This window comes from Coloeus monedula, assembly GCF_965178545.1.
Source record: "Coloeus monedula genome assembly, chromosome: 5".
Lineage (NCBI taxonomy): Eukaryota > Metazoa > Chordata > Aves > Passeriformes > Corvidae > Coloeus > Coloeus monedula.
The window spans coordinates 73,567,711-73,622,153 of record NC_138785.1 but is presented as its reverse complement, the minus strand read 5'-3'; the positions used below and the strand labels follow the sequence as shown (position 1 = coordinate 73,622,153).

At 61.1% G+C, this 54,443-nt stretch overlaps 2 protein-coding genes across 2 annotated transcripts; both read left to right on the top strand.

The window, feature by feature from the left end:
• Positions 1-3,793: 3,793 nt before the first annotated feature.
• VAX2 (ventral anterior homeobox 2) lies at positions 3,794-23,078 on the top strand (the record flags this gene model as incomplete). The annotated part of the gene is made up of 3 exons (XM_082281346.1): positions 3,794-4,103; positions 8,504-8,691; positions 22,578-23,078. The coding sequence occupies 3 exons, from the start codon at positions 3,794-3,796 to the stop codon at positions 23,076-23,078; spliced, it is 999 nt and encodes a 332-aa protein (XP_082137472.1).
• Positions 23,079-27,107: 4,029 nt separating this feature from the next.
• On the top strand, positions 27,108-46,755 carry ATP6V1B1 (ATPase H+ transporting V1 subunit B1; the record flags this gene model as incomplete). The annotated part of the gene is made up of 14 exons (XM_082281494.1): positions 27,108-27,207; positions 35,032-35,087; positions 37,114-37,212; positions 38,958-39,051; positions 41,117-41,194; positions 42,066-42,205; positions 42,673-42,774; positions 42,863-42,960; positions 43,453-43,576; positions 44,426-44,576; positions 45,130-45,212; positions 45,374-45,478; positions 46,381-46,510; positions 46,598-46,755. 14 exons carry the CDS (start codon positions 27,108-27,110, stop codon positions 46,753-46,755), a joined length of 1,518 nt encoding a protein of 505 aa, XP_082137620.1.
• Positions 46,756-54,443: the final 7,688 nt, after the last annotated feature.

The following is a 54,443-nucleotide window of genomic DNA, read 5'->3' as shown; positions in this document are numbered from 1 at the left end:
CACGGTCCCCCCGTGTCCCCTCACGGTCCCCCCCGTGTCCCTTCACAGTCCCCCCGTGTTTTCACAGTCCCCCCGTGTCTCCTCACCGTCCCGTGTCCCCGCACAGTCCCTCCCGTGTCCCCTCACTGTCCCCCGTGTCCCCTCACGATCCCCCGTGTCCCCTCACGGTCCCCCCGTGTCCCCTCACGGTCCCCCCGTGTCCCCGCCGCTGTCCCCGCGCCTGCCGAGGCCCCGCACCGCTCCCGGGCTCCGCCGCTCTCTCCCGGCCCGGGCCCGGCCTCGGCCTCGCCGCCCCGGCCCCGTGGGACCCTCGGCGGGGTCCCCACCCGGGGCTATTCCCGGGGCAGCCGTTCCTTGGCGGGGACAAGGAGAAGGGATCCCCCCCCTTCCCCCGGTGTCCTCGAGCTCCGGGACCCACCGGGGGCGGCCGGTTCGGGGTCGGGGGCAGCCCCAGCTCCGCTGCCGGCGGATCCCGCACCCTCCCCGCAGCCAGGCCCGGGGACGAGCCGAGCCCACCGAGCCCATCCCCGAGCCTGGCCTTACCTCCATCTCCGGAGCACCGGGAGAACCGGGGGTCCCGGGGCGCTCCGGGCGGCGGATCCGGCTCTAAACCGGGAAAATCAAGGAATTCGGTGCTTTTTTTTCGCCCCCGGAGCGGCGAGAAGGAAAGGGGGGGGGGGGGGGGGGGGTGGAACGGGGCGGCGGCTTGGGAGGGCCCCGGGGGCTCGGAGAGGCCGGCGGCGTGGTGAGAGCGCCGGGAACGGGGATGCTCCGGGAGAGCGCGGCCGCTCCCACCCCGGGCCAGGCTTGCCTGGGCTGGGTGTGCTCGGCAGGGCGCCGGGAGCGAGGAAAAAGCGGGGTATCGATAATAAAAATACCGATAAATAGCGCTGATAGTACTAACAGGACTAATAACAGGAATAGTAACGCCACTAATAATAGCAACGCTAATAGTGACACTAATACGGCTAATATTAACGCTAATTAAAACAACAACAACAACGCCGAACCCAACCCAAAAACAACAACGACGACACCATAAAAACCGGCAATTTTTATTCCTGCTGCTATTTGGAATATCATTATTTTTGAGGACCTGGGAGTCCACGGAGGAGCGCAGATCCCCTCGCCTCCGCTTCCCGGCGGCGGCGCGGGCGGCTCGCACCCGGCATTTCCCCTTTCCCCTTCTCCCGGAGCAAATCCCTTCCCGTTATTATTCACGTTAATCGTGGGGAGAACGGGAAAAAAAACAAACCCAGCAGGAAAGGAGCGGGAGCCGTGAGGAGGCGGCGGGGGCTCAGCGGGCACTGGGGCCGCTTCTCCGCCGCTCGTCGTGCGGCCTCAGCCGCCGCTCGGGGCCGGGGCTCGGCGAAAGGAGGATTTTTCGTTCCAGCCGCCCTCCGTCCTGCCGGTGGCACCGGGCCGCAGCCTTTCCCCGTGCGTGACCGCCGCGCATCGCCGCTGCACGGTGCTGGAGGGCTGAGGCCGCAGGGCGGGCTGGGTTTGGGGTCATTTTCCTGGTTTTCGTTAAAAATCGTTGGCTGCTGTCACAACCACCACCGGGCCCGGTGGCGGGGCACGGCGGAGCCCGGCTGTCCGGCTGTCCGGCTGTCCGGCTGTCCGGCTGCTCGGCCCGGCCTTGCGGCAGCCCCGGGAGTAGGAAACCGGAACCGGGGAGCGGGGAACGGGGAGCGGGGCACCGGCTGCTGCCGCCAGCGCCTTCCCCGAAGCGGCGGCTCCATCCCCGCTCGCCCCTCGGCGCCCCGCAGAACCGGGGGTGCGGCCCGGGACCACCGGCCTTGAGCGGGGCCCGTCCTGGGCGCTCTCCCCGCTCGGCCTTTTTCGTTCGCTTTATTTCCTTCCCTTTTTTCTCCTTTGGATTTTATTTCCTTCCCTTTACTTTCATTTCTTTCCTCTTACTTTCTTTATTCCTACAGTTTGATTTTGCCTTTTGATTTTATTTTTTTTCCTTTTTATTTCCTGTTCTCCCCGCTCTGTTTTCCCCTCGCTCCGCACTGTTCCAGTTATTTCACGGACGGGCCCAGGCCGCGGCAGGCTCGGACATTCAGCGGCCACTCCAGCCCAGGGCCTTGAACTCCCGGTGTCCGGCAGACCCCGAACCGGACACCTCCCGCCTCTGCCTGGCTCTGCCCGGTGCCCGGGCCGTACCCAGACCCCTGCGGGCTCCCCCAGCCCGGGGCGGTGCCCGGTACGGGGCCGTGGGTGCTGCGGGGCGCAGAAGCTGCGAAGTCTCGGGGCTGCTTGGGTTAAAAGTTCATTTATTTGTTTTCTATTTATTTATTTATTTGTTTGTTTATTTTTAATCCACCGCCGTTACAACCGTTTCGATTTGCGGCAGGACCGGGGAGACAGGGGCGGCCGCCCCCGGGGAAGCATCGCTGCCGCCGCCGCTGTTTCGGCCCGGTTTTGCCCCGTTGAGGGGACAGCGGCGGATCGCAGCCCCCCGAGGCAGGGGAGGTTCCCGGGACACCCCCTCACACACGCGGGGTCCGGCATTCCCAGCTGAAAACCGGGAGCCGCCCCGCTCGGTGCCGGTGCCGCTGTGCCGGATCAGGGAATTTCGGGGCTCCATCCCGCTGCCCCATCCCGGGGTGGCATTGGGGTAACCCCGGCAGCAGCGGGGACCCTCGGGCTCCCGGGCTGCGGGGCACAGCGGGGAAGCGGGACCGGAGCCCCCCGACCCCCGCCCGGCCCGGGGAGGGCCCTCGCCGGCCGGGGCTGGGGGATTCCTTTATTCGTTGCCATCTCTGCCGGCCCTGCCCCGCCCCGCCGGGGGTCCCCAAGGGTGAGACCCCCGAGAAAGCGGCACTCCCGCCACGGGAACCGGAGCAGCCGCAGCGGCCGCCGAGGGGCTCTTTGTTTACCAATCGGTGTCACGGAACGAGAGGGCAGGAAATTGCGTCTGTACCGGGCCGTTAATTTAAAATCGGCTCTTTCTTCCCTCCCCGGTCGCCCGCAGCCGCTCCCCGACGCGGCGGGGGCTCGGCCACCCGCTCCCCGCTGCCGGCTCCGGCGGCGGCCGCCGGGAGATGCGCAGCGGAGCGAGGCGGCGGGGGAGGGCCCGGCCGGAGGAATAAGGACCCGGCTTCTTCGCCGGTCCCACCCCCGGCCGCTTCCTCCGCAGCTCCCTCCCCTCGGCCTCCCTTTCCCCTCCCGCCCTTTACCCCCCTAAAATCATCCCCCCCAATCTCCCGGTATTGATTTCCCCGCACGCCAATCCCCAAGCGCAGCGCGGCCAGCCCGGGCACCGGCGGCGCCTCCCGTCGCCTGCTTCCCGCCGGCACTGGCACCGGCACCGGCACCGGCGCTCCATGGAAGGGCAGCGGCTGCGGCCGGAGCGCCTGAAGTTTGCCCGGAGCGAGGTGCCGCGGGAGGTGGAGCTGGGGAGGGGGCGCGGGGGGCGGCGGGGGGGGGTGCTCAGCCGCCTGTCAAAGTTTGAAACTCCTTTTCCCCCCACCCTCGCACCCTCTCGGGACGCCCTCACGGGTCCCCCCCCCCCCACCCCACACACCCCCGGTACCACCCCCGGCGGGGCGGGGAGGGGGGTGCTCTTTAAATACCGGCCCCCCGGGTGGGAGAGGGCGACAGGCGGGAGGCGACGGCCCCCGGCGGTCCCCGGCCATGGGGGTGAGCTGGGGCGCCGAGCCCCGGGGGGGCCGGAGAGGGGCGGAGAGGGGAAGGGGTCTAGGGAGGGTGGGGGGGGCTCCCTCCCATCCCCCCCGCCCAGCCTTGCCTCCTCTCTCCCTCTCCCCGTGTCTCTCTCTGCCTCCTGATGTTTGATCCCGCCGCGGCGCCCGCAGGGATGAGCGATGGAGGGGCCGAGCCCGGCGGGAGCCCCGTGCTGCTGGCCGAGCCCGCGGCCACCGGGCGGGCCCGGGAGAAGGCGCCGACCCGGCCGGAGCTGGAGGGCGCCCTGCGCGCTGGCGGCGGCGGCGGCGGCGGCGGCGGAGCCGGCGGCGGCTTCAAGGACATCCCGGGAACGTCGGCGGTCAGCCCCGGCTCCTCCAAGCAGTGCGCCCCGGACACCGAGAGCCCGTCGGGGACCGGCGAGGCGGATTACTGCCGCCGCATCCTGGTGCGAGGTACGGGCACGCTCCCCGCTCCCCGCTCCCCGCTTCCCCGGCCGGCAGTTCCCGCTCCGGGGATGGGGCATCCCCGACACCGCTTCCAGCGCATCCCGGACGCTCCCGGGCGCTTCCCGCCTGCGACCTCCGGCCTCCCGGCCCCGCCGCTTGTGCCCCGGCTCTGCTGCGTTCGGCACGGACCGGGCCCGCTGCCCCAGCCCGGCTCCGCCGGCAGCGGGCTGGGAGCGGGGCCGTGCCCAGCGGGCGGCCGGGAGGGCTCCAGGGGAACAGCCCCGGGGTCACGGAAGCCCCGGGCCGGCGGAGCCCCGCGGGGGACGCGCGGGCGGCGGCAGAGGGGGGACAGCATCGGCTCGGCGTTGGAAGCGATGTCGCAGGAGAAAAGCGTCACGGAGCGGCGGCGGGCGAGGGGGGGTTTATTATTATTTTTTTTTCCCCTTTATAATATCACTGGCTCGGCCCCGGCTGGGGCTCGGCGTTCCTCGGAGCCGCCGCGTCCCGCATCCCGTATCCCCGCATCCCGCCCCGCCGCCCGCGCTCAGTCCCCGCCGGCCCGGGGCTCGCCGGGACCACTTCTGGCTTGTGGCGAACCCCGAGAAGTTTGGGGAGCCCTGGTGTCGGTGTCGCAGGCGGGCGGGTCCCGAGCGCTCCGCGGCTCCGGGATCCCGGGGATGCTCCGAGTCGCCGCCGCTCCTCCGGAGCCCGGGGCAGCTCGGCGGCCGCTCGGCGCTCAGGGCCGAGGCCTCCCGGTGCCCAGCACAGCGCTCGGGTAGCGCGGCAGGGACCGGAGCGGCGGCCGTGACCTCCCTCCTCACCACCGCGGGGGCGGCGAGGACCGGAGCCGGGTCCGTGTTCCATCGTTATCCCGGGCTCGGGCATCCCGGGAAAGTGCTCCGCCGCTCACCGAAGCCTCTTTCGGGGTTGTCGCGATAGGCGCCCTTCGCCGACAGCCCGGTTGTCCCCCCAGTCCGAGCCGGGGACAGCGGCCGAGCAGCGGGCAGCGCTCGGGGACGAGCCCCGGGGTCCCACCCGTGGTGTCCCCGAGTCGCCGGGGGTCGCCGAGCGGGGCCGCCGCCGGTCCCACCCGGGTCAGGCTGGGGTCAGGCCTCTCCTGCACCGGTTTCAGCCCTACCGAGGCCGCCCCGACGGTGCTGGCACCGGGAGAGGGGCGGGGGTCGGTGCCCAAGGCCGGGGCAGGTTCTGCGCTCCCGCCGGCCCCGGGGACCCTCACGGGGAGCGCCCGGTTTCACCATCTTGCTGCAGCCGCCACGGTGCGGACAAAATGGTGGCGAGGAGAAAACGCCGCAAATCACAGGGATTGAGCCCAAATGAAGCGGGGGGCGACGTGGCGGGGCCACCCGGGCTGCGGGGCCACGGGGCCGCCGGTCCCCACCCGCCCCGGCCGCGGTGCCGCAGCCGGGCAGGGCCGGGGCCGAGCAGCGGCTGGGCCCAGGCGGAGCCTCCCGGTGGGTTTTGTGTAAAGCGGGAAGCTCAAAGGTTTATTTTTATGTTTTCAAATATTTTTTTTTTTTTAATATTTTGAGTTCCGCCCTCGCTGCCTGCCCGGGGAAAGGGCCCCCGCCAGCCCCGGCCCCGGTGAGAAGCGGCTGCCACGGAGCTGCCGCCAGCCCCGGTGCCGCCCCGGTGCTCGCCCGCGGTGCTTTCGGTGAAGTCGGGGGTCCTGGTGACCCCCTCACATCGGCGGGGTCCTCTCGGGGTCTCGGTCCGCTCGCCGGTCCCACGATACCGGGGATGGTCCGTGCGGGACGGAGCCTCCCGGTCACCTCCCGCTCACCTCCCGGCCATCCCGGTCTCGTCGCGGGTGGTTCCCGGGGATAAACGGGACGAGAACTCGGCAGCCGAGGGATCTGGGCAGTCCTGGGGCCGGTCCCGCTGTCACCACGGCCACTGCAGCCCCACGGGGCTGAGGACACATCCCGGGGTGCTCGCCTCGTTCCTCCCGGCGCTGGCCCAGCGCTGGGCCCGGTGGCCACAGAGCACACGGAGGAACCCCGGTGGCGTTCGGGGGCGCTGGGAAGGGCTGCGCGTTTCTCTGTCCCCGAGGTGCCACCATGGGCACCCCATGGCACGGAGGGGACATGCTGGGAGCTGGCAGGGGGGGTGTGCACCCCAAAAGGTCCTGGCAGCTGTGTTGGTGCAGAACCCAGGTGGGCACGGGGTGTCCCTGTGCCAGGGTGGGGTGTCCCTGTGGATGTGGGGGTGCGCGGGGTGTCCCTGTGCCACGAAAAGGTGTCCCTGGGGATTTGGGTGTCCTCTGCTCTTTTGGGGGATTTCAACCCCCCCCCCCTGTCCTGGCTCCAGTGCCACCAGGTGTACCCCGGTCCCCAAGAGCAGGATGTGTCACCGCGGCCTCGCCAGCGAATCCCAGGCCTGTGGAACCCCTCGGGCAGTCCTGGCAGGACTGGGAAGTGTTGGGGCTCCAGGATGGGAAAAAGATCTCAGGACGGGGTTCCCAAAGCTGGAATGGGGGGCACGGCCCGAGCACCCCAAAACCTACACTAGGGAAGGTCAGCAGGGCTGCGACCACGGGTTTGGTGTCTCCTGTGCCGCGCTGGCACCGTGGCCGTGCCCTTTTCCCTGCCCTCCCTCCGGAGCCGCTCCAGCTGCAGGGGGATAACAATAAATAATGCCCGAGCTGACGCCGAGGGCGCAGCTGCGGCCTTGGATCCGGCGGCCCCGGCATTCCCGGCTGTTGTTGTGCTGGGGCCGTGGCGTGGGCACGGACGTGGGCACGGATGCGGGCACGGGAGTGCGGACGTGGCCCGAGCGTCGTCGCCGCCTCGGCTCTTCCCACACAAAATGGTTCCCGGCGCCTTGATCCCGCCGGAAAAGCCGCTGATCCGCCTACAAGCCCTTTCCTTCCCGGCAGCTCCGTGCCAACCTGTGGGGTTTGGGGTTTGGGGTTTGGGGTGTGGGTCTGGTGCCACCACACCCTGTGCCACCCCGCTTGTCCCCAGGACTCCTTCGGTGCCGCGTTCCGGGAAAGCGCCTCGGCCGTGTCCCGCTGCTCCGCAGTGGGGAAGCGGATCTGGGATTGGGGTCCCTTTCCCAAATCGGTGTTTGGTCCCCATTGCCACCATCCCGGTGCCGGATCCACCACCCTCATCCCAGCTCCTTCATCCTCATCCCGGCTCTGCCGAGCCTATGGCAGCGCCACCATTCCCATCCCAGCGCCACCGCCCCCATCCCATCCCGATCACCCCATTCCCAGCTCCATTGCCCCATTCCCGGCTTCTCCTCGCTGTTTTCCTCCTTCCTACCCCAGGAATTTTATAATCCCTTCATTCCCGACTCAGCCGGAGGGAAGGAGAGCTGTTGACTACCAACCGGGATCCCTCCGGAATTGGGATCGAGCATCCCAAAATCAGGGCCTGGCTTGGGGCTGCTCTCTTGGAGTGACTTCCTGGCTGGATTTTAACCCTCTGGAAAAGCCCCTGGAAGCTTTGCAGGGAGGGCTCAGCCAAACCAGTTCAGCACTGGTGCTACTGGAGCTCGAGGAGAGTCAGGATTTTGGGATCTAGTAAGACCCCGGAGGACGATTCCCAAGGCTCATTCTAATTCCTGGGAGCTGGGACAGAATTCCTGTTGATTGTTTTGGTCGAGTTCGTTCTTTTCCAGTGGAAAGCGAAGCCACGGAGGCTCCTCCGGAGTGGCCACGAGCTGCTTCCCACGGCCTGGGATGAAGCCGAACCCTCCAGCTTTTCTTTCCCTAAATATTCCCAACCTCGTAGAATCCATGGCCGGGAGCAGCTCGGTGCCAACAGCACTTCCCAAACTTGTCCTTTAATAGAAAACCACCCCAAAATGGAAGCTGAGCTTTCCAAGGGAATATTCCCTCCATGAGGATAATTCCGGAGGGACAGGAATTGTAATAGAGGGGAAGTTTTTCAGTATTGCCAAGGAAGGAGATAAATTTTAAATTATATAAAAATTATATTAAAATTATATTAAAATTATATTAAAATTATATTTAAAAATCTTTAATTCCAGTTCTTCCTTGGCATAAATTTTCTTTTTGCTCCTGGCTTTCCGAACTATTATTTCCGGCATGAAATGCTCCGTTTTCCCAAAACACTTTCTGGCTTCTATTTATGTCTTTAAAAAATCCTAATTCATGGAGATGTGACATCTTTCCCTAAATATTTATAAACTCAACACATTCGGGGCCAGAGGGAAGAACCAAACCATGACTTCACTCCAGCTTGTGGGATTTCCACAGATACCCCGCATCCAGCCGCTCTTTAATTCCATTTATTCACCCTTTTTCCCCCCAATAACCGGATTTTTTTAGATTTTTGGACCCATTCCTCCATTATTTTCCCCTCGCAACCGTGGGAATTTTTTTTTCCCCCTCACGGTTCTCCCCGTTTCCCCCACAGATGCCAAAGGGACGATCCGGGAGATCGTGCTGCCCAAAGGGTTGGACCTGGACCGGCCCAAGCGGACGCGGACGTCCTTCACGGCGGAGCAGCTCTACCGCCTGGAGCTGGAATTCCAGCGCTGCCAGTACGTGGTGGGCCGGGAAAGGACGGAGTTAGCCCGGCAGCTCAACCTCTCCGAGACGCAGGTGAGACCCGTGGTGGCACCTCCGGGCTGGGGACACCGCGGTGGCCGTGTCCCCAAGCCGTCGGATGCGCGGAGCGAGGGGACGACGGGATGCGCGCGGTGTTTTCCCGCTGGTGGTTTTCCACCATCCCGTCCTTGGAATGGTTGGAATAGAGTTGGGGACAACCCTGAGGGGTCTGTGGGGGAAGCCCTCGCTGGTGGTGTCCCCTCAAATGTCCGGCAAAGGGTCAAGGGGAGGTTGGAGATAGCTTGGAGTAATCTGGGCTAGGGAAAAGTGTCCCTGGATGAGTTTTGAGGTCTTTTCCAACCCATTCCATGATCCCGTGAAAAGTGGGAAGAGGAAGGAGAGGGGGTGACAGCAGTGGGACTTTGTGGGATTGGGATGGGTGGGAGCTGCTCCCCCTTTTCCTGCGCCCCAATCCTGGCAGGATGGGGGTGTCACTGGAATTGGGCCTGGATCTCTTCTCCATCGCCTTCCTTGGATGATGGGGAGGGATTTTCCTGGTTTTCCTGCGCTGGGGAGATCTGGGAGAATGGATCGGGTGAGCTCCAAGGTCGGTGCCTCTGATGGGGTCGTAATGGTTTTGGGCTTAGAAATTTGTAATTAAAGAGTAATAATTAGCAATTGAATAATATTAATAATAATATTTCTAGAAAATATTTGTATTATCGATATTATTATAATAATGATGAATATTCTGCCCCGTCCACCCCTTCCCTGCCGGGTCTGGCAACAGCGTCGCTTCCCTCCATTCACCTAGGAAAGAATTCCAATTTTTCCGACCCTTTTTATGGAATAAACCCATCCCAGGCTCTGAGGGGTGGGATTTGGGGAGATCCTGCTGCTGGGCGAGGGGAAAATCGGCATTCTGGGATTTTTTTGGTGGCGGAGTAGGGTGAGAAGGAGGATTTCGGGTGGGATTCGGCTGTGACAGAAGTGGCCTTGGATGCCTCTTCCCGGGGTCCCAGTGTCACCTCCATGGAGCTGGGAGTGACGCAGGTGGGCTTGGCCGTGTCACCCCGCGGGAACGGCTTTGTCCCCGGCACAGGCAGCTGGTGAAGGGTCCCTCTTCGTGGAGTTCCTCTTCCTGGGGTCTCTCTTCCCGAGATTTCTCTTCCCAGGGTCCCAGTGTCACCTCCATGGAGCTGGGACAGTCACGGGTGGGCTTGGCCGTGTCACACTGCGGGAAGAGCTTTGTCCCCCTGGTGAGGGGCCCCTCTTCCCGGTGTCCCTCTTCCTGAGACCCTTCTCCTTGGGATTCCTCTTCCCGGGATCTCTCTTCCCGAGGTCTCTCCATGGAGCTGGGACAGTCAGGGGTGGGCTCAGCCGTGTGGGAGCAGCTTTGTCCCCCGGCACCGGCAGCCAGTGCAGGGTCCCTTTCCCAGTGTCCCTCTTCCCACTGTGTCACCTCCACAGATCCACGAGGGACCGTGGAAAGCAGGAGCACAGGATTCCAGGGAGCTGGGAACCACACTGGGGTCCCTTTTCCCAGGATTCCTCTCCTGGAGTCCCCTGGGTCACCTCCACAGAGCTGGGAGTGACGGGGGTGGCCTTGACCATGCCATGCCAAGGGACAAGCTGTGTGTCCCTGGTGGGATCCCTCTTCCCAAATCCCTTTTCCCAAATCGTTCTTCCCAAATCCCTTTTCCCAAATCATTCTTCTCAAATCCCTTTTCTCAAATCGTTCTTCCCAAATCCCTCTTCCCAAATCCCTTTTCCCAAATCCCTTTTCCCAAATCGTTCTTCCCAAATCCCTTTTCCCAAATCATTCTTCCCAAATCCCTCCTCCCAAATCGTTCTTCCCAAATCCCTCTTCCCAAGATCCCTTTCCCCAGGGTCTCTCCATGGGCTTGGCAGAGTTTGTCCCCGTGACCAGCAGGGACATGAGGCTGTGCCCAGCAGGGTGCCAGGGTTGAGAGGGCACAGCCTTTCCTTAGGGATGAAATTCCCATCTTTTCCCGCTACTTTGGAGCCTCGCTGCTGCCTTCATCCCTGGGTGAGAAAATTCCCACCCCGTGGGCCGGGCGCTGTCGCTTCTCCTCTGCTCTCCCCTTTCCCTCACCCTTTTCCCTCCTTCATCCCTGTCTCCTTAAATTCCTTTGAATTCCTGCTTTTCGCACCCTTTTTCCTTCCCCGCAGCCAATCCCCAGTTCCCAGAACCTTCTCAGCTCCCTCCCCAGCCACCCAGGCATCCATTCCCAAATTCCTCCTCTTCCTCTCCATGTCTCGTGGGATGATTTCACTCTCAGGGCATCCCCCTTTCCCTGCTTCCTGGTTTTTCATGGCCAGGATGTTTCCCTCAGGAATTCCAAGAGCTTTAAACCAGGTTTTCCAAGCCCACTTTGGGTCTGGAGGGTGCTGATCCCACCTGGATGCGGCCTGGGGGAAGGAAAAATCACCTCCAGCCCCTCCTGTCCCCCTTCAGCTCCTCCGAACTGGGATAAATCCCAACTTTCTCAGCAATCCCAGGATTTTGGGTGCTTCTGCTGATTCATTCCCGGAGCAGCTCCCAGAATTTAGGGAATTTTAGTGGCGGATCCTAACCAGCAGCATCTCCTGGCTTTTCTTCTTGGGAGGGGGAGGGACAGATCCTTTCCAGCTCCTCCCTGCGTTGGATTTTGATTCCAAGACCAGGAAGCCGCTCCTGACTTTTCCCTGTGCCGGCACCCGTGGATGTGATGGGAAGCCTGAAGGAAAGGGGCCACCAGGGATGGGATTTTTTTGTGCCTGTGGATGTTTGGGAAAGGGCGGTGGGAAGAGGGGGGAGAGGATGATTCATCCCGGCGAGGAGGGAATGTGACGAGATGGGAAGAGACACGGTGTGATCGCAGCTGGAATGCTGCAGCCCAGCATTCCCGGGAGCGGATCCTGCAGAAATCCTGCTGGAAAAGGGGAAAATGGGAGATTTTCGAGCTCTGGTTTGACTTCCCTGGCACCTGATCCCGTTGTTTGGCAGAGTTGGAGGCGGGATGGGTTGGGGAGTGCGGGATTTGGGATTTTTTTTTGGCTCTGAGTCCTGCTCCAAGAGGAGGGATCTGCAAGAAAAAGAGGGAATTATTGGGAGGAGAGGAGGGATCAGCCAGGGAGAGGGGGATCACCTAGAAAAGATGGGAATCACGCAGGAGAGAGGGTGGGATCATCCAAGGGAGAGCAGGGATCACCCACGGGAGATGGGATTCATCCAGAGGAGAAGAGGGATCACCCAGAAAATATAGGAATCACTGGAAGTGAGGGTGGGATCATCCAGGGAGAGTAGGGATCGCTCAGAGGAGGGGGAAAATCACCCAGGGAAGAGGGGGATCAGCCCAGAAAAGATGGGAATCACCCAGGAATAAGGGTGAGATCATCCAAGGGAGAGCAGGGATCACCCAGGGGAGATGGGATTCATCCAGAGGAGAGGAGGGATCACCCAGAAAAGATGGGAATCACCCAGGAATGAGGGTGGGATCACCCAGAAAATATAGGAATCACCTGGAAGTGAGAGTGGGATCATCCAGGGCAGAGGGAGAGAATTTCGGAGCTGCTTCCGCCCATCCAAGGAATTCCTCTTCCCTCCTGGGAACCACATCCCCGCTCTGCCTCCCAGTGCTTTTCCTAATTAACCCACAGATGTGATTAAACGAGTTTAATTAACCTGAGGAATGTTTCCATTGGAGAATATTTTCATGGAGATGCCGAGGCGAGCTTTGAGATCCTTGGGATGAACTGGGAAGTGACGGGGGCATCCCAAACCCATCCCAAATCCGTGGATCCGTGGATCTGGCTTTCACTGGGAAACTCCGCCGGAATCCTGAAGGGAAAAGTGCCCCTTCTCAGGATTCAGGAGTCTCCAAGAGTTTTTCCAACCTCAGCCATCCCATAATTCCATGATTTCTGCCTGCCTGGCTGCTGGCAAATCCATGGGACTTTCCTGGTGTCCCCATGGGCTCCATCCAGACCTTCCTGGGGACAACTCCTGAGCCACCCTACAGCCCAACACCCGCCCGGAGCATCCCGGGATTCCCAACATGGAGTAAAACATCTGGAAAAGGCAGAGGAGGGCTGGGAAGGTCTATTTATAGCCCGGCAATTAAGAGGAGGCTGTTAAAAATTAATCACCTCAGCTCGTTAACGGCTCCCAGTCCCCACAGGGACGGGGCTGTGGGGCTGCCACAGGTTTTCCTGTCCCAGGGAAAAAAAAGCAGGAAAAATAAGGCTGGGAAGAGCTGGGAGCCCAAAACCCCCGTGATTCCCATTTCCCTCTGGACTGGGACACGGTGGGTGTGATGGGATCCACCCCAGGTGATTTTGGAATTTCCAGAGGGCAGGGATAAGTGGGATCTTGGGAAGGGATTCCTGGCTGGCTGGAATTCCCAGAGAAGCTGTGGCCGCCCCTGGACTCTTGGAAGTGTCCAAGGCCAGGCTGGATCCACCTGGGATAGTGGGAGGTGTCCCTGGTCATGGGAAAAAAAAGCTTTAAGGTCCTTCCCAACCCAAACCAGTTGGGAATTCTGGGATCAGTCCTGAGGAGGTCTCCATCCCTCCCTCATTCTATCTCTTCTGGCGGAGTTTTTTCGGGATGGGATGAATTCTCCCACCTTATTTTCCTGGAGCATTTCCCTGACCCAATTCCAGGAGGGATCTGGGCTATTCCAGAGGATCTGGGAAGAGCATCCTGCAGCTGCCAAATCCTTGGGAGCAGGTGGCAGTAGGGGAACATAACCCCAAAGATCCCACATTTAACGGGATCAGGCCACACCTGGATCCACCTGGAATGGAGGGGGATCCTAAATCCCAGTACCCACCGGAGATTCCTGGGATTTGGGCACCTCCAGGAGCTGCTGGATCCCATTCCCACATCCCATCCTGGGTCAGAGCACGTTCCTGGAGCAAACCCAGCTCACGTGGCCCCGCTAATCCCGGCCCCTCCTGGCAGTGGGGGCCTCGGGGGAACCATAAAGCCCGGCCTAAGCGAGGATGCCGCGGTGGCAGGGCCAGGCTGGCACAGCCCCGGGAGCCTCCGGAATTCCGGCATCAAGATCCCAAAAATGGGGCAGGGAGCTTGGTTGGGGTGATAAATTCTGGATTTTTGGGGAGTGTTCCTAAAATGGGGAGTGGGAAATTAATTGGGGTCTGCTGTGGGATAGATGAGCTGGGTATTTGGGATCCCGAAATATCCGGGGGTCTCCACGGTTCCCCAAGCACTGATGTAAAAAAATTGGGAATAATTCACCGGGATTTTTGTCATTAAGGATTTATAATCCCCTCCCCCCTCCAAAAAAAAGAAAAAATCCCGGGATTTCAGAGTTTCTGATGGAAAATTTTGACTCCCAGTGAAGCCGAACTGGGTGTTCCCAAAACAATCCCAGCATCCTCCAAGTGTGATTTAAACGTTTTCCTGAAAAAATGATTGGATTTGGGGTTGGTGATGGGTTTCGGTGATGGTTTTGGGCCAAAATTCCCACCCTGGGGTCCCATCCAGACCCCCGGCATTTCATGGAGGGTGTCCCTGCCAGGGTGGTGTCCCCACCCATCCCAGCGCTTCCCAAAACCCCAAAAATGGGAGATTTCCCCTCCAGCTTCACTGGTGTGCCCAAATTTTCCATTTCCAAAAGGCTCTGGAGCACCCGCGAGGTTCCCTGGCTGTGAAGCTGGGAATATTCGGAATATTGGAGCAGGAGCCGGACACAGGCCCGGCTTCTGGCTGGAATTTTGGATGGGAAAGGGGCTGCACTGGGAATGGGCTCCCAGATGAGGGTCAGGGACAATTCCCGCAGCGCTGGTGGCTGGAACCGCATTCCCAAAGGCGGCGGAGGAGGGTTTGGAATGGTTGGCGCAGCGGGAAGCGCTGGAATGGCGGCCAAGGGATGAATCCATCCCCGCTCTCCCGGCACGGGGAGAGGCAGAAGGGTCACGGAGCCATCGTTACAAAACCCGCGGGTTCGGGCAGCGATCCCAAAAGATTACACAATGCTGGGATCCGGGATGTGGGATCTGAAGCTACGCCGAGCCCCAGTGGGGCCGGAGAGAGGAGAAGAGAGGAGGGAAAAGGAGGAGAAGGAGAAGGAGGAAGGTGGTGCGGGATGATGGCGGAGCGGAGGCTCCTGCCGGCGGTCGGGAGCTAATCCTGGCCGATTCCCACTCGGCAGCCAGGAATAGCGAGGGATGGCGGAGCCGGGGGCCACACGTGCGCCGGGAGCGCGTGACGGAGCCGGGGTCAGCGCCGGGGCAGCGCTGCCAAAAACAAACACCACTAAAAACCCCAAACACGGTCTGGGAGTCGCAGAGCGGGGTCAGGATTGGCCTGTTCGGTGGATAAACACTGGGAAAATGGGCTCCGGTGTTTTTTGGGAATGCGGGAGTGCCGGAGCGCGTGCTGATGGTATTTTAGGATTTGGGTGAGCAGGGTGGGGGTTTGGGATCCCAGGCAGGAGCGATTCCCATCATGGCTCGGCCTCAGCGTGATGGGAATAGGGGGTGAGGATGGAAAGCAGGAGCTGTTAGGAGAGGAGGGCACTTCCCGGTCGTCTCCGTGTGGTGCTTTGGGATGCCGGGATGGGTGGATGGAGGGATGGATAGATGGATGGATGGATGGATGGATGGATGGATGGATGGATGGATGGATGGATGGATGGGGTCAGTGCCAGGGCAGGGCTGCCCAAAAATAACCACCATTAACAATCCCAAAACATGGTCCCGGAGTCACGGAGCTGGATTCCCATTGGGCGGATGAACACGGCGAGAACAGGAGGCTCCGGTGGTTTTTGAGAATGTGGGAATGCTGGAGTGCGTCGTGTTGATATTCCTGGGATCTGAGTGGGCAGGGATGGGGGTTTGGGATCCCACTGGGATGGCTCGGGAGCAATTCCCAGTGTGATGGGAACAGCAGATGAGGATGGAAAATGGGAGGAATAAAAAGAGGAAGGCACTTCCCGGTTCTTTCAATGTGGTGCTTTGGAATGCTGGGATGGAGGGATGGATGGATGGATGGATGGATGGATGGATGGATGGATGGATGGATGGATGGAGGGAGGGATGGATGGATGGATGGAGGGATGGATGGATGGATGGAGGGATGGATGGATGGATGGATGGATGGATGGATGGATGGATGGATGGATGGATGGAGGGATGGATGGATGGATGGATGGATGGATGGATGGATGGATGGATGGATGGATGGATGGATGGAGGGATGGATGGATGGAGGGATGGATGGATGGATGGATGGATGGATGGATGGATGGATGGATGGATGGAGGGATGGATGGATGGAGGGATGGACAGACAGATGGATGCACGGATGGATGGACGGATGGACGGATGCACAGACGGATGCACAGACGGCTGGTTTCTGGGCCAAAAACCCACACAAGCCCCCAGCTCACGGAGATCCATGGAATGATGAGCTCCCACCCTTGGCCTTCCCATCCCCGGAGCGATGGGACTCTCGGCCTGCGGTGCGGGGTCTCCGTTGGGATTCCCCACCTGGGATTAATTCCTTTTGTGCCTCAGAGGTGCCTGGGGAAGGGCGGGGATGGGAACAACAGCCCTGTGTCCCCAGGACAGGAATCCCAGCCTCCCGCACTCTCTGAGGTCACGGCACCAGATTCCAGGGCTCCAACCCCACCTGGGCTCGTCCTGGTGCTGGCAGCCGTGGAAAACCGGCACGGAGCCGACGCCGTGGGCTCCGGGTGGTTCCGTAGGCCCCGGATAACGCCGTGGTCCCATTTTTATTCCCGTGCGCTGCTTCCTGCATCCTGCCTGGGATCAGGGAATTGGGACGGGCTGGGAGATGCGGGAGACGCGACCCCATCCCGAAGCTCCGGTTTGGGAAGCGCGTGCGGCTCCTCGGATGCCGGCGGGATCCGGCGTTCTGAGCGCGGTGACATTTGGGGTGACATTCCGGGTGCCAGGGAGAAGAGAAGGTGACGCCTTCCTGGAGTCGAGGGGATGAATCCTTAGGGAAAGGATTCGTGGGAGGAGGAGAAATCCACCGGGATCTCGGGGGCTCGTTCAGTTGTGGAATAGGGAGCGGGAAAACCAAATAAAATAAAATAAAATTAAATTAAATTAAATTAAATTAAATTAAGTAAAATAATAAATAATAAATAAAATGAAATAAAAGAATAAAAAAATAAATAAAATAAAATAAAATAAAATAAGGTAAGAAAAATAAAATAAAATAAAATAATAAAATAATAAAAATAAAATAAAATAAAATAAAAAATAAAATAAAATATGAAAGATAAAATAAAATAAAATATGAAAAATGGAATGAAATAAAATAAAATATAATACAAAAGATATAATAAAATATGAAAAATGTAATAAAATGTGAAAAATATAATAAGATAAAATATGAAAAATAAAACAATGTAAGAAAAATAAAATGAAATCAAATATGAAAAATGAAAAAATCAAATGAAAAATTAAATGAAATAAATTGAAAAATTAAATGAAATTAAATGGAATAAAATAAAATAAAATTTGAAAAATGAAATAAAATCAAATGAAAAATTAAATGAAATAAATTGAAAAATGAAATTAAATTAAACGGAATAAAATAAAATAATAAAATGAAAGAAAATTGGCTCAGGGAAAAGGAAGAGAATGGAATAAAAAATGGGGAAATAAAATAAAATAGAATAAAGCAAAATAAGTTGAAATAGGGTAGGAGAGAACAAGATAAAATAAAGTAGAAGATAATTCGATTCAATTTAATCGAAGACAAGAGAATAAAATAAAGAATGAAATGAAATGAAATGAAATGAAATGAAATGAAATGAAATGAAATGAAATAAAATAAAATAAAATAAAATAAGGAAAATCGCCAATATCACGATATATAAACATATAATTTAAAAGAAAATATAATATGACATATAAAATGTATATTACATTATATATTACATTAAATGCCTTATATATTCTATATTCTATATTATATAATAATAATAGATATTACTATTGTTATAACTGAAGACAAAATAACCAGGCAATAGAATATTTAACATACAATAAAAAACAGAATAAAATACAAGAAAATACTTATATAAAATACATAATAACGAATACACATTTAACTATCTAAAATAGCAGGTATAGCTAGAATTTATACATATATTTCATTTCCCAATAAGAAACTCAATATTTACACGATTTCATAGCTCCCCATGGACTCTTTCCCAGCCTTTTGGGGTTGGGGATTCCTTTTTCCCGTATTCCCATTCTCCTTGGCGTTGTCTTCACCCTCTGGATCAGGCTGGGAGAGCTGGGAATGTTGCCCTGGAGAAGGGAAGGAGGCAGGGAGAGCTGCGAGCCCCTTGCAGGGCCTCAAGGGGCTCCAGGAGAGCTGCAGAGGGACTGGGGCCAAGGGCTGGAGGGACAGGAGGCAGGGAATGGCTTCCCAGTGGGAAAGGGGAGCTTGGGCTGGGATGTTGGGAAGGAATTGCTGGCTGGGAGGGTGGGCAGGGGCTGGGCTGGAATTGCCAGAGCAGCTGGGGCTGCCCCTGGATCCCTGGGAATGTCCAAGGGCAGGCTGGACACTGGGGCTTGGATCCACCTGGGATGGTGGGAGGTGTCCCTGCCCATGGAATTGGAAGGGATTCAAGGTCCCTCCCATCCCAAACCATTCCGGAATTCTGGGATTTATAAATCCCTGCTCTCCTCACACCTCAGCCGGGGCCGTGTCTCCCGCGCTGCCTCTCCCGGAGCTTTTCCGGGCCATCTCCTCCGCACGGCTCCGTCCTCCCTGTCCCCTGAGTGTCCCCTGCCCGCGTCACCTCCCGTGTCCCATCCCTGGGCACATCCAGAGGCGCTTCCCTGCATCTGCCTCCAACCCCACTGGAATCTCATGTGTGGGGCTGGGGATTTGGAGCCGCCAGCAGCCCTGGGCGATTCCCAGGAATTCTGACCCCTTGTCCCCAGAGCAAAACATCTGGGAATCGGTTTTCCCTGGGAAAGGATGGCCTTGATCTCGCTCTCCTTCCCACCATGGATTGGCAGGAAAAAAGATATTCCAGAGGGCTGGAGTGGTGCCCACCGGGAATATTCCTTGCCCTTCCTCCGGGATAAACTGGGAATGGTGCCACCGCTGCACCACCAGTTGGCCCAGGGATGTGGATGAGGAAGGAATTTGCAGTTTTAGGGAATAAAACCTCATCAAAGCCAATTTGGGCAAGTTTTCGATGGGATTTGTGGAAGAATCCCGAGTGGGAGGAGCTGGAGTTGAGCGGGGGTGGAGCAGGACGGAGGATGAGGCCGGAGGGGAATTACTCATGGATGTGTCAAGGATTGAGCTGATCCACATCCACCGGGAGGAATTTGAGGATAATGGAGGCTGAAAAGGACAGGGAGCCACTAATTGGGGACAGGCTGGGGACAAACTTCAGCCACGCGGCTCGGAGATGTCACCGGGGCGGCTGGGGACGGGCTGGGGTCACCCTGCGGGATTTAGGGGACATTTTTGGGGTGCAGTGCTGGGATCTGCGGCGTGGTGGGCACGGAGAGGAGCTGGGGAGGGGAATGCGGGATGGGGGAATCTCCTCAGAAAGGCTCCTCTTGTCCTACGGACCCCATTCCGCAGCGGAATTCCGTGTCAGGATCATCGTGGAGCCATGGAATGGTTTGGGTTGGGAAGGGATCTTCAATCCCAGCCCGTTCCAACCCCGACACCTCCCACCATCCCAGATGGATCCAAATCCATCCAGCCTGGCCTTGGGCACTGCCAGGGATCCAGGGGCAGCCCCAGCTGCTCTGGGAAGCCTTGCTGGGCTCGGCCGGGATCATCTGGAATCCCATCAGAGCGGGAACATGGAGGGACAGGAGGCAGGGAATGGCTTCCCACTGGAAAAGTGGAGATTTAGATGGGATATTGGGAAGGAATTGCTGGCTGGGAGGGTGGGGAGGGGCTGGGCTGGAATTGCCAGAGCAGCTGGGGCTGCCCCTGGATCCCTGGAAGTGCCCAAGGCCAGGTTGGATCCACTTGGGATAGTGGGAGTGTCCTGGGGCAGTGGGATCTTGGAGCAGCCCCTGGTTTGGGATCAGGGATGGGGCTGCTCCTCATCCCAGAGGATGCTCCAGAGCCTCCCGCTGGCTCCGACCTCCCCAGAAGAGCGGGATGGGGCTGGAGATGCCAAACCTCATCCATGGGCTCATCGTGTCCATCCTCAAGGACAACATCCTGGTGATGGGATCCTGAATTGCTGGATAGGGAATGTTTGGAGCAGAGAGTGCTGGGAATGTCCACCCTGTATGGATCCACACCAGGCCTTCGTTAAGGTGTCACTAATTAGATGGGTTTTGGGGCTGCCTGGATCCTCTCTGGCCCCACCACTGTGGGTTTGGGATCTGCAATTCCCAGGATTCAGCTGCTCCAGGAGATGGGACAATTCTTTGTCAGGTCACCATGTCCAGGGACCATCCCAGTGGTCAGCATGGAGTGACCAGCAGGGTCAGTGGCATGGGGACATCAGCCCTGGGGTCAGTGGGATGGTGACACCAGCCCCGGGGACCTGTCCCTGCTCCCAAAACCATCCCAGTGGTCAGCATGGAGTGACCAGCGGGGGTCAGTGGCATGGGGACATCAGCCCTGGGGACCTGGCTGTGTTCCCAAAACCATCCCAGTGGTCAGCATGGAGTGACCAGTGGGGGTCAGTGACATGGGGACATCAGCCCTGGGGACCTGTCCCTGCTCCCAAAACCATCCCAGTGGTCAGCATGGAGTGACCAGTGGGGGTCATTGGGGTGGTGACACCAACCCTGGGGTCAGTGGGATGGTGACACCAGCCCTGGGGACCTGGCTGTGTTCCCAAAACCATCCCAGTGGTCAGCACGGAGTGACCAGTGGGGGTCAGTGGCATGGGGACATCAGCCCTGGGGACCTGTCCCTGCTCCCAAAACCATCCCAGTGGTCAGCATGGAGTGACCAGCGGGGGTCAGTGGCATGGGGACACCAGCCCTGGGGTCAGTGGCATGGGGACATCAGCCCTGGGGACCTGGCTGTGTTCCCAAAACCATCCCAGTGGTCAGCACGGAGTGACCAGTGGGGGTCAGTGGCATGGGGACATCAGCCCTGGGGACCTGTCCCTGCTCCCAAAACCATCCCAGTGGTCAGCACGGAATGACCAGTGGGGTCAGTGGCGTGGGGACACCACCCCCGATGGCCTGGTGGCAGCGAGGGCCTCCGTGTCCCCGTGCGGGTGTGGCGGGCAGGGGATGTCCCCGAGGGGTGGCCGCGGGCTGGCAGTGCCCGGCGGTGGCCGTGTCCCCCGGGCTCCGGCGTGCCCAGGGAGGGGCCGGAGCTGCGGGACTTGCCCCAGCCCACGCTCCACTAGCCCCGCACCGTGGTTCCTTTGTCACCGAGGGCCCGGCCTGTCCCCAACGAGCCGCCGGTGACTCCGGGAGGAGTCCGGGACCTGCTGGCCCCGCAGCCGCCGGGCCCGCTCGCCCCCGCTCGTGTCGCCCCCCCCTAACCCGAGTGTCTTCCCATCCGTGTCCTTCCCTCACCTCCGTGTCCGTCTGTCCGTCCCTCCCGCCTCTCTCTGTCTCTCTCTCTGCCTCTCCTGCCCCTCTGCTCTGCCAGGGAGGGGAGCGGGGCCGCCATCCCGAGGGGGGCCGGGGCAGTTTTGGGGCCGGGAGCCGCGGGCTGGGGGCCCTGGGGTGGGCAGGGCAGTTTTGGGGCGCGGGAATCCCGAGAGATTCGCTCCTGACCTCGGCCAGGATGGGGCGTGGGTGTCCCCAGCTGGGTCGGTACCCAGGAATCCAGGGCCACCAGAAGCCACCCTGTTCCCTCACGAGTCAGCCTGGGCCAGGAATTTGGGGTTGAGGAGCATCTCCAAGGAGAATCCAGCCTGTCCCGTAGCTCAGCATTCCCGGGAAAACCAGCACAGGGAGAGCCGAGCACGGCTTGGGGTGGGGGGAGCCCCGAGCTCTGGGCTCCCATCCTCAAGGTCCCATCCCTGGAGCGACATTCCTTGGGTCCCATCCCAGGGAAAGGAGCCTGGGGTCCCTGGGATCCCATCCCTGGGCTCCTGCCCCGTGTCCCATCCCTGGAGTGCCATCCATGGCGGCCCCATTCCAGGGACAGGAGCCTGGGGTCCCTGGGGTCCCATTCCTGGGCTCACACCCCTGGGCTCCGTCCCAAGTCCCATCCGTGGGGTCCCATCCCAAGGACAGGAGCCTGAGGTCCCATTCCTGGGGTCCCATTCCTGGGGTCCCATTCCTGAGGTCCCATCCCAAGGACAGGAGCCTGAGGTCCCATTCCTGAGGTCCCATTCCTGGGGTCCCATTCCTGGGGTGCTATCCATGGGGTCCCATCCCAAGGACAGGAGCCTGAGGTCCCATTCCTGGGGTCCCATTCCTGGGGTCCCATTCCAAGGACAGGAGCCTGAGGTCCCATTCCTGGGGTCCCATCCCAAGGACAGGAGCCTGAGGTCCCATTCCTGGGGTCCCATTCCTGGGGTCCCATTCCTGGGGTCCCATCCCAAGGACAGGAGCCTCAGGTCCCATTCCTGGGTCCCATTCCCGGGGTGCCATCCATGGGCTCCCATCCCTGGGCTGCTATCCCAAACCCCATCCCCAGGCTCCCATTTTTGTGCTCCCATTCCCGGGGTCCCACCCTCAGCCTTCACTCCCTGGGGGTCCCACCTGCAGGCTCCGGCCCCTCTCCCTGCCGGCTCCTCAGGAATTCTCCCTTTCCCTGGAAGCGCGGAGGGAGGATCTGGCTTGGGGGTTAATTTTAATTACGTCTCTCTCTCTCTCTCTCGTGTCTCTCGCTCTCTCCCGGTTCTCGCCTCTCTCTTCCCGCTCCCCCCGCGCTCTCTTTCCGTCCGTGCCTTCCTGTCCCCCCCCTTCCCCTCCCTCCCTCCCTCCCCACCCCGTGTCCCTCCCCGCTCCCTCCCCAGGTCAAGGTGTGGTTCCAGAACCGCCGCACGAAGCAGAAGAAGGACCAGAGCAGGGACTCTGAGAAACGCTCCTCCAGCAGCACCTCCGAGTCCTTCGCCACCTGCAACATCCTGCGGCTGCTGGAGCAAGGCCGCCTCCTGTCCGTGCCGGCCCCCCCGAGCCTCCTGTCCCCCACTTCCAACCCCATCTCCAGCCCCGCGGGCAACCGAGGCGGCCTGGCCACGCCGGGTCCCGCATCCCCGGGGCTGGGCGGCGGCGGCAGCTCCCCGGTACCGGCACCCTTCAGCCTGCAAGTCCCGTCTCTCGCCGCTTCCTCCTCCTCCTCCTCCTCGTCGTCGTCGCCGCGGCTGCCGGGGGGCCCGCTGTGTTTTGGGGGGCCACTGCTGGGCAACCTGCACGAGTTGCCCGGTGCCTACGGACTGGGCGCGTCCGCGTTCGAGCCTTACACGCGGCTGGAGAGGAAGGACAATTCTATACCCAGCAAGAAGCCGAGCCCTTAAAGCCCGTGGCAAAAGGTGCCACCTCCCCGCCCAGCCCGGATCGTCCACAGAGCCACCCGAGCCCTGGGAATTGCCCCCCGCCGCCCCCGGGAAGCTCCCGTGGGAATGGCAGCTCGCCGCTGATGGAGCCGTGGATGTCGCCAAAGCTCAGCTGGTGACACCCTGAGGTGTCGCTCGGGGGCCGGTGGCACCGGGGCTGCCACCGAATCCCCGCTCCAGGTATCGCCGGGGGGGGGGGGGGTGGCGGCTGTGCCGGGGGTGGACAACAGAGCCCTGGTCACTCCGGACTGCTGGGGTCACCCCGAAAGGGACAGCGCGAGGTGGCGCCGGGCTCTGTCCCCGCGGTGTCCTCGGAGAAGCGCCGTGCCTCAGTTTCCCCACCTGCGGCGGGCGGAGTGTCCTGGCTGAGGTCACCCCGGTGGCCGCAGGGTCCCTGCGCTGCTCCCGTGGCGTGTTTGTCCTCTGGCGGCTCCGGTGACCTGGCTGATGTCCCCAACGCCGCCACTTGTCCCCGTGGTCGGAACAAGCGGCTGCCGCGACCCCTGGGGACACCCGCAGGCTCCTCCAAAACACCGCCCTGCCCCGTTTTGGGGTCGTTCCCACCCTGGCAGACTCCACAGGGATCCCCTCTGACCTCCCCGAGGGGCTGTAGGTCACTGTCGCAACCCCCGCGAAGACACCCCGCCAGCTGGGGACAGTCGTGACAGGGTCCCACCGAGGGCGTCTTTGCCATCAGCACCCCCAAATCCGCTCTGGGGTGGCACCGCCGTGGCCCCATCCTGACATCGGCCTTGCAGCACCCGCCACACCCCCCCCTTGTCACCTGTCACAGCCAGGGTCCCTCCCCGGGGGTCCCAGAGGGTGACAATGGCTTCCTGCGGGGCGGGATCCGCCTCGGGCGGGCTCGGTGGGGCTCAGGATGGGGTTGGGGACCAGCGGGGCGTTGCATGAGGTGGCCCTTGGGGACAGGGGCAGCTGCTGGGGGAGGGCTGTGGTGGGGGTGTCACCTTGGTGGGACACCCTGGGGTGGCATCACCTTGCCCAGGTGTCCTGTGGTGCCATCACTTTGTCACCCTGGGGTGCCATCACCTTGCCCGGCTACCCCGCGGTGTCCCCACCTTGCCAGGACACCCCGTGGTGGCATCACCAGCTCCCCCGCAGTGCCACCACCCCCGCTGTGACAGGACCAAGGGGACATCCCGAGCCCCCTCCCCACGCCCAGCCCTGGGGGCTCCCCCACACCCCCAACCCCGCCGCTGTTGGTTAATTAATTAATTCATAACCATAATTAACACTGACCACCCCACCCCCGGGTTGCTGCTCCTTATGGGGACACATCCCCCGGCCCGCGAATTCCCAGGATTTTGCAGGGAAATATTTAAAATAAATGATTTTATGAGAAGCTTTCCGGCATTTTTTTTTTCCCCCCGATAACCGAGGATTTTTTTTTAGGGAATTTTATTTACCGGAGCGTTTTAAAGGGAGGGCTCGGGTGGGGAAACTGAGGCAGGGACAGGGACAGGTGACAATCCTACCTGTCGCCCCCCCCCCCGCCGCCGGCACCGACCTGGAATTCGCCTGGAATTGCTCCAACCGCGGCATCCCAACGATGTTTGGGATTTTGCAGGACACCCCTAATCCCTTAATTTATGTTGATCCCGCCTCTCCCACCCCTCCCGATCCAGGTGGAGCCAGGACAGGGAAGCGGCCGTGTCCCCACCTGTGGAATTCTGCCCCCAACCCCACGCAGGCCTCACTTGGTTTTGCTTTTCCCTCTTCCCAGGCGACTCCAGCGGGGGATTTTTCCAACCCGGAAAAATTCCTGGGAAGAAATCTGGTGGAGAAGTGACCCCCAGACCCCTCAACCTCCGTGGCTGGAGGGGATTTGGGGACATTTCGGGGAAAGCAAAGCCCGGGTTGGGATGAGGGGAGGGGGGGAAGTCCCTGATGTGGGAGCATCCTTGGGAATTTCCTCCCGCTTCTCCAGCGATGCCGAGGGATCCGCGGGAATCCCGGGCTGCTCCTTTTTGCCCATTTGACCCCAAAAGGCGCTTCCGCAAATTTTGGCTTCTCCGAAGTTCCTTTCTCCCAAGCGAAGCTGTCGCGGGGCTCGGGGACACCTTGGGGACACCCCCAGTTTGTCCTACTCGGTGCCAGGGGCTCCTCCAGTCTGGGATGATTGGAAAACCAACAGCTGGATGTGGAATTTTAAGGGAAAATGTGCTTTCTCGTGGTTTCTAATGTTAATAAAAGTCACCTCCTGCCTCCTGCAGCCTCCTCCTCCATCGCCTGTGGGATCCAGGGCTGGGCGTCCCCCTCAATCCCACCCTCTTCCCATCCTTATCCCTATCCCTATCCCTATCCCTATCCCTATCCCTATCCCCATCTCCATCTCTTTCTTTATCTCATACCCCTTACCTTTTATCCCTATCCCTTATCGCTGTTCGATTTCCTTATCTTTTATCTCTACCCCTATCTCTCTACCCTTCTGCCTACCCCTATCCCCATCCCTACCCCTTATCGCTCTCCTGCTGTCCCTACCGTTATCCCTTATCCCTGTTTTTATTCCCTGTCTCTGGTCCCTACCCCATCACTTATCTCTGCCTTTATTCCTTATCCCTGCTCCTATTCCCATCCCTATCCCGCCCCCTATCAGTGCCTGTATCCCTCTCCCTACACCATTCCCTACCCCTTACCCCTACTCCTTATCCCTACCCCTATCCCCCTATCCCTTAGCCCCATCCCTATTTTTATCCCTACCCCTTATCCCTATCCTTACACTCATCGCTTATCTCTATCCTTATTCTTTATCCCTGACCCTTATCTCTATCCCTATCCCTATCCCTATCCCTATCCTTTATCCCTATCCCCACCCCTTATCTCTAGCCCTACCCCTTATCGCTAGCCCTCTCCCTAATCCCCATCCCAACCCCTTATTCCTACCCCAATGCCGCATCCCTATCCTTATTCCTTATCTCTACCCTTTATCCCTATCCCTATTCTGATCCCGGTCCTTTATCCCTATCCCTACCCCTCTACCCCTTATCGCTATCCGTACCCCTTTCCCGCATCCCTGTTCTTATTCCTTATCCCTATCCCCATCCCTACCCCTTATCCCTGCCCCTTATCCCTATCCCTATCCCCCTCCCTACCCCTTATCCCTATCCCTATCCCTACCCCTTATCCCTACCCTTTATCCCTATCCCTATCCCTACCCCTTATCCCTTATCTCTATCCCTATCCCTTTCCTTATCTCCTACCCCTTAGCCCTGTCCTTTATCCCTACTCCTTATGCCATTCCCTATCCCTTATCCCTTTCCCTATCCTTATCCCTATCCCATTCCCTCTCCCTATCTCTCTCCCTAGGCCATTCCCTATCCCATTCCCATTCCCTATCCCATTTCCTCTTCCTCTCCCTCTCCCTATCCCTAACCCTATCCCATTCCCTATCCCTATGCCATTCCCATTCCCATTCCCTCTCCCTCTCCTTATCCCATTCCCTCTCCCTATCCCTCTCCTTCTCCTTCTCCCGATCCCTCTCCCTATCCCATTCCCTTATGCCTCTCCCGATCCCTCTCCTTCTCCCTCTCCCTATCCCATTCCCTATCCCATTCCCTTATTCCAATCCCTCTCCCTTTCCCGATCCCTCCCCCTATCCCATTCCCTACCCCCATCCCGGCTCCCGGGATCCCGGCTCCGGCCGCTCCCTCCCTCTGTTTACAGCCAACACGGTGCCGCCCGTGTCACCGGTGTCACTTTCGCTGCCGGTGTCGCCTTTGCTGCCGGTGCCGCCCGTGTCGCCGGTGTCACCTTCGCTGCCGGCGTCACCTTCGCTGCCGGTGTCACCCGTGTCACCGGTGTCACTTTCGCTACCGGTGTCACCTTTGCTGCCGGTGTCACCCGTGTCGCGGGCGGGGCCGCCCCGGGCGGGCGGGACCGGCGGGGGCCGGGCCGAGGTGACAAAACCGGGGCGTGCTGCCGTGTCCTGCCCGGCGGGATCGGGACCGTGACGGGGACAGGGACAGGGCCATGGCCGCCACCAAGGTGACAGCAGCCGTGACAGAGCTGGCGGCCGCCCGCGAGCACGGGCTGGCCGTGACCCGCGACTTCCAGAGCAACCCCCGGCTGAGTGAGTGGGGGACACCGAGGGGACACCGAGGGGGCAGCCCCGGGAAGGGGGCGGGACACCCCTCTGTCCCCAAGCAGGGCGGTGGCGGTGGCAGGGACGGGTGGGTGGCACCGGGCAGGGGTGGCGGGGTGGGTGGCACTGGGTTAGGAAGGGACACGGGGGTGGCACTGGGACAGGCAGGGGTGACAGGGACGGGTGGGTGGCACCGGGTCAGGAAGGGATGGCAGGGATGGGTGAAGGGGTGACACTGGCTCACGAGGGGACAGCTGGGTGGCACTGGGGCAGGCAGGGTGGCCACGTGTGTCTCTCGGGGGGACACGGGGACAGCGTGGGGCTGCGGGGGTGTCCCCTCCTGGGGACCGCACCCACAAGGACCGGGGAAGGTGTCCCGACCCTGGGGACACCTGTGGGACGCACCTATGGCTGTGGTGACACCCCAGAGATGCCGGGGTGCCCCGGCTGTCCCTTCCCGCTGTGTCCCCATCCCACGGCGACATCGGGACGCCTGGCACCGTGCCAGCGCCACACCGGGGTGCGCCAGCCCCCCGTCGCCTTGTCCCCAAGCCCCCGCTGGCACCAAGGGCGACCTTTGTGCCTTCGCCGCCGAGAGTTTGGAAGTCACCTCCTCGGGATGTCACCTCCCGCCGTCCCCAACCGGGTGGCTCCGGGCTGGCACGGTCCCTGCCGAGCCCAGCTGGCCCTGCCCGGCCACCCCGCCGTGTTTGCTGTCAACAGCGGCCACCCGCGGGTCACTCGTGCTCGGGTCACCTGGCAGAGCGCCAGCCCTTGGCTCGGGTGCCACCCGCGTGTCGCTTTGCCGGGCAAAACCGCCCCGATTTCGTCCCGCCGGCCGCGTTTGTCCCCTCCAGGGCCGCGTTTGTCCCCTCCAGGGCCGCGTTTATCCCCCCAGCTCTGCCCAGCCGAACTCCCGGCACCGCCAGCCAGGAGGGGACAAAGTCCTGCCCGCGGTGTGTCCCTGTCACCCAGGTGGGACAGCTGGAGGAGGGGGGGACAGGAGAGTCCCCGCGCCCCAAAATGTGCTGGGAGGGGACAGCGGAGGTGGCAGGAAGGGCCCAGCAAGGTGGGACAGAGGGGGGGAGCTGGCGGTGACATTCGGGGGGGTCTGGACACCCCCTGAGTATGGGGAAGGGAAGTGTGGGGCTGAGGGCGCCTGAGCTCGTGGGGGTGCAGAGTGCCCCCAGTTTGGGGGCCCAGTTTGGGGGCCCAGTTTAGGTTCCAAGTTTAGGTTCCCAGCGTGGGGTCCCAGTGTGGAGTGCCAGTTCGGGGTCCCAGTGTGGGGTTTCAGTTTGGGGTCCCAGTTTGGGGTCCCAGTTTGGTGTCCCAGTTTAGGGTCCCAGCGTGGAGTTCCAGTTCGGGGTCCCAGTTCGGGGTCCCAGTGTGGGGTTTCAGTTTGGGGTCCCAGTTTAGGGTCCCAGCGTGGAGCTCCAGTTCGGGGTCCCAGTTTGGGGTCCCAGCGTTGGGTCCCAGTTTGGGGTCCCAGTTCGGGGTCCCAGTTCGGGGTCCAAGCGTGGGGTCCCAGTGTGGAGTGCCAGTTTAGGGTCCAAGCGTGGGGTTCCAGTTCGGGGTCCCAGTTTAGGGTCCCTATTTAGGGTCCCAGCGTGGAGTTCCAGTTTGGGGTCCCAGTGTGGGGTCCCAGTTTAGGGTCTCATCTTGGAGTTTGGGACACAGAAAACAGCAGAGGACGATCCCGGGACACTCCCAACCCTTGGCCACCCCACCCTGCCAGTCGGACAGGAATGGGGCAGCTGTCACCCCACAATCCCACCACCCTCCACCCCACAAGAACCCTTCCTCCTTCCCTCCACCCTTCCTCCTTCCTCTTGGCTCCCCTTCCTTTAGGATCCAGCCCTGGAATCCCCATCCCCTCACCTCCCACCCCCCTCCAGCCCTGTTTTGTCTGCCACGGCGAGCCCGGCGATTGAGTTCCCCTATTTTTTTTCCCACTTTTTTTATTTTTCCCCCCCCTCTCCTCGCTGCCTTCACGCTTGGCTGGGGCCGCCTTTCTTCGGCTGCCCTCACATGACTGTGCAGGTGTGGATGGGAACCGCCGGGCCCTAATTAGTGGCATAGAGTGTGACCCCCCGCCGGGCTTTTCACGGCCCCTGCCGGCCTGGGACAGGCCCGTGGGGTTGACAGCGCGGCACAAAGTGACACGGGGCACAATGGGCAGGTTGAGGAGGCGGCCAGAGGGGTGTGGGTAGGGGGAAGGAAGCGGTCACTTAAGGGATTGTCGGAAAAATCCCAGGGTGGGTTTAGGGTTGAGAGGGATTTGGAGGTGGGAGTTGCTGGCGCCTTCTGGGAATTGGGATGAGGAGGGTTTTGAGGTTGAAATTGGGCGTTCCTGGAGTCCTAAAATGCCAGCCTGGGTTGGGTTGGGAGGGAGTTTAAATCCCACCCAGTGCCACCCTGTGCCATGGCAGGGACACTTCCCGCTGGCCCAGGTTGCTCCAAGCCCCGTCCGAGCCGGCCTTGGACACTTCCAGGGATGGGGGACGCATCCAGCCCCACGCAGAGCCCTGTGCCCGCACCCGCTGCCCCTCCCTGCCCCTGCCCAGCGGTGCCAGGGGCGGGGTCCCCACCCTGTGCCCGCCAGGTGGGAGCTGGGGGACACCGGGGACCCTCCCTGTGCCCCAGGGTGGCTCAGGATCGGCTCTGGACCTGCTGGGACAGCCCTGCCCCCCCCAGCTTTGCTCCGGGACAGAGGATTTGGGCGATTTGGGGGCTGTTTATCCGTCCTGCTTCCCGTCTCTGCTCCAGCTGTGTCCCGATCTGGAATTCGGGGCAGGGCTTGGGCATCACTCGCTGCACAGAGGCCGAGGTGACACCACGGGGGGACGGCTTCCACTGCCAGACGGGATTTTGGGAAGCAGTTCCTGGCTGTGATGGTGGTGAAGAGCTGGGATGGAATTCCCAGAGAAGCCGTGGCTGCCCCTGGATCCCTGGCAGGGTCGGATGGGAGCTGGATCCACCTGAGCTGGCGGAACGGGACGATCCTTAACGTCCCTCCCCACCCCAACCACTCCACAACCCCAAAACCCCCCCGCCCAGGGTGGCCGCTCCCACCCTCGGGAGGTGACATCGGATCCCTGCCGCAATTTGGAGCCGAGCCCTACGGGCCGGGGGGCTGGGAGGGGCCGGGGGGCTGCGGAGGGCAGGGCGGGCGAGCGGGAGCAATTAGCGGCGGGTGGAGCCGGGTCGGGTCCCCTTTGTCACCGGGGGCCGCGGTCCCCCCCGCCCGGCGGGTCAGCGGTGCGTGAGTGTCAGCGCTAACGGAGATTGCATCTGACAGCAGCTGTGAATTTGGGGCTGGCGGTGTGCAAAGGCCACGTTGAAAGACTTTTCCTTCCCCCTCGGCCCCTCTGCCCCCGTCCCCCCCCCGGCCGTGCCCCCGGCCGGCCGCCGCAGCCCACCCAGCCCGCGGCTCCTGCGGCGCGGCTCAACGGCTTCATTATGGCAGCCGGGGCTTTCCGGTGCTCCCCCTGCGCTGCTCGGCCTTCCTCCTCCTCCTCCTCCTCTTCTTGTTCTTCTCCTCATCCTTCTCCTCCTCTTCCTCTCCTTCTCCTCCCTCTCTTCTTTCTCCTCTTCCTTTCCTTTCTCCTCCTCATTCTTCCTCTTCTTCTCGTCTTTCTTCACCTCCTCCTCCTCCTCCTCTTCTCCTCCTCCTCCTCTTCTTCTCCTCCTCCTCCTCTTCTTCTTGTTCTTCTCCTCCTCATCCTTCTCCTCCTCTTCCTCTCCTTCTCCTCCCTCTCTTCTTTCTCCTCTTCCTTTCCTTTCTCCTCCTCCTTCTTCCTCTTCTTCTCCTTCTCGTCTTTCTTCCCCTCCTCCACCTCCTCCTCCTCTTCTCCTCCTCCTCATCCTTCTCCTCCTCCTCCTCTTCTTCTCCTCCTCCTCATCCTTCTCCTCCTCCTCTTCTTTTTCCTCTTCCTTTCCTTTCTCCTCCTCGTTCTTCCTCCTCGTCTTTCTTCACCTCCTCCACCTCCACCTCCTCCTCCTCCTCCTCTTCTTCTTCTCCTCCTCATCCTTCTCCTCCTCCCTCTCTTCTTTCTCCTCTTCCTTTCCTTTCTCCTCCTCCTCCTTCCTCTTCTTCTCGTCTTTCTTCACCTCCTCCTCCTCCTCCTCTTCTTCTCCTCCTCCTCTTCTTCTCCTCCTCCTCCTCCTCTTCTTGTTCTTCTCCTCATCCTTCTCCTCCTCTTCCTCTCCTTCTCCTCCCTCTCTTCTTTCTCCTCTTCCTTTCCTTTCTCCTCCTCATTCTTCCTCTTCTTCTCGTCTTTCTTCACCTCCTCCTCCTCCTCCTCTTCTCCTCCTCCTCCTCTTCTTCTTCTCCTCCTCATCCTTCTCCTCCTCTTCCTCTCCTTCTCCTCCATCTCCTCTTCTTTTTCCTCTTCCTTTCCTTTCTCCTCCTCCTTCTTCCTCTTCTCCTTCTCGTCTTTCTTCACCTCCTCCACCTCCTCCTCCTCTTCTTCTCCTCCTTCTCATCCTTCTCCTCCTCCTCTTCTTTTTCCTCTTCCTTTCCTTTCTCCTCCTCATTCTTCCTCCTCGTCTTTCTTCACCTCCTCCACCTCCACCTCCTCCTCCTCTTCTTCTTCTCCTCCTCATCCTTCTCCTCCTCCCTCTCTTCTTTCTCCTCTTCCTTTCCTTTCTCCTCCTCCTTCTTCCTCTCCTTCTCGTCTTTCTTCACCTCCTCCACCTCTTCCTCCTCCATCGTCTTCTTCTTTTTCTCCTCTTCCTCCTCTTCTTCTTCACCTCTTTCATGTCCTTCTCCTCCTCCTCCTCTTCTTCTTTCTCTTCTTCTCCTGCTTCTTCTCTCTCACCTCCTCTTCTCTCCTCCTTCCTCTCTTCCTCCTCGTTCTCATTCTGTTCCACCTTCCCCTCCTTCTTTCTCTTCTTCCTCTTCTCCTCTACCTCCTCCACCTTCTCTTCTTCTCCTCCTTCTTCTCCTGCTCCTCCTCCTTCTTCTTCTCTTCCTCCTCCTTCTCCTCCTCCTCCTCCTCCTTATCCTCCTCCTCCTTCTCCTCCTCCTCACTTCCCATCCCGCCCCCCTTTCTGGGCTGTCCCTTGGCGTTGCTGTCGTGGTTTCCTTCTCTGTCGCAACAGAACATCCCAGAGCCAGGCATGGATGAGAGGCTGGAATGAGCCCTGGCAGTGTCCAAGGCCAGGCTGGACAGGGCTTGGAGCAACCTGGGATGGTGGAAGGAGTCCCTGGGTGGCACTGGATGGGTTTAAGTCCCCGTCCAACCCAAACCATTCCGTGATGTCCAGAGGTCCCTGTCCACCTCCACCATGCCAGGACTGGGTGCAGGGAGGGAGGGAGGGAGGGAGGGATGGATGGAGGGATGGATGGATGGATGGATGGATGGATGGATGGATGGATGGATGGATGGATGGATGGAGGGATGGATGGAGGGATGGATGGAGGGATGGATGGAGGGATGAAGGATGGATGAAGGATGGATGATGCCTCATCCATTTCCATCACCCAAGAGCTCGGCCAGTGTTCGGGTGTCACCCCACGGGACACCACTGGTGCTGCCAGAGGCTCCCATATTCCCAGTGGGAAGAGCCATCCCGGTGGAGCCGGAGGGAAGCCAGGAGTGTCCCCAAGGGGTGGCAGCCACCGGGACCGAGCTGGACACCCCCGTACCGGGAGAAGGGACATTCCCAATGTCCCTGTCCCACGTGGGTGGCTCTGGGGCTGCCGAGGGGGTTTGGGAGAGAAGAAAAGATCCCAGGAACTCCTGCCAGGAGAAGGGAAGGTGGAGGGGTTGGGAAGGGAGCGGGAATGGGAATAAAAGGCCGGATGGTCACTTTGGGAATGAAGGAGACAAAAATCAGGGAGGGGGCTCCCGGTGTGCCGGCCCCTCCGGAGGCTGAATGAGCGAGCAGCAGGAACCGGCATTAATTGGGGGAGGCAGAGAAGGCTAATTAGCTAATTAGCTCCTGGAGTGGGGCTGGGAGAACCTCGTGGGGCTCAGCAAGGCCAAGGGTGGGAGAAGCTGGGATGGGGCACAAATCCAGGATTGGGAGCAGCCCTGGGAGAAGGCAGCGGGAAAGGAGGAATTCTGCCCCTCTGCCCCGCTCAGGTGAGGCCCCACCTGTGGAGCTGCTCCAGCTCCTGGATCCCAACTCCTGGAGGACGTGGAGCTGCTGGAGAGAGTCCAGAGGAGGTTCTGGAGCTGCTCTGGATCAGGCTGGGAGAGCTGGGAATGTTGCTCTGGAGAAGGGAAGGAGGCAGGGAGAGCTGCGAGCCCCTTGCAGGGCCTCAAGGGGCTCCAGGAGAGCTGCAGAGGGACTGGGGCCAAGGGCTGGAGGGACAGGAGGCAGGGAATGGCTTCCCAGTGGGAAAGGGGAGCTTGGGCTGGGATGTTGGGAAGGAATTGCTGGCTGGGAGGGTGGGCAGGGGCTGGGCTGGAATTGCCAGAGCAGCTGGGGCTGCCCCTGGATCCCTGGGAATGTCCAAGGCCAGGTTGGGATGGACTTGGATCCACCTGGGACAGTGGGATGTGTCCCTGGGATGGAATTCATGGCCTTTAAGGTCCTTCCCAACCCAAACCAGCCTGGAATTCTGTGATCCCATCGCAGAAATATCCGGCATCACTGGCATTGCCCGTGCTGTGCCCTGGGTGAGGGAAGGCGACACCGAGGGTCCCCTTGTGCCATGGGGGTGACCCCAGAGTGCCCTGTGGGGTGTCCAGGGATTGGGCTGTGTCCAGCAAGGAGAAACGGGACCCATCCCCAGAAATGAAGTCCCTGGGGTTGTCGCAGCAGGGGGACAATGCCACCATCCCCGCGGGGACATCCAGGTCGCGGCAGGGCCGGGACCCCATCCCCACAGGCGGTGGGAGGGAGGCGGGAGCCCTCCAGCTGGCCCGGCCTCTCCGATCCTATTAGGATCAGGTGGGAATCCCAAACCGCGGTGTGGGAGAGGGGGCAGGGGATGAAAGGGCCCGGCGGGGTCAGCGGGGCCGGGGCGGCGTTTGGGGTTTGACACATCCTGGGATGATCAAGGCACGGCTTAGAGCCGGATCAGTTCCCCCACACCGGCACCCGCCGGGAGCCCATCCCAATGCCGGCGTTCCCGGCCCCAGGAACACAATCCCAGTGTTCCCGGCATTCCCGGGAGCTGATTCCAGCCCCGGCGTTCCCAGGAGTTGATCCCAATCCCGGCATTCCGGGAGCCGATCCCAATCCCGGCGTTCCCGGGAGCCGATCCCAATCCCGGCGTTCCCGGGAGCCGATCCCAATCCCGGCGTTCCCAGGAGTTGATCCCAACCCCGGCGCTCCCTGGAGCCGATCCCAATTTAATTTTAAATTAACAGAGAGGGATTTGGCTGGGATGTTGGGAAGGAATTCCTGCCTGGGAGGGTGGGGAGGGCCTGGGCTGGAATTGCCAGAGCAGCTGGGGCTGCCCCTGGATCCCTGGCAGTGCCCAAGGCCGGGCTGGACACTGGGGCTTGGATCCACCTGGGATAGCGGGAGGTGTCCAGGGAACTTTCCCTGGTGCTGCCGGGAGGGACAAGGGGACACTTTCCTGCTGGCTCTGGTGGCATTCCCAGCTGTGACATCCCTGCCGGGCACCTGGGGACACCTCCAGAAGGTGACACAGTCCCTGGGCAATCCCTGGAAGCCACCAGGGAGTGACATTTCCCTCAGGACGGAAGCTCCGGGTGTCCAGTTTGGCCACCACCGGTCACTTGGGGGTGTCACTGGGACAGGGAATGGGACAGAGGAAGCGACTGGGGACAGAGGATTTGGGGCTGGGACCCCCCCGGGGGGCTGTGACACTGACGGTGTCCCCTCCCCCAGCCTACAGGACCGTGTGTGGTGTCAACGGGCCACTGGTGGTGCTGGACAACGTCAAGGTAGGACCCTGGCTGGGTGACAAGGGGACAGCTCGGCGGGGTCACCTGGGGCTGTGTGGGGACCCCAGTGCTGAGGGTGCAACGCGGACAGTGTGTCCCCCGTCCCCTGTCACCTGTCCTCCGTCCCTTCTCCTCTGTCCCCTGAGCTGTCCCCTGGCCCATCCCTCCTGTCCCCTGGGATGTCCCCCGGGCTGTCCCCTCCTCTCTGGGGTCCGAGCTCCCTCCTCTGGACGCGGTCGGCAGCAGAGCCCTGTCCCCGCCTGCACGCGCGGGTGGCGTGTCCGTGTGTCCCCGTGTCCGCGTGTCCGTGTGTCCCCATGTCCGTGTGTCCCCATGTCCGTGTGTCCCGGTGTCCGTGTGTCCCCATGTCCGTGTGTCCGCGTGTCTGCGTGTACCCGTGTGTCCCCGTGTCCGCGTGTCCCCGTGTCCGCGTGTCCCCGTGTCCGTATGTCTCCGTGTCCCCGTGTCCGTATGTCCCCGTGTCCGTATATCCCCATGTCCGTGTGTCCCCATGTCCGTATGTCCGCGTGTCTGCGTGTCCCCGTGTGTCCCCGTCTTCCCGTGTCCGTGTGTCCCCGTGTCCGTGTGTCCCCATGTCCCCATGTCCCCATGTCCGTGTGTCCCCGTGTCTCCGTGTCCCCATGTCCGTGTGTCCCCGTGTCCGTATGTCCCCATGTCCGGGTGTCCGCGTGTCCCCGCGCGAGTGGCGTCTGCGCCGACACTGGGGGACACTGGGGGACACTGGGGACCTTCTGTGGGACGCGTGTGGGCTCGGTTCGGGCACCCTGTCCCCCATGTCCCGTGTCCCTGCCCGAGCTCATTCTCTGTCCCCCATGTCCTTGTGCCCTGTCCCCCCTGTGTCCCCGCCCAAGCTCTCGCTCCTGTCCCCTGTCCCCTGTCCCCTTTCCTGTCCCCCCTGTGGCCCCGCCCAAGCTCTCGCTCCTGTCCCCTGTCCCCTGTCCCCTTTCCTGTCCCCCCTGTGGCCCCGCCCAAGCTCTCGCTCCTGTCCCTTGTCCCCTGTCCCACACCCTCTGTCCCCTTTCGCAGCTCCATCCCCTGTCCCTGTGTCCCTGACCAAACTCTGGCTCCTGTCCCCGTGTCCTGTGCACCTGCCTGAGCTCTGTCCCCTGCCCAGTCCTGTCCCTTGTCCCCTGTCCCCTGCCCAGTCTTGTCCCTTGCGCCCCTGCCCAAGCCCTGTCCCCTGTCCCCTCGAGCTCCAGCTCCCCCAGGGACCCTGCTCTGAGCGGGGCCACCCCACAAACCCCGTGTCCCCTCACCCCTCGGTGTCACCCTCCCTGTCCCGGCTCTCCTGGGTGGGCTCGGGCTACCTGGGGGACCCCCCCCGGGGGGCTTTGTCGCTCGGTGTCGCTTTTCCATGGCCGCTGTCACGCCGGGAATTAATCAGCTCAGTTAAAGAGCCGGCCCGTGGCGGGCGTTCCCTCGGCTTTGTCGCCCTTCATCCAAAGGTTTTTCCAGAGGAATTAAAGTCCAAAGTTCACGGCGCTGGAGCCGGGAATGAGGAGGAGGAGGAGAGCCCTGAGCGTGCCAGGCAGGAGCGACATCGGCCATTGTCCCCAGAGCAGGATGTGTCCCCTCAGCCAAGGGGCGGCACAAAAGTGCCCTCCGTGCGCCCCGGGGTGTCCCCATGAGTGCCACTCGTGCCCGTGGCCTCTGCCTTGGAGGTGGTGGCAGCCCTGGCTGTGAGAGCGTTTGTTGTCACCTACTTGGGAATGTCCCCAGTATCGGAGGAAATCCCCTCGATGTCGGGGAAACTGAGGCACGGAGCAGTGCCACAGCCCGGGCCCGGCCCCAGGATGGGACAGCGACAGCGACAGGCAGCGCCATCCCCCCGCCACCCCATTGCTGCCCAGTGTCCCCGTCCCCCGTCAGCGTTTGGTGGCTTCAGGACCAAAGGAGGGGACACTGAGGCAGCACCAGCGGAGCAGGCGGGGCTGGGGGGACAGGGGCGGGCTGGGGGGACAGAGGGGACAGTGCCACCCCATTGCCCGTGTCCCTGTCCCCACAGTTCGCCCAGTACGCCGAGATCGTGAACTTCACGCTGCCCAACGGCACCACCCGCAGCGGGCAGGTGCTGGAGGTCATGGGCTCCAAGGCCATCGTCCAGGTGAGCGCGGGGACAGGGGGACATGGGGACACGGGGACAGGGGGACATGGGGACATGGGGACACGGGGACACGCGGGGACTGCGCGGCCCGGGGCCCTGTCCCGGGACATTGTCCCCCTCCGGTGGTGGCTGTCGGGCTCGTGTCCCAGTGCTCTGAAGAGGCGGTACTGGTGTCCCGGGATGGGCAGTGTCCTGGGACAAGTGGAGTTCTGGGATGGGCAGTGTCCTGGGACAAATGACCTGGGAGACGTAATGGTGTCCCGGGATGGTCAGGGGTGTACCGGGATGGTCAGGGGTGTCCCGGGATGGTCAGGGGTGTCCTGGAACAGGCGGAGGTGTCCCGGGATGGTCGGAGGTGTCCTGGGACGGTCAGGAGTGTCCTGGGACGGTCAGGAGTGTCCTGGGACAGGCGGTGTCCCGGGATGGTCAGGAGTGTCCCGGGACGGTCAGGAGTGTCCTGGGACGGTCAGGGGTGTCCTGGGACAGGCGGTGTCCCGGGATGGTCAGGGGTGTCCCGGGACGGTCAGGAGTGTCCCGGGACGGTCAGGAGTGTCCTGGGATGGTCGGAGGTGTCCCGGGATGGTCAGGGGTGTCCTGGGACAGGCGGTGTCCCGGGATGGTCAGGGGTGTCCCGGGATGGTCAGGGGTGTCCTGGGACAGGCGGTGTCCCGGGATGGTCAGGGGTGTCCCGGGACGGTCAGGAGTGTCCTGGGACGGTCAGGGGTGTCCCGGGATGGTCAAGGGTGTCCTAGAATGGTCGGAGGTGTCCCGGGACGGTCAGGAGTGTCCTGGGATGGTCGGAGGTGTCCCGGGATGGTCAAGGGTGTCCTAGAATGGTCGGAGGTGTCCCGGGACGGTCAGGGGTGTCCCGGGATGGTCAGGGGTGTCCCGGGATGGTCAGGGGTGTCCTGTGATGGTCAGGAGTGTCCTGGGACAGGCAGTGTCCCGGGATGGTCGGAGGTGTCCCGGGATGGTCGGGAGTGTCCCGGGATGGTCAGGGGTGTCCTGGGCCAGGCGGCGTCCCCATCCCTCACCCCCATAACCCCCATACTGACCCCCCCTTCCTCCACCCCAGCAGGAAAACCCCGCTGCCACCACCCCCCGAAAGCCACCAGCCCTGGGGACAGCAGCGGTGTCCCCAAACCCGCGAGCCCTGGGGCTCTTTGGGGTCACTCCGCCTAATTCGCCCAGATCCCTCCCCAAATCTTCCCCACCGGGGCTCGGGAGGGGCCGCGCAGCTGCCCAAAATCGCTGCCCTAAAGTCACCTGCGCCTCCGGGATGCCCTTTTAATCCTATTAGGGAGTCAGGCTCGGGAGGAGGGGGGAAAAGGGGGAAAAAAGGGATAAAAGGGGAGAAAATGAGGTTTTTGCAGCCGCAGCGTTGTTGGGGGTGACCTGCGGCCCCCGCAGCCACCTGGGGGGCTCTGGCTGTCACCTGTCACCAGCTCCCCCCGTTCTCCCAGGGGCCACCCGGCGCTAATTAAAGCAGCGATCCGGGGGTAATTAACACAATTATTATCCTGATCAAAAGGCCTCCGGCTTCCCCCTCTCTCAAAAAAAAAAATATCCCCCCTCCCCCAAAGCTTCTCCGGAGGGGTTTTCTTAACCCCAAACCCTGTCCCCTCCGCGGGGCGGGGTTTGGGGTGAGCGCGGCTCGAGTCACCCCCTCACACACACGCACCCCCTCCTAATTAATCCCCGCTAATTGCTCCCCCGCCCGGCCCGTGCCCCCGGGCACCCCGCAGGTGTTTGAGGGCACATCTGGCATCGATGCCAAGGCGACATCCTGCGAGTTCACGGGGGACATCCTGCGCACGCCGGTGTCCGAGGACATGCTGGGTGAGGACAGGGCCGCGGCTCGGGGCGGGGAAATTTGGGGCGGGGCGGTTTGGGTTAGGGTTTGGGTCTGAGAACGTCCCTGGGTCACATCACAGCTGTGACAGTCACCTCAGACAGGGCTGGAGCCCTCCCCGCGTCCTCTCTGCGTAGTTATCCCAGGAAAAAACGCTTGGGATGGGCTGGGAAAGGATCCGGGGTGAGGTGGCACCTCATGCCTGGAGGTGTCACCCCATTGATCCCTGCAGGTGACATCCCACCCCTGGAGGTGTCACCCCATCCCTGCAAGCATCACCCCATCCCTTGGAAGTGACATCCCACCCCTGAAGGTGTCACCCTATCCCTGAAAGTGTCCCGGGCCAGACTGGACAAGGCTTGGAGCCACCTGGGCTAGTGGACGGTGTCCCCATGGCAGGGGGGTGACATCGATGGGATTTAAGGTCCCTTCCCAAACCACTCTGGGATCCATCACGGATCTGTGACACCCTCCTGTCCCCTCAGGTCCCCCAGCCCGGTGCTGGCAGCCCCCCACGACCCCTCAGAGCCCTCCCCACCCCCCGTTGGTCACGGCCTCTCCCCGCGGTCACTCGGGGTCGCGCCGGGGGGTGACCCTGTCCCTGCGCTGACCCTCTGGCCCACGGGGGGGGGAGGCCGCGCGTCCTCCTCGATCCCATCGCGGCGCGGATGGATCCCGATCCCACAAAGGGCAGCGCAAAGGGCAGGGGGCGGGCGGAGTCCCCTCGCTGTCGCCCCCACCGCCGAGCTCGGTGTCCCCCGGGAGCCGCCGGTGCCCGGCGAGCGCCGTGGCCGCTGACCTTTCATGCTCGGCGCTCGGCGCTGCCATCACCCTGATGCGCTGTGACACCGCGGACGTGTCCCCGCACCGGGGGAATGTCCCATGGGGGGACAGCAGGAGCGGGGAGGCGACGGGAGGGGGGGGGGTTCAGGGAAGCGTGGCTTTGTCGCGATCGATGCCACCGCGGCTCCGAGACGGTCGATGAGGCTGAGAGGGAGCGGTGAGGCCGAGTCCCCTCCCTGGGGATGGCTGGGGGGGGGGTTGGGGTCGCTCCATCTGTGCAGGAGATGGGGACACGAAAGGGGAGGGGGCGGGGGGGGGCACCCCACTCGCCCAGGAGCTGGGGAGTGCAAGGGGGAGGAGATTGGGGACGTGGGGACAGGGTGTGGGGACATGGGGACACGGGGATAGGATGATGGGGGTGATGGGGACATGGGGACAGGGGGACAGGATGATGGGTGCGATGGGGGCACAGGGACAGGGTGATGGGGATGATGGGGACATGGGGACAGGGTGATGGGAGTTATGGGGACACGGGGACAGGGTGATGGGGATGATGGGGACAGGGGGACATGGGGACATGGTGGTGGGAGTGATGGGGGCACAGGGACAGGGTGATGGGAGTTCTGGGGACATGGGGACACAGGGACAGGGTGATGGGTGTGATAGGGACACGGGGATAGGATGATGGGGGTGATGGGGACAGGAGGACACGGGGACAGGGTGATGGGGACACGGGGACATGGGGACAGGGTGATGGGGGTGATGGGGACACGGGGACAGGGTGATGGGAGTTCTGGGGACATGGGGACACGGTGATGGGTGTGACGGGGACACAAGCACAGGGTGATGGGAGTTATGGGGACATGGGGACAGGGTGATGGGGTGATGGGGACAAGGTCCTGTCCCCATGTGCCAGTATGGGGGGGGTCGGTGCCACCCCCCACCTGGGAGTTGATGACCCCAAGGGGGAGGTGATGGCGGTGCCCGGGGACATGGGAGGGTCTCGGGGGTCTTGTCCCCCTGTGCTGGCATCTTGCTGCCACACACAGGGGCTGTGGTGGCACCCAGCCCGCAGGTGACACCTTCTGCCCCACAGCCACACCTCCCCCCAGCGCCGGTCCCTGTGTCCCCTCTGGGGGTGGGTGAGGTGTCCTGTGGATGTGCTGGGGACCTGGATCGGGATGGGGACCGTGCCCCAGGGCCATGGGACGGGCAGGTGCTGCTCTGGGCTGGTGGCCTCAGGAAGGGATGGTCCCTGTGTCTCCACAGGGCGAGTGTTCAACGGCTCCGGCAAACCCATCGACAGCGGCCCCGCCGTGATGGCCGAGGACTTCCTGGACATCAACGGTGACGGCTCCGGCTTTGCGGGAATGCGGGAGGGGCTTGGGGATAGTCTGGAATGGGGGGTGATGGGGTGCCCTGATGGCCGCAGCGGCTCTGTGGTGTCACCACATCCATCCATCTGTCCATCCATCCCTCTGTCCATCCCTCCGTCCGTCCATCCCTCCATCCATCCATCTGTCCGTCCATCCCTCCATCCGTCCATCCATCCATCCCTCCCTCCATCCATCCCTCCCTCCATCCATCCCTCCCTCCATCCATCCCTCCTTCCATCCATCCCTCCATCCATCCATCTGTCCGTCCATCCCTCCATCCGTCCATCCATCCATCCCTCCTTCCATCCATCCATCCATCCCTCCCTCCATCCATCCATCCCTCCTTCCATCCATCCATCCCTCCATCCATCCATCCCTCCATCCATCCACCTGTCCTTCCATCCATCCCTCCCTCCATCCATCCCTCTGTCCCTCCCTCCATCCCTCCCTCCATCCATCCCTCCATCCCTCCCTCCATCCATCCCTCTGTCCTTCCATTCCTCCCTCCCTCCATCCATCCCTCTGTCCTTCCATCCCTCCCTCCATCCCTCCGTCCCTCCATCCCTCCATCCCCACTGGGGTGCCCACATGGGTGTCCAGGTGCTGGGACGGTTCCTGTCCCACCCCAGAGCTGCTCCCTGCTCAACTCCAGAAGTTCCTTCCCAATGTTTTGCACCCTCCTTGCATCCGCTTCCAGCCCCATCCCTGGCAGTGTCCAAGGCCAGGCTGGACAGGGCTTGGAGCAACCTGGGATGGTGGAAGGAGTCTCTGGGTGGCACTGGATGGGTTTAAGTCCTCTTCCAACCCAAACCATTCCATGATTCCTCCCTTTCCCTCTCCAGGCCAGCCCATCAACCCCCACGGCCGCATCTATCCCGAGGAGATGATCCAGACCGGGATCTCTCCCATCGACGTCATGAACAGCATCGCCCGCGGCCAGAAAATTCCCATCTTTTCTGCTGCCGGGCTGCCCCACAACGAGGTGGGTGCCCGGGAATTGCGGGAAGAGGAGGATGGAGGGATTTGGGAAGGTCGGATCCCCTCTCCTGGTGTCGGGAAGCTGCCGTCAGCTCGTGCCTCAGTTTCCCCATTGGCACAGCAATCCCTGTGTGCTCTGTGTGGGGATGTCTGGGCTGATTTGGGGTCCCTAAATCCAGGGATTGTGGGGATCCAGACCCTCCTAATGTCCCCACGAATGTGGCTGTGGCAGAGGGGACAGAGCAGGAGGGGCTGGAAATTCCGGAGGGGGATGGGATGGGAACAAACCCTGACACATCAGGAGTGACCACAGGGAGTGACCACAGGGAGTGACCACAGGCAAGGCAGGACACAGCGAGGGGGTGACACCCTGCTGACCCCTGACCTGTGGGGCCGTGCCCCAGTCCCACGGGGGCTGTGGTCACTCTGGGGTGTCCCTGTTGCCACCTCTGTCCCCATCCCCTCCCCCAGATCGCGGCGCAGATCTGCCGCCAGGCCGGGCTGGTGAAGAAATCCAAGGATGTGGTGGATTTCCACGAAGACAACTTCGCCATCGTCTTCGCGGCCATGGGGGTGAGTCGGGGACAGGATGGGACATCCCGGGGGACGCCAGCACTGCCGTGTCCCCATATCCCCGCCCCGCTGACCGCGTGTCCCGCAGGTGAACATGGAGACCGCGCGGTTCTTCAAGTCGGACTTCGAGCAGAACGGCTCCATGGAGAACGTGTGCCTGTTCCTCAACCTGGCCAACGACCCCACGTGAGGCACAGCCCGGCTCCTCCTCTTCCTCCTCTTCCTCCTCTTCCTCCTCTTCCTCCTCTTCCTCCTCTTCCTCCTCTTCCTCCTCTTCCTCCTCTTCCTCCTCTTCCTCCTCTTCCTCCTCTTCCTCCTCTTCCTCCTCTTCCTCCTCTTCCTCCTCCTTTCTCCCTCTCCCTCTCTTTTATCCCTCCTTTCTCCTTCCCCACTTCTCCCTCTCCCTTCCTCTCCCCCACCAGGACCCGCCCAATCCCACCCCGATCAGCTTGGGGGGAGCTCTCCTGGCTCCATCTGGGGTTCCCCAATGCCCCACCCTATGTGGGGACCCCAAAACTCCGCGAGTCCCCCCTGCTCCCCCCAGTGCCAACCCAGCCCGTGGGGGACCACGATCGATCCCACACAGGGCTGGGCTCCTCTGCGCACCCTCCTGGCACCCTCAAACCTGCCCTGCGGGGGTTAATCAGGCTAATTAGGCTAATTAGGGGTGTCCCACAGGATCGAGAGGATCATCACGCCCCGGCTGGCGCTGACCACGGCCGAGTTCCTGGCGTACCAGTGCGAGAAGCACGTGCTGGTCATCCTGACCGACATGAGCTCCTACGCCGAGGCGCTCCGCGAGGTCAGCCCGGGGTGCTCGGGGTGACGAGGCCAGTTGGGGTTCTCTGGGTCCTTGGGGTGCTCGGGGTGACGAGGACAGCTGGGGTTCCTGTGGTTTTTGGGGTGTTTGGGGTTTTGGAGGTGTTTGGGGTACCTGGGGTGCTCAGGGTGACGAGGAAACTGGGGTTCCCTGGGCTCTTGTGGGGTTTGGGGTGCTCAGGGTGACGAGGACAAGTGGGCTTCCCTGGGTCCTTGGGGTTTTTGGAGGTGTTTGGGGTACCTGGGGTGCTCAGGGTGACGAGGACATCTGGGCTTCCCTGGGTCCTTGCAGGGTTTGGGGTGCTCAGGGGTGACAAGGACAAGTGGGGTTCCCTGGGTCCTTGGGGTTTTTGGGATGCTCAGGGTGACGAGGACAGCTGGGCTTCCCTGGGTTCTTGGGGTGTTTGGGGTGCTCGGGGTGATGAGGACAAGTGGGCTTCCCTGGGTTCTTGGGGGTTTTGGAGGTGTTTTGGGGTACCTGGGGTGCTCAGGGTGACAAGGACATCTGGGGTTCCCAGAGTCCTTGGGGTGTTTGGGGTGACGAGGACAACTGGGGTTCCCTTGGGTTCTTGGGGTGCTCAGGGTGACGAGGACAGCTGGGCTTCCCTGGGTCCTTGGAGTTTTTGGGGTGTTTGGGGTACCTGGGGTGCTCAGGGTGACAAGGACATCTGGGGTTCCCGTGGTTTTTGGGGTGTTCGGGGTGTCTGGGATGCCCAGCACACCTGGGGTTTTTGGGGTTGCCTGAGCTGCCCAGGACACTCATGTCCCTCGTGCCTCCCATGGGTTTTGGGGTGTTTGGGGTGCCCTGACCCCCCTCCCCCCAATCCCAAAGGTGTCGGCAGCCAGGGAGGAAGTCCCGGGCCGCCGTGGCTTCCCTGGCTACATGTACACGGACCTGGCCACCATCTACGAGCGCGCCGGGCGCGTGGAGGGCAGGAACGGCTCCATCACCCAGATCCCGATCCTCACCATGCCCAACGACGGTCAGCGGGACACGGCGAGGCCGGGAATACCGGGGAGGGGGGGATACGGGAATACCGGGAGATCGGGATTTGCCCGCTCCGGGAAATCGCGGGGTTGGCAAATCCCAAATTGCTCTGGTTTAACCCAGTTTTGGGGAGCGCCTTTTGGGGTGGTGACGCTGCTGCGGTGATTTAGGATGTGAGACTTCCCTGTGTCCCCAACCACCCCTCAACACCTCCCGTTTGGGGTCCCCAGCTCCAGGACAAGGGGGTGACACCGAGACCCCTCCGAATCATCCCAACCACCCCATAACACCTCCCATTTGGGGTCCCCAGCTCCAGGACATGGGGGTGACACCGAGACCCCTCTGAGTCATCCCAACCACCCCTCAACGCCTCCCATTTGGGGTCCCCAGCTCCAGGACAGGGGGTTGACACCAAACCCCCCCTACTGCCCCCAGTGGGGGCTGTGCTGCCCCGGTGACCCCGCAGATGTGACACAGCGATGTCCCACACCCGGCTGAGCTTCCAGCCCCACTCTGGGGGCTCAAAACCCCTTTGTCCTTCTCCCCAGACATCACCCACCCCATCCCCGACCTCACGGGATTCATCACCGAGGGCCAGATCTACGTGGACCGGCAGCTCCACAACCGCCAGGTTTGATCCCAAACCCCTTCCCAGCTCCAGGGATGGATCCAGGGATGGATCCGGCACCCACCAGGGCTGAAACCACCCAGAAGCAGCGGTGTGGGGGTGCTGAGGGTTGGGGTGGGGTCCCACAAGGCCGGCTGGACACTGGGGTGGCTCTCACCCTACAGATTTACCCCCCCATCAACGTTCTGCCGTCCCTGTCGCGGCTGATGAAATCGGCCATCGGAGAGGGAATGACCAGGAAGGACCACGGGGACGTGTCCAACCAGCTGGTGAGGGCCTGGGGACACTCGGGGGGTGGCGTTTGGCACTTCAGAGCCCTCCTGTCCAACTGCTGGAGGACGTGGAGCTGCTGGAGCAAACCCAGATCAGGTTCTGGAGCTGCTCCAGGATTCTGGAGCCCCTCTGGATCAGGCTGGGAGAGCTGGGAATGTTGCCCTGGAGAAGGGAAGGAGCCAGGGAGAGCTGCGAGCCCCTTGCAGGGCCAGGGAGTTCCAGACTCTGATTTTTGGGATGATTCAGGATCGGATCCCGTTGAACTCCACGGGGTGTTCTAAATCCCAGATCCCGGGCTCTGTTTATTGGGATGTGGGGAGAATCCACGGAAAGTGACAGCTCCCAGGAGTGCTGGGGCTGCCCCACATCCTTGGAAGTGCCCAAGGCCAGGTTGGACATTGGGGTTTGGAGTCACCTGGGATAGGGGAAGATATCCCTGCCCATGGGGACATGGATGGGATTCAAAGTCCCTTCCAACCCAAACCATTCCGGGATTCTGGAGCCCAGCTGGGAGAGCTGGGAATGTTGCCCTGGAGAAGGGAAGGAGGCAGGGAGAGCTGCGAGCCCCTTGCAGGGCCTCAAGGGGCTCCAGGAGAGCTGCAGAGGGACTGGGGCCAAGGGCTGGAGGGACAGGAGGCAGGGAATGGCTTCCCAGTGGGAAAGGGGAGCTTGGGCTGGGATGTTGGGAAGGAATTGCTGGCTGGGAGGGTGGGCAGGGGCTGGGCTGGAATTGCCAGAGCAGCTGGGGCTGCCCCTGGATCCCTGGGAATGCCCAAGGCCAGGTTGGGATGGACTCAGATCCACCTGGGACAGCAGGAGGTGTCCCTGGGTGGCACCGGCCGGGCTGGGGGCTCCATGCCCATCCCGCTCCATGCCATGGAATCCCGGCATCCCGCAGTACGCCTGCTACGCCATCGGCAAGGACGTGCAGGCCATGAAGGCCGTGGTGGGTGAGGAGGCCCTGTCGGCCGACGACCTCCTCTACCTGGAGTTCCTGCACAAGTTCGAGAAGCATTTCATCTCCCAGGGTGAGCCGCCGGCCCTAAAACGCTGGGTTTGGGATCGGGGGGAGCCCCTCCAGCATCCCAAAACCCTTCACCCCGTCCTGCTGCCAGGTCCCTACGAGAACCGGAGCATTTTCGAGTCGCTGGACATCGGCTGGCAGCTCCTGCGCATCTTCCCCAAGCAGCTCCTCAAGCGCATCCCGGAGAACGTCCTGGCCGAGTTCTACCCCCGCGAGGGCAAGGCGCCCGAGCAGGGCACGGCCCTGTGACCCCAAATCCCTACAAATCCCCCTTTTCCTGTGGGGTTGATGTCCTAAAATCGGCATAAATCCCTTTATTTTGGTGAATAAACCACCGTGGCCACCAAACCCCGTTTTTGCTCCGATCTTTCCCGTTGTGACCATGAAAGTCCCACCCCTTGAGCTGCAGCTCCCCAAAACCTCCCAAATCCCTACAAATCCCCCTTTTCCCATGGGGTTGATGTCCTAAAATCGGCATAAATCCCTTTATTTTGGTGAATAAACCACTGTGGTCACCAAAACCTTTTTTTCTCCGATATTTCCTTCTCCGCCTGTGGAATTCCCACCACTTGAGCTCCCCAGAACCTCCCAAATCCCTACAAATCCCCCTTTTCCTGTGGGATTGGTGTCCTAAAATGGGCATAAATCCCTTTATTTTGGTGAATAAACCACCGCGGTCACCAAACCCCTTTTTTCCTCTAGTATTTATTCCCTGGCTGTGGAATTCCCACCACTTGAGCTCCCCAAAACCTCCCAAATCCCTACAAATCCCCCTTTTCCCATGGGATCGATGTCCTAAAATCGGCATAAATCCCTTTATTTTGGTGAATAAACCACCGTGGCCACCAAACCCCGTTTTTGCTCCGATCTTTCCCGTTGTGACCATGAAAGTCCCACCCCTTGAGCTGCAGCTCCCCAAAACCTCCCAAATCCCTACAAATCCCCCTTTTCCCGTGGGATCGATGTCCTAAAATCGGCATAAATCCCTTTATTTTGGTGAATAAACCACTGTGGTCACCAAAACCTTTTTTTCTCCGATATTTCCTTCCCCGCCTGTGGAATTCCCACCACTTGAGCTCCCCAGAACCTCCCAAATCCCTACAAATCCCCCTTTTCCTGTGGGATTGGTGTCCTAAAATGGGCATAAATCCCTTTATTTTGGTGAATAAACCACCGCGGTCACCAAACCCCTTTTTTCCTCTAGTATTTATTCCCTGGCTGTGGAATTCCCACCACTTGAGCTCCCCAAAACCTCCCAAATCCCTACAAATCCCCCTTTTCCCATGGGATCGATGTCCTAAAATCGGCATAAATCCCTTTATTTTGGTGAATAAACCACCGTGGCCACCAAACCCCGTTTTTGCTCCGATCTTTCCCGTTGTGACCATGAAAGTCCCACCCCTTGAGCTGCAGCTCCCCAAAACCTCCCAAATCCCTACAAATCCCCCTTTTCCCATGGGATCGATGTCCTAAAATCGGCATAAATCCCTTTATTTTGGTGAATAAACCACCGTGGCCACCAAACCCCCTTTTTTGCTCCGATCTTTCCCGCTGTGACCACGGAATTCCCAACCCCTGGGAACCCCTGGAGCAGCAGCTCCTGCCCCGTGGAAAATCCCAACACCCCACAGCGGGTTTCGCTTCCCCCCTGTGGGATCGGGGCGCTTGGAGCCCTGGGGGAGGGAGGAGGGAGGGAGGGGAAAGGGGAGATGGTTTCACTTCCCCACAGGGCGGGAGGACGAGGAGGCAGCGGCGGGGAGAGGGCGGCGGCACCCCCAGATCTCAGGGGTTTGGGGGGCTCCGGGCATGGCCTGGGCTGGGGACAGAGTCGGGGGACACCTCATGGGTAAGGGGGAAACTCCTGGGGGATTTTTGGGGGGGTCATCAGTGGGGTTTGGGGGTTGGGATTTGGGGTTGGAAGGAGTGAAACCAGCCCGGAATTGGGTCTGGGGGTTTGGGGGGTTTCCTTCTGGGGTCCCGCGGGAAAAGGGGTGGGATTGGGATTCCAGAGCGTGTTCCCCAGCAGATCAGGGATTGTGGGAAGGGTCCGGGAGCCGCTTGGGGGGAGCTGGGGACCTCCCAAACCCCAAACTACCAGGAACACTTGGGGAATGAGGGATGTCCCCAATCCCGTATCGGGGACCGCGCTGGGGACTGCCCTGTCCCCCCTTGTCATCCCCGGTGTCCCCAAACTGCTGCTCTGGGTCCCCGCAGCCCTCCTGGAGTCCGGGAGCAGCGAGGAGGAGGAGGAGGAGGAGGAGGAGGAGGAGGATGAAGAGGCAGCTGCTGGACAGGTGTCGCTTCCAGGCTCGTTTCCCATTGGATTTCCCCCTCCTGATCCCATAAATCGGGGGGATGAAGGGGGGCGGGGGGGGGTGACACGGGCACAGCGTCTCCAGCGCTGGCAGTGTCCCGGTGGCTCGGGGGTCGCCGATGGAATGCCGATGGAATGGTCTGCCAGTGCCAATGGAATGCCGACGGAATGCCGACGGAATGCCAACGGAATGCCCTGCCAGTGCCAGGCCGATGGAATTCCACACTGGTGGAACGCCCATGCCAATGGAAGTCTGTGCCAGTGGAATTCCATCCCAAGGGCCATTCCATCCCAAGGGAATTCCATCCCAAGGCCATTCCATCCCAAGGGAATTCCATCCCAATAGAATTCCATCCCAATAGAATTCCATCCCAATAGAATTCCATCCCAAGGCCATTCCATCCCAAGGCCATTCCATCCCAATGGAATTCCATCCCAATGGAATTCCATCCTAACGCCATTCCATGCCATGCCAACACTGTGACATTCGTCACTGCCATGCCAATGGAATTCCGTGCCAATGGAACCCCGTGCCAACCCGGCACCTCATTCCCATTTTTTCCCGCAGCACCGCCCATCCCTGGACCCGGAGCCCGGTGACACCGAGGCTCGGCTGGCCCAGCTGGAGCAAGGTGAGCCCTGTCCCACCCCGGTGTCCCCGTCCCGGTGTCCCCATCCCGGTGTTCCCATCCCAGTGCCCCATCCCGGTGTCCCCATCCCAGTGCCCCATCCCGGTGTTCCCACCCCAGTGTCCCATCCCAGTGTCCCCATCCCAGTGCCCCACCCCCGTGTCCCCATCTCAGTGTCCCACCCCAGTGTCCCATCCCGGTGTCCCCATCCCGGTGCCCCATCCCCAGTGCCCCATCCCAGTGCCCCATCCCAGTGACCCCATCCCGGTGTCTCCAATACCCCATCCTGGTGTCCCCATCCCAGTGCCCCACCCCGGTGCCCCATCCCCAGTGCCCCATCCCCAGTGCCCCATCCCAGTGTCCCACCCCAATGTCCCCATCCCAGTGTCCCCATCCCGGTGTCTCCAATACCCCCCGGTGTCCCCATCCCGGTGTCCCCATCCCAGTGTCCCCATCCCAGTGTCCCCCCCTGGTGTCCCATCCCAATGTCCCACACTGGTGTCCCTCTCTGGTGTCCTGCTCCAGTGTCCCCATTCCGGTATCCCCATCCCAGTGCCCCATCCCGGTGTCCCCAGTACCCCCCGGTGTCCTGTCCCGGTGTCCCCAACCCCCCCCGGTGTCCCCGGCAGCGTCGCAGGAGCTGCTGGCCGAGCTGGCGGCGCTGGACACCGAGGTGGAGCTGGAGCCGCTGAGCCGGCGCCGAGCCGAGGCCTTCAGTGCCCAGGTGGGGATGGGGACGGTCCCCAAAACTGTCCCCACATGGGGACAAAGGTGCCAGGGCACCCCCGGGGCACGCCCGGCTTGGGGGGTGTGGGGGGAACCCCGATTCTGGGATTCTGGGATTTTGGGATTCAGGTGAAGGAGGAGAACAAGCGGCTGGAGAGGCTCAGCCTGGCCCTGAGCCCAGAGGTGACCCCAGAGGTGACCCCAGAGGAGGTGACCCCTGAAGTGACCCCAGAGGTGACACCTGAAGTGACCCCAGAGGTGACCCCTGCCCAGTGCTCCGGGCAGCAGCTCCCAGGTGAGCCTGGGGTGTCCCATCCCACCCTGGAATGGGATCGCACCCCATCCCAATCCCATGGATCCCATCCCACCCCATCCCAGTCCCATGGGTCCCACCCCATCCCACCCCATCCCAATCCCATGGGTCCCACCCCATCCCACCCTGGAAAGGGATCCCACCCCATCCCACTGCATCCCACCCACCCCATCCCACCCCATCCCATCCCACCCTGGAATGGGATCCCACCCCATCCCAATCCCATGGATCCCATCCCACCCCATCCCACCCCATCCCAATCCCATGGATCCCATCCCACCCCACCCCACCCTGGAATGGGATCCCACCCCATCCCAGTCCCATGGATCCCACCACCCCACCCCACCCCACCCCATCCCATCCCACCCATCCCACTCCACCCTGGAATGGGATCCCACCCCATCCCAATCCCATGGATCCCATCCCATCCCACCTTGGAATAGGATCCCATCCCACCCCACTGCATCCCACCCAACCCATCTCATCCCACCCATCCCACTCTGGAATGGGATCCCACCCCATCCCAGTCCCATGGATCCCACCCCATCCCAGTCTCATGGATCCCATCCAATCCCACCCTGGAATGGGATCCCATCCCATCCCACTCTGGAATGGGATCCCACCCCATCCCAATCCCATGGATCCCATCCCACCCCACCCCATCCCACCCCACCTTGGAATGGGATCCCATCCCATCCCAATCCCATGGATCCCATCCCACCCCACCCCATCCCACCCCACCCTGGAATGGGATCCCATCCCATCCCAATCCCATGGATCCCATCCCATCCCACCCTGTCCCAATCCCATGGATCCCACCCCATCCCACCCCACCCCGGCCTGGGATCCCACCCTTCCCCGCTGTCCCCACTCCGCTCTTTGGGGCCGTTCCCAAGCCCCGTTTGGGCTCAGACCCGGCGAAAGCGACACCAAAACCCAACCGCGAGCGCCGAAACCAAAGCGCTTCCCCTTTCCCATCCTGTTTTCCCGAGGCGGCAATTCCGGCTCTTGGCAGCCTGTGGGATCGGGGTGGGGACACACTTGTGGGGTTGGGACATCCCCAACCCTCCGTGGGCAGGGAATTCCCTGATTTCCCTCCTGGGCTGGCTCTCGGGGGGTGTTTGGGGTGCCAGGGGTCATTCCCACACCAGGGAATCAGGGACAACGGGGACGCAGCTGGGATGGGGGGACTTGGGGCGCCTCGATTCCCCTTTCCCACCCTTTTCCCAACCTTTTCCCACCTCTCATTTTCCCCCTTTTCCATCCCTCAATCCTCCATTTCCCACCCCCTTTGCCACCCTTTTTCCCAACCTTTTTCCCCCCTTTCCACCCCTTTTCTCAACCCTTTTCCCAACCTTTTCCCACGCCTCATTCCCCCCCATTTCCCACCCATTCCCCCCCATTTCCCACCCATTTTCCCCCCATTTCCCCCATTTTTCCCCCATTTTTCCCCCATTCCCCCCCCCTTTTCCACCCTTTTTCCCCCCTTTTTTCCCACCCCTTTCCCCCCTCATTCCCCACCTTTTCCCAACCCTTTCCCACCCTTTTCCCCCCCCTTTCCCACCCTTTTTTCCCAACCTTTCCCCCCATTTTTCCCACCCTTTCCCCTCCTTTCCCACCCTTTTCCCCCCCTTTTTCCCAATGCTTCCTCCCCATTTTTCCCACCCTTTCCCCCCCCTTCCCCACTCTTTTCCCCCCATTTTCCCACCCTTTCCCCTCCCTTTCCCCCTCTTTTTCTCCCCCTCATTCCCCCCGTTTTCCCCTCCATTTCCCACCCCTCATCCCCCTTTTTCCCAACCTTTCCCCCCCCTTTTCCCCCTCTTTCCCATCCCTTCTTTCCCCCCCATTTTTCCCCCCCATTTTTCCCACCCTTTTTCCCACCCTTTTTCCCACCCTTTTCCCCACCCTTTTTCCCACCCTTCCCCCCCTTTTCTCCCCCTTTCCCACCCTTTTTTCCCACCCTTTTGCCCCCCTTTCCCCCCATTTTTCCCAATCTTCCCCCCCCTTTTTTCCCAACATTTCCCCCCCTTTTCTCCCCCTTTCCCCCTTTTTTCCCACCCTTTTCCCAACCCTTTCCCCCCCCATTTCCCACCTTTTCCTCCCCCTTCCCACCCTTTTCCCCCATTTTTCCCAACCTTTCCCCTCCATTTTTCCCACCTTTCCTCCCCCCTTTCCCCCCCTTTTTTCCCCCCATTTTCCCACCCTTTTCCTCCCTTTCCCCCTCTTTTTCTCCCCTTCATCCCCCATTTCCCACCCCTTTTTCCCCCCCTTTCCCCCTCCATTTCCCACCCCTCCTCCCCCCTTCCCCCCCCCCCTTTCCCCCCATTTCCCACCCCTTTTTCCCCTTTTTCCCCCCCATTTCCCACCCTCTATCCCGCTTCCCTCCCAGATCCGCAGGAAGATCTCTCCCAACTCCTGGAACAACACCAGCACCTCACACTCCAAGTGCAGCACCTGCACACCCAGGTACCCCCCGGGGGACACCCCAAAACCGACCCGAACCCCCTTTTCCCCCCTTTTTCCCCCCTTTTTCCCCCTCTCCTCATCCTCAGGGCAGATTTTTGGGATGAATCCCTCCCGGATATCCCAATGCCGGGGCTCAGGGTGGGATTTCTCCTGGCGCAGCTGGAGCTGGAGCGGGAGGAGCGGCAGCGCCTGCGGGCGGCCCTGGGCGCCTTCAGGAGAGGTCAGCGGGGTCCCCGCGTCCCCTCCCCGGTGCCACCGGTGCCACCCCATCCCAAAGGCCGGTGCCATCCCCCCTTTTCCCCCCTTTCCCACTCTTTTTCCCCTTTTTTCCCACCCTTTTCCTCCCCAATTTCCCACCCCTTTTCCTCCCATTTCCCAATTGTCATTTCCCCCTTTTCCCTTTTCCCCCTTCTTTCCACTCTTTTCCCCCCTTTTCCCACTCCTTTTTCCCTCCTTTCCCACCCTTTTCCCACCCCTTTCCCACTCCTTTTTCCCCCATTTCCCACCCTGCTTTCCCACCTCTTCCCGCCTTTTTCTCCCCTTTTCCCACCCCTTTTTCCCCCTTTCCCACCCCTTCTCTCACCCCTTTTCCCCCTTTCTCCTCCATTTCCCACCCTTTTTCCCCTATTTTCCCACCCTTTTCCCCCTTTTCCCACCTCTTTTCCCCTCTTTCTCCTCCATTTCCTTTTTCCCCCCATTTTCCCACCCTTTCCCACCCCATTTTCCCACCCCTCATTTTCCCACCCTTTTCCCACTCTTTTTCTGCCCCTTTTTTCCCCATTTCCAACCCCTCATTTCCCTGATTTCCCACCCTTTCCTACCCCTTTTTCCCCCATTTTCCCACCCCTCTTTCCCACCCTTTTCCCACCCCTTTTCCCCCTTTTTTCCCCATTTTCCCACCCCTCTTTCCCCCATTTTCCCACCCTTTCCCACCCCTTTTTCCCCCATTTCCCCACCCCTTTTCTCACCCCTTTTCCCCCTTTCTCCTCCATTTCCCACCTTTTTCCCCTATTTTCCCACCCTTTCCACCCCTCTTTCCCACCCCTCTTTCCCACCCTTTTCCCACCCTTTTCCCACCCTTTCCCACCCTTTTCCCCCATTTCCCCACTCCTTTCCAACCCCTTTTTCCCACCCCTTTTCCCACCCCTTTTCCCACCCCTTTCCCACCCCTTTTTCCCCCACTTCCTCACCCTTTCCCACCCCTTTTTCCCCCACTTCCCCACCCTTTCCCACCCCTTTTCCCACCCTTTCCCACCCTTTTCCCCCATTTCCCCACCCCTTTCCAACCCCTTTTTCCCACCCCTTTTCCCACCCCTTTTCCCCCCCTTTTCCTCCATTTTCCTACCCCTCTTTCCCCCATTTTCCCACCCTTTTCCCACCCTTTTCCCCCATTTCCCCACCCCTTTCCAACCCCATTTCCCCACCCTTTCCCACCCCTCTTTCCCACCCCTTTTTTCCCCCTTTTCCCACCCTTTCCCCCCCCCACACC